Source organism: Lonchura striata, chromosome 1, assembly GCF_046129695.1.
Source record: "Lonchura striata isolate bLonStr1 chromosome 1, bLonStr1.mat, whole genome shotgun sequence".
Classification (NCBI taxonomy): Eukaryota; Metazoa; Chordata; class Aves; order Passeriformes; family Estrildidae; genus Lonchura; species Lonchura striata.
The window spans coordinates 139,113,416-139,185,030 of NC_134603.1; the positions used below are offsets into that span (position 1 = coordinate 139,113,416).

Genomic DNA, 71,615 nt, shown 5'->3' on the forward strand with positions numbered 1-71,615 from the left:
ATTTGTATTAAACATCATTATTAGCTTTGTTATCCAATGCAATCGAAACGCTTCCTTCCAAACAAAATTATGATCTAGTTCCAAATCAGAAATGTAACTATTGGAAGAAAAGCAGACAGTAGCATTAAGGCTTAACATAGAAAATTAACTTGTGCTTAGGTCTACGTTTTAAGGACAGGCTGCCAAACTAACACACGTGTCCTATTACAGGTATATTTATAGGCCAAGCCAAGGCAGCTGTGACTGCAAATCACCCCAGGAAAGCAGGAATCCCTCAGAGGGCACAGCGCCTTTGCCATTCCTCGGTCCAGGACATGCATCCAGGACATGCATCCAGGACAGCAAGAGCGCTTTTGCATGCAAGTACCAGACCCGTTCTCCTTAAAAACAACCTAGAATATCTCCACAGGATTTTGTTATGTTTACGGCTGCAGCGAGTATTCATTTTTAAGCCCGTCTCGGTAAGAAGTGATTTGAAACCTTTACGTGCAAATGCTGCACCGGCATTTCAGCGGGTGTTTTACTCATTGCTATGATGAGGTCTGATTCTTTAGGTGGAACGCGGGGATTACATCGGCGCCTTCCCCGGTTCCGCCCCGCCGCGATGGCGGCTCGCCCGCTCGGGAGGACGCTCGGGAGGACGCTCGGGAGGATGCTCGGGAAGATGCTCGGGAGGACGCTCGGGAGGATGCTCGGGAGGATGCTCGGGAGCCGCCGCCCGCTGCTCCTGCTCCGCTCGCGGCCGCCGGGCGCCGGCTGCGCGCAGCGGCACAGGTACCCCCGGCACCGGGGCGGCGGAAAGCGTCCCCTGCTGCCGTCCGCTGCGTCAGCGTGCTGTGGGTTGTTGTCTTGAACTGGCAAGCTAAGCTCTAGGGTTTTTTTTGGTTAAACTATAGTTTTCAAATTCATTTCCCCCTGCCCTCCCCCCCCCCCGCCTCCCCACCCCGTTCTCACCTCTACCTTGCAAGAGATTAATTCAGACAAGCGTTCATTCCTCAAGAGCTGGTTGTTTTTCAAGGATTCTGTGCTGATGGGAGATAGGCTGGGAGGTAGTTCCCCACCTCAGACTTACTGATTAGGAAGGTATTAAACTATTTTACTTGCTGTTTTTCAGCCAGTCCATGAATTCTTTGCCAATGCTATACCACCATAAGTGTTCTTCTTGTGTACAGACTCACAGGATATATTGCTGGAGGTTTGCACCATGATGGGCGACTTCTGCTCTGCTGTTGTGTGTCCCTCATTTAACTGTGGCCCCATTTCTCTTGTGCTGTAGGTGTTGCTTTCTTGCAGTCTTCCTTCTTAGCACCACTTTTCACTGGGGCCTGTGGAAGTTGCCAGTGTTCCACAGCTCACAGATGAACATTAATTCTGGTTTCTGAGGGTTTCCAAGAGGTTTGCCAAGACTTTTAGTGATATCCATGGATGAAGGAGGAGCACTGGCAGACCAGCAGTTATCCTGAGCCAGGGCAGAGAGCTGTGCTGGGAGAGTGGGTGGTACCTGGGGTCGTAGGTGGCCATTTCCTTTAGAAGCCTTCCCAAGTGGTTTGCTGGAGCTGCTCTCTGGATGTGGCACACCAAATGGAAAGCAGACGCAAAGTCCTGCACGTGCCCCTGTTCATGCCCCTGAACTGCCCTCTGTACTTTGTCTGTACCCATAGAAACTTTTGGAGAACTGAGATGATGATGGAATGCATCAATGGAATCTAAGCTCTCTTACTAAATTATCTTTCTATATCTAATTGAAGACATGGACCCCCTCACTAAACAAGCTGAAGCAGCTGCTGCTACAGACTGGAAAAAAAAATTGACTCCGGAACAATTCTACGTAACGCGAGAAAAAGGAACTGAACCGGTGAGCAGAAGTGCTAATGCTGTCCGAGGGTGAGCCAGCTCCTCTGCCTGCTGGGCACAGAAAAACCTGCCCTGGGAAGCTGTCACCACTCAGTTTCTTCACAGGATTTCCCCTGCCTTCCTGTGGATGAAAGTTAGACTCAACATACGGAACAGGGTGGATTTTGTTCTGACCCAGACTGTTTTGCAGATGAAAAACATTCTGCATTCTTTTCATATTTTATTGGGTTTTCTTTTCTGGGATACTTTCCTGCCAGTTCAACTGTTTGTGTGGTGGGAGTAGAGGCCCGTCTAGAGGACAGGGAGATTCTCAGATATTTTTATCTTGTAGTCTCCTTTTTGTGACCATATGTAGATTAGCCATGGAAATCTTAAATATAGTGCTCCCTTCAGGAGATGGGTTCTCCCTCAGGTGCCAGATCACCCACCCACTTGTCCCCACGTTTCCTCCTTCTGTGCAGGAAGCCATATACCATTGTGGGTGGAGTGCTGGTTGTCCCTAGCCCAGAGACAGGACTTCTGCACACGTGGAGCATGTACCGTGTGATCTGTGCCCAAATCCATAGCTGTAAAACAAGGATCCCAGTACCAGACCATGAAGGAAGGAGGACAGTCCCTTTGTAAAGCCACTTTAAAGTTGTGGCAATCCATAGCAGAGCCCTGGCCTTTGGGATCCTGCACATTTCACCAGTTTCTTGGAGGTCATGACTCCATCCTTGGTACCTGGATGATTTATGCATCTGACTGGTCTCAAAGTTTGTGGGGGTAGGGGGTAGTCTTCACTACTAACCCAAAGGCATCCTTCCCTTCATTTCTTTGGGCTGCTAATGTTTGTTCTTCAAAGGCCCCCTGCGAAGCTGCCTTTTTATGGTTTTTCTCCTGTTTTGAATCTGATTCCTACATGCTTCTTCCAGATGGTGAGCTTTTAAAGACCTACATTATTAACTTCTCTTTTTTCCTTCCTATTTTAAAAGCCATTCAGTGGGATCCATCTGAATAACACAGAATCAGGAATCTACTGCTGTGTGTGCTGCAATGCTCCCCTCTTCAGGTAACAGCCTCTGGATTTCACAGCATCTTTACAATGTACTGTTTGTGGCAGGAAGGGCAATGCCTTTTCATGAATGGCATAGAAAGTGTTGGTCAGAAGAACAATCCCTTGATGCCCAAGTGCTGTGTGTAAATCTTTCAGGATGCCTGTGGTGACACAGATCCATGGTATGCCTTTTCCTTGAGCTGAGGGGGATTGCCCGTGGCCAGCACACAGCTGTCATGCTCTAGTCTGCCTCTTTCTCCTGACACACTTTTTAGTTGATAATAATTCTCTGTTTAAGAGGTCCTTAAGCCACAAGCTGCTGCAAAATACATGTATTTATGCATGAGTATCACAGTGTGTTTGCTCTGTGCTTGTGCTCCTCCATACTCATCTTCTGCCACTCGTGCTGCTGGGCTGGAGAGACCTTGGTCTGCCTTTGTCTACTGTTATGTTCTCATTGCTGGGTCCCTCACACTGCAGCTGAGACCTTCTCTTCACCCCCACTCCCTCCTTGTTCCCTAAATTAAATTCCTCTATTCTTGCCTTTTTGGTTGCATCTACTTTTTAAAGCCTGGCTGCAAATGATTGCTCAGTTAACCTCTGTGCTCTTTACAATACTATATATTTTGCAACTTCATTAACATCTAAGTAAAAGGAAATGGAGTGCCTTGGAGTGGGATGTGCAGAGGGTGTTCTGTTCTCTGTAACTGAACCAGAAAAGACAGTTTCTCATATTTTTGGTCTAGAAAATAGCCCTTATTTATTCCCAACTGAGAACTGAATGAAATATGGCTGATTTAATGGATAAATCACAGATCAGAACTTCAAATGGGATGCTAGGGATCAAGAGATCTGGATAGTAAGAAAGGAGGGGAAAATGTAATGGGTGTATTGAAAATAAACTAAACTAAGCAAATAAATTATAATTGAGTACAATTAGCTTTTCTTTGGCCAAGTGCAGAATACTATTTTTATGCAAACATGCATTTCTTTAAATGAATAATTTTCCACTGAGGTTTGCTAATGAATATGTCTAAATAAATTAATTTCTGATGTTATCTCAGCATTACAAAATATTCTGAAGAGAAATATAAAACCTAAAAACACATTTGGAAAATTCAGATGAATTAGAGAAATTGTAAAGTACTAAGCTTTCCTTCCATTCCTTCAGATTTTCCTTCAATTTCAGTGTCTTTTATATTAGACAATTGATATTGACAGGCCAACATGAAGAGAGACAAACACTGGAGGGAATTGCTTCTGTTGTTAAACTAATAACAAAACAGCAATATAACCAAACGGTCAGGCTGCCCTTTGCACTATCCGGCTCTCAGAGAATATAAGCACTTTTCTTTGCAGCAGAAAATAATGCTAAGCTTCACAGACCAAAAAAAAGGCCAAACTTTCAGAAAGAAAAAAAGGCTCATAAGAAAAAAGGAAACAATTAAATGTGAAAAATCGTCTGAAAATATATTTTCCATGGAGATATTATGCTGTGGAGAACACAAGCAATAAGGGGGGAAAATGGAATTGGATAAAAGATTCATTCATTATATTTATTTCCTAGTCCATTAAAAATGTTCTTGGTTTTTTTGGTGTTTTTTTTTGTTGTTGTTTCTGGATTTGGTTGTTTGTTTTTTTTTTTCAAATGCATTAGATCGTTAGCTACAGGTAAATATGAAGTATTTCTTCCTTTCTTTGGAACAAGTGTGTATACATTTAAATCAGAATTTAGTACCTTATGCTACCAAATACACATTTGAAAGAGTTGGAAATACATGGAACAAACCCCTAACCTTTATAGATAGCAAATTGTGGTGCTTTAATGAAATCTCAAACCTTCATCAAACCATAAACTTACAGCTGAGATTCATACAGCAAAAAAGCACTTTTTAGAATTATCTGGATTCCATCCAGGACAACTGAAACAGGGATCAAAGTAAATGACATGTGCTGGAGGAATGGTGTGTCGAGGTCTAATCTAATGCATATGTTTAGGGAAAGTCCATTTATCCATAAATTAAGTGGTGAAATACTTCAAAGGACAAATATGATCTCGAACAGCAATATTTTTGGGTACTAAAATGTTTCTATTAGGGAATCTAAGTGACATTACTGTTAATAAAACCACATAGAGACCATTTCTGTTGAGAGCTAGTTGAACAGCTCAAATGATTGTTCCTTTAGCAGTGGAAAACATGTACAATAAACTTAAGTATTGTGAGTGGCATGTAAGGGACAGAGTCAGTCAAGGTCAGATGCAAAACCCATGCAGTGTTAAAGACCTTCCTTGACTCTGTGGGTTTTCAAAGAGGATCTTTGTATCTATGTGTGAATAAACATTCCTGTGTCAAAAATTAAAGAGTTTTGGTGAAAAATAAACAGAACAGATGTATGTCAGGGAAGCTCGGAAGTCATATATGAATACGTGTCCCCCAGGTCATTCTTGGGGACTCTGTGGCTGTAGAGACAGTGTTTGTGTGGTTTTGTGGCAGGTAAAGCAGGGAACCTTCTTTATCTGGAAAGAAACAGGCCTGGAGCCCTAAGGACCTTGATGTACAAACAGAGTCTGCAAACTGCATTTGCTTCAGACCAGGCTGCTCCTGTGTCTGATTTTTCTCCAGTTTTATGGAGAGGAGGGGAAGGAAAATATTTCTCGTGGCTATCTGTGTGTTGATGTAAATAACTAAGCAACAGCCCATGCAAAAACTAGCCTTTGGTCATTCTGTGCTAGCAAATGCTCTTTATTTCCACAGCTGCATTACTCAATGACAGCCCTGTACAGATGAATATGAAAATGCTGATTCATGCACTACTCTTTGGGTTGGATTTTTTAAGGTTTTTGTCCAGTTTGGTTGCTTTATCTTTCTAAAAGGCACTGCAATTAAGATTTTCGGATTTATCTTCACCGTGTGAACAACACACTAAAATATACGTGATATATATGACATACTTAGTTTTAAATTCTGTTGTAACTAACGTTTCGATCCCATTTATCAAGAGCTGCTAGTGGTGCTCATGTCTCCATCGACCACTAGATGCCAGTAAGAGCATTGGGTTTGCGAAACTGGGGAAAAACCATGAGAAAGAGTGAGGAAATGGTTGTGGTGAGTCTCCAGACCACTTATCTGAGAAGTATGTGAACCTATCTTCACTTCTTGTTCTAACTCACACAAGGTCCCTCTTTGATAAGAGAAGGTTCATATTGCTGTCAAAGCTTGCACAATTTAAAAAAAAAGGAATTTTCTCATTTCTGTACCAAATCCCTAAAATATATTTTGATCATATTTGCCAACACACTCTAAGTTTTAATATGCAGCTAAACAGTGTTGATCACCCTGGATGTTAACAGGAGGCACCCACAAGCTGGTAGTCAGTTGTACTGTTTCTTATGGCTGTGATTATCTCTTGGGAAAAATAGATCTTTGTGCTGTGAGGATTTGTCATTGGTTGATTGATGGTTTGAGCAAGGCTCTGTTTGATTTTCCAAACCAGCTTGATGGCTGACTGCAAGACAAAGCCTCTATCATCATCAGGCACGAGCCTGGTCTGGTGGGCCAGCCCAGCTTTTGTCTATTCTTTGTTCCTTCTTGAAAACTCTCTTCTCTGAGATTGCTGGATTGAGCCAGGCTTCAAACTGCAACTCTGTAGGTATAATTCAGCTAAATACTATAGCATAATATTAGTATAGCATAGTTGTCAGGGAAAAAAAAAAAACAACTTTTCTAAGCTTTATAAAATTAAAGGCCTAACACTGAAATAGAAACAATGAGGCAAAATCTCCTGTTGTGAACTGATTGAGAATTCCCTTTGGAAAAGAGTTTCCAGCACAGTTCGATGCCAGTGAGGAAACTTCTACTGTTCTAAATATTAATATTGGAACAACACAGGAATGAGGGAATAAGCCAGAGTTCTTAATAGAAGCAGACTCTTTTGTAACATCTCTGTTATTAACTAACAAGGTCTGGTTTCCACTATAGCTCAGAGAAGAAGTACAATTCTGGGACTGGATGGCCATCTTTTTCTGAGGCTTATGGCACTTGTGGCAGAGATGAAAGTAATACCAATATTGTGAGACGACCAGATAACTCACTGGGATCAAGTAGAACTGAAGTCATCTGCAAACAGGTATGTTTATTTTGGAGATGATACACAAAGACACAAAACTCAGCAGATAGGTTTTCTTTGTGCCCATGAGAATCTACCTAAACACAACAGTGAGAATTACAGTATCACTGCAGCCATTCTTTCTTAGCCTGAGGTGAAGAATAATATGTGACTGGGGGGAGCAATTGTGTATGTATAGCCCAAGGCTGGAGCTTACACAGAAAATTTACACAAGGTGTGCCACAAGGTGTGACAAGAGACGGTAGAAGAGACTCTGAGATGGGGTCCATGCATTTGGCCCATCATAGGAACTGTTCTTTCCTCATTCAGCCTTGCTAAATATTTGCTGTAGATGTTCTTAAAATATTCAGAGAGCGATACACCAGCCCTTAAACCATTTGCAGCCATTACTATTTGCCCTGCAGGGTGGCAGCTGTGCTCTGCATCTCCACAGATATTTTCTGTGGATTCTCTTCTTTCACAGAAGCTACCCTTCTATTTTTTTAGCTATTTTGACTCCCTCAGTCTTTTCTTTTCTAGACTAGAAAGGTCCAGTTCCTTCAACTTCCTTTTTGTGCAGTGCTTTTTAGTGTGCTCACCATCCTGTTGCTCTGTTTTGCATCCTTCCCAATTGACCCTTTTCCTTCTTGTAGTAGAGTACTAGGTGGACTTAGCACTGCAGCTGGGCCCAGCCTGCAGCAGGGGTTAGAGGCTGTTCAGGTGTGTTAAAAATGGTGTTCCTGGCCTTACACCTTTACCTTTCCACAGATCATATTACACAGACACATTTTGCTTTTGGAACCTGCTGTAATACCCCAGGTTCTTTTTCTAAAGAACTGCCACTCTTAACCATTTCTTCCCAACTCAAATCTGTTTTTCACTTCTGTTATGGTATAAAAGTATGCAATTGAATTTAATGAATTGCATCGTGGATTTGGGGCTTTTTTATGTCTCTGTGTGTCTGTTTTTGTAAACTGTTAAGATTGTTAATGCTGTCCTTCAGTGTGCTTGCAGCAGTTTAGGTACATCTGCAAATGTAACAAGAGTTTGCTGTGGTCTATTATCTTGGAGGAATTCACATTTACAGCCATATGCAGCAAGCACCTCCAAGAATCCCAGCTGAAGAACTTCCAATTTTATGTCACTGATAGCTATACTGTGTCTAATATTGTCACCTCAGTAATTTGAGAGGGGAATCCTCAGTTGATCTGTGAGAATGACCTTCAGTGACTTCTTAACTTGAAGTTTTCATGATATATTGAGATGCTTAGATCATCTCGTTTATTTCCTATACTTTCTGGCAATAATATCTTTTTTCTTCTGGGATGTGCTTGTCTGGGGGCAGATACTTGCCCACTGACAAGATGTGATTCCTTGGCATCCCTAGGACTCTCCCACTCACCCAATTCAACAGTGATTTAATCATGGAAGTTTCTTAATTCAGGATAGCACAGTAGATACCAGCACAATGTTAGTCCACAATTCCAATGATAATAATGCAATGGCAATGTGTTCTGGTCATCAGTGATGTTCCCCAGGGCTCAGGGCTGCCACCAGCTCTGTTTAATCTTTCTCAGTGACCCACGTGAGGGGATCCAGGGCACCCTCAGTCAGTCTGCAGACACACCGGGCTGGGTGGGAGTGTTGAGCTGCTGAAGGCTCTGCAGGGGGATCTGGACAGGCTGCAGGGATGGGGAGAGCCCAGAGCTCTGAGCTTCAGCAAGGCCAAGTGCCTGGGCCTGCTCCTGCCCCTGGGTCACAACAGCCCCTGCAGCTACAGGCTGGGGCAGAGTGGCACCAAAGATGCCTGGAGGAAAAGGTCCCGGGGGTGCTGGTCAGCAGCAGCTGAACAAGAGCCAGAGAGTGCCCAGGTGGCCAAGGGGCCAATGGCATCCTGGCCTGGACCAGCAACAGTGTGGCCAGCAGCACCAGGGCAGTGACCATAACCCTCTACTCAGGACTGCTGAGGCCACACCTTAAATCCTGGGTTCAGTTCTGGGCCCCTCAATTCAGGAAGGCCATTGAGGTGCTGGAGAGAGTGCAGAGAAGGGCAATGGAGCTGGGGAAGGGTCTGGAGCACAAGTCTGATGAGGAGCAGCTGAGGGAGCTGGGGGAGTTTAGCCTGGAGAAGAGGAGGCTCAGGAGTGACCTTATCATTCTACAGCTGCCTGAAAGGAGGGTGCAGCCAGGTGGGGTTGGGCTGTTCTTCCAGGCAGCTGGAGACAGGACAAGAGGACATGGCCTCAGGCTGTACCAGGGAGGTTCAGGCTGGACATCAGCAGGAAATTCTTCATGAAAAGGGCTGTTAAACATTGGAACGGACTGCCAAGGGAGGTGGTGGAGTCACCATCCTTGGAGGTGCTCAAGAAACCACTGGACATGGCAATTAGTGCCATGGTGGTGATCAAAGATGGACTCTATGAATGAGAGGTCTTTCCCAGCCTAAATGATTCTGTCATTTTGTAGCAACACAATAATAAAATGGTAATAATTTCTGTTGCAGTGTGACGCCCATCTAGGCCACGTGTTTGATGATGGACCCACACCTTCTGGGCAGAGGTTCTGTATCAACAGTGTTTCATTAAACTTCAAACCAGGCTCTGGTCAGTGAGAAGTGGCTCTCTCTGGCTTGCAGAACATTCTTTCTCTGCTCGTACAGCATGCTTCTTAAAAACTCTCTGCTTTTAATATATAACTCAAATTTTAGTATTTATGCTGTAGTAGCTTTGTTTTCCAGCTGCTATAATTGTTGATAAAATACATATTTTTGTTTTCACTCTTTGGCAGTCTGTCTTTTCATGGTTAGTGTGGTGTGTTGATCTGCTTATTTTATTTTTAATTAAAAAAAAAAAAAAATCTGTGCAATAGTTCACATTCACAGCTTTCATCATTAACTGTATTGAGGCTGCTGAAATGAGGTGCTCTCCTGAACCTGACTGCCTACTCTGAGCAGTAGTTGTGGCACTCAGGAACACAGATGTACATGACTGATCATGGTAAACTTATACTTCTATAAAATCATCCTATCCTTCTAAAGGGAAGTAAAAATAATATGAATCTTCAAATAAGGTTTGAGGGGTTTTTTTCCCCCTGATATTAGAGATCCTTAGCTGAGCCAAGTGACTTTTCTGTGAACCCATAAAAGAAAAGTCCTGAAGGAGGACCTAATTAAAACTGTTTCAGGCAATGGAACCAGTGGAGACATGAAGTCTTTCTTCTTTTAAATCAATTATTTTGATTCTGTATCCAATAGCAAAGTTGAAATAGGGTTTTATCCAGAAACTTCTCTTACAGCAACTGTATGATAATAGTGTAATGATATGTGTAGTATTTTCAGACATCTGTTATCACTTGTGTATTTCAGAATCCAAAAATAAAAATTAATATGGAATTTACTGTATTTGGGGGAAATAAATCAGAATTAAAACCCACGCTTGTTGCTTTTGATGCTTTGTCTGTTCTTGCTTGTACAAGTTTGTAAATACTTCTGCATTCTCCCAAGCATTGTCATTACAGTTTGCCCTAACAGCAAAATAAATATGACTGTTAAATTGAGCTTTCCTTCCTTCAGAATTTTTTCCAGAGAAAATAATCTCTGACTCAGAACATCAGCTTCACTAAACTGGCTGGGTTTAAATGCTTCCCTGCTGAGAGTTACTAGGCAACATCTCATTTGGCTTTACCTATAACAGCCTGTTTCCACTCTCCCCACTTTGGTTGCCTCAGTGATAAAAAGGGTGTGTTCATTTACTAGTGTAGTCTTAAAGCTGTTTAATGTCTTCAGAAAATGGACCTCTACTGCATTGAATTTATTTCTGCTCGTTCCATCTTGGAGCTCTGTGGGTTTTCATTCTCCTCTGCTTTCTACAGGGGAACTCTACAATTCCCTGACATCATAACTCTACAAATCCAAAAACATCATAGAAGCAATGATCACTACAGCCAGCTTAAACCAGAATGGCACAAAGCCCACCAGAGGTGTGAAGCAGCATGAGTGAAGCCAGCACTTGGTGCTACTGATTTTATGTAGTGTCTCAGCTGGTGCCAGTCCCATTGCCATCAGAGGTGTCTGTTAACAGCACTAACACTGCTTGCTGTGCCTGTGCTGCATCATACTCTGCCTCTCAGGGTTGCCCTTGCATCACCCACTGTATTTCTGTCTGCTCTGGCCAGGCTGTGCATGCCCAGCCTGCTCAGGTCTCTGCTCTCACGTGTCTTCACAAATTGTACAGAAATCACATCTTTGCACTTTATCCTGATATACTTTCATCCACTGTTTGTATGTTTGTTTGTCTTAAGGTTTAAAGATTATTTGACTTTTAAAGGCATTTTTTAGTCAGGCAGCCTTCTCTCATCTCCTCATTTTTCCTAACAGAAGAGGGTTCTTTCAGAAAGGGGGAAGGTTTTCCCACAAGGACTTCTGTGTTCAGCCATGTGCTGGTGAAAGAAGCCAGCACCTGCCTTAAAAGAGTGACATTTGGCTGGGATACCAATGGAAATGCTCCTCACTTCTGCAAGTGGCCTAAAGTAGAACAGAACTGGCAAAATACCTGGGTTTTTTCCTGTCCCCAGAGATTCCAGGTATCTCTGACACCTTTTAGGAATGAAAGTGCTGTACAAACTAAACAGACCATGAAGCTGACAAAACAAGTTTCCACACAGACCACACTCAGTTTAGTACCTTGGATGGATGGATGTGGTTGGTGGAGATCAGCTCTAAGTAAACTGGCAAGTTAGTACCTACTACTCACAGGGGGAGCTTGCTAGGGCAGAGAGCACATTTATTTCACATCTACAAAGATCATTGTATGCAACTAGACATTTGTGGTTAGCAGCAGCTGGTGCCTCCTCACTCATGGAGCAGGATTACCTGAGGAAGGAGAAGGAAGGCCCCAGTTCAGCTTGTGCAGTGTTACTGATACATAATCAATTAACACATCCATAGCTCCAAGCACAGCACCTGACCTGCACTACACTGGTATGTCACCAAGCAAACACAGCGAGGCCCCCACTGAGGGGGGAATCAGACACTGAGATAAGCAGCCTTGTTCTGCTTCATATGAAACAGGGGGAAAGAGGGAAATCTGACCATGTGTGTAAAATCAGAGCAATGGTACATCACCTTTGAGTGCGATGTACTGGACATTTGGGATCTCTGACCAAAGGCTCTTTGGGGCTGTGCCCTTCATTATCTTCTGTCTCTGTGGTACCAACCACACCAGGACAGGTCCCAGCTAAAGGCCCAAAGTGTTCTAAGATCATGAAAAATAAAGACCAATAATAGTGGAAGGCATTATCAAGGAGTATCACAGGCTACAAGAATTTCCTCATGTATCTGCAATTACTTTGTTCCACCATAGTGAATAAAGAGCTGTTCCTTTTCCAAGTAGAATATACTCTGACAGACAACTGCAGATTCATGTTCCATTCTTCACATCTGAGCAGTTTTTACCATGGTTATTTCATTAATTAATTTCAATGTTGATACTTTTTATCCCACTGTGGTTTTAAATAGCCTTTTTATAAATCCTAAGTGAGGTTTCTACATAATTCTTATGAGATTTTTTGTGTCTAAAATATATTATTTAATGACTTTCTTAGTCTTTACAACATCTCTACAAGGCAAGTAACTATTCCCTCTTTTGGTGAGGGAAGACTTGATGAGAAAAAATTATTGACTTGCTCAAGACTTCAATTAAATTTGGACTCAAGCCAGAATTAGACTCTGCATGGCTCATTACGGCATCCATACCTTCAGACCCTACTTTTTCAAAACTTGTCTTGGTAATGGATTGTTTAGGGGGGAGAGGGTGTAAATTGCCAAAAAAAGAGGAAGTAAACTTAGCATATGTTTTCCAGCTATGGTGTTAAAACCAGATCTAAGCCAACATAGGCAACTTGGCTCATAAAGAGAAATATTTTACCTCTTTCTCAGAGCAAATGTGATAAGGGCTTATTTAGAAATTATAGCGGTGCGGGGGAAGAGAGAAAATAGGAAAGAAGGAGCAGGTTATGATACTAGAAACTTCACTCAGAAGAAAATCAGAATGGGCAGAAATGGGCAGAAATTATAATGCCCATTACTTTAGCTGTGTATCCACAGAATTATAGTGATGCTCTTTTCTACTGCACCATACTGCAAATAATTTGGATTATTTTTTATGCTTTTGGACAGCCTAGTCCAATTTTGGTCAGAACAGGAAAAGAAGGGAGACTATTGTCAGTGCAAATACAGGATTTTTCCCAACCCTAAACACCTCCAGCATGAAGTGGCTCAGGAGATAGCCTGCATGAGAACAAACAGAAAAATTCTCAGCTTGAGTTTTTCTTTTTTTCTGAGTATTTAGCTAGTACTCCTAAGCATGTTCATATTTTCTGGTCTTAAACCTTGGCCCTACTGTGTAGAAGAAATAAGCCCTGTGACATGACTCCAATGCCTCCTCTTTAATTCACTGTATGAAGTTTTGCACTGGGCAGTGAAGTGTTTTAAACTACACTCCAGCGCCTGCCCCACCTCCTGCCATACCCGAGTGATGAGCTGATGGTAACACTACACTCACAGCATGTCATGTACTGCTCAGCACCCGTCACCCTCATGGATTTATTTCACAGCTCTTCACACACAAATGATGCCTCACCCCAGCCCTTTGAGGTAGTGGTGAGCCACACGTCACAGAATTGGAAGCTGAGGGACAGCTGTGGGAAGTCACTCGCCCACAGTCCCCTGGGGCAGGGCAGGGAAATCTGATTAAAGAAAGGGTTCTCAAAAGCTCTCCAAGTGTGAGCTGCTGCCAAAATTCACAAAGGCAAAGCAGTTTAAAAGCAAAGCGCTTTATTGAAGAAGTGCCCAGATTTTTTCAAGACTAAAAGAATTTGTCTCAAGGCAGGTGTGTCCATGGGGACTGGTTTTAGTAGCACTGAGGAATTTGTGTGGAAGAGATTGGCAGCTTGCCATGGGGCAGAAGAAAGAGAAATGCATGCCCATTATTGCACTCCCTTTTACTGTCTTCTCTTTTGTTGTGGTATTATTTTTTTCTGTTGCTCTGTGGTATTCTTCCTCACTCCTCCTCCCTGGGCTCTGGCTTTCTTGACTGCACTCACCCTTACCTTGTGCCTGAACCCTTCTAGCTCCACTCGCTGCCCTTGGCGCCCGAGAGATGAGCACGGACACGGTCCTGCAGCCAGCCCGGGCCAGCAGCTCCGGGGCCTGGGGCGGCTGTGCGGGGATCCGGCTGCAGGCTCCAGGTCCTGGATCCCCTGCAGGCTCCGGGTCCTGGATCCCTGGCAGGCTCCAGGTCTTGGATCCCCTGCAGGCTCCGGGTCCTGGATCCCCTGCAGGCTCCAGGTCTTGGATCCCCTGCAGGCTCCGGGTCCTGGATCCCTGGCAGGCTCCGGGTCCTGGATCCCCTGCAGGCTCCGGGTCCTGGATCCCCTGCAGGCTCCGGGTCCTGGATCCCCTGCAGGCTCCAGGTCTTGGATCCCCTGCAGGCTCCAGGTCCTGGGTCCCCGGCAGGCTCCGGGTCCTGGATCCCCTGCAGGCTCCGGGTCCTGGATCCCCTGCAGGCTCCAGGTCTTGGATCCCCTGCAGGCTCTGGAGCTTGGATCCCTGGCAGGCTCCGGGTCCTGGATCCCCTGCAGGCTCCGGGTCCTGGATCCCCTGCAGGCTCCAGGTCCTGGGTCCCCTGCAGGCTCCGGGTCCTGGATCCCCTGCAGGCTCTGGAGCTTGGATCCCCTGCAGGCTCCGGAGCTTGGATCCCCTGCAGGCTCCAGGTCCTGGATCCCCTGCAGGCTCCGGGTCCTGGATCCCCTGCCAGAGCATCCTTGGCTGTGCTCATTCTGCTTGCTTTCTTTGCACACACAGTTTGACAATATTTACAAGGCTACTTCCAGAAAAACTCATCAAGGGCATAGGAGTTCCCACAGAAATCAGGAAAAAGATGGTAAAAATGTCGTAAGGGATTGTTGCACAGCCTGCTTCATTAAGGAAACAAAGGCTGTGCTGTTATACTACTGATCCATGAGATGTAGAAATGTGGACCACAACTAGGTCATCTTTGCTCAGATGTCATTTGTGGAAGATCAAAAAATGGATCCAGACATCTTGTAATAGCAGGAAAAGGAACAGGAAAGAGCAGCAACTGTTGCCCAACTTCTAAGGAAGAGTCAAAGGCAAAACAGAGGAAGGTGCTGGAGTCAAGGACAACAAGAATTTGTGTTTTCCTTTTCAAAGGAGTCAGCACTGGAAGGTGATGACACAGCTGGTGGTTGTCAGCTGAAGAAATGTCTGTGAGCTCTCAGAAATGGGAGAGCTGAAATCAATCCTCCCTGATGTGAAAGTCTCTTGGGGATAGTTCTGACAGAGACATGGGATGCCTATGCATTTCCTGGGATTACTGAAGGAGAAATCCTTGTGAAGGGCTAGGATATGAGCAGTGCTAGAAGCAGGTGTTCATGCTTGGGAAGAGGAGATTGACCTCACTGTTAATCAGAATACCAGGTGCAAAATGAACCCGCATACGTTCACTGCCCCAGGAATGACCCTATCCCAATCCAGAAAATGTTCCCTCCCTATTTCAGGCTTTACATTTTACCTCTTAGTCCTGGGCCTCTCCTGAATGCACTTGGGTTCACACTAGGATCCATTATGAGCAAAGATTGTTAAACCTTGTCATGTACAATATGTCTAGCTGGAGTTTCCTTAGGCCCCCAGAGAAGGAAAAAAGGGGCCTCCATAACACTTCTCCTTGGCAATAGCTAAAATAGCCTCTGCCTCTGGGCTGAGTCTGTAAGAGGGGCATTTTCCAAAACTGGGTCACATGTAACTTTCTATGACCTTGTAGCCTTCACTTAAGTTTTATGAATGAACCTCTATTAAAAGCAGGGGGTAAATGTTTTTCCTTTGTCCCACTTTCAGTTTACAAATTTGTCTTCTCCTACAGCCAGCTGTTAAAAGATTGGTTCTGCCCCTGCTTTCACCTTTCCTGTTTTATCAGCTGAGACGTCAAACTGAGGGCCTGACCACTTGGTGTTAAAGATCCATGGCTTTTTTTGTAAGGCAGTGGCCTGGCCAACTTTCTAAATGCTGCCTTGTCTTACAGTTTGAGTTAGCCTCTCATACCCTAAATCATGAGGCATGGTTGCCTTGAGCAATGAACAGCTTCCCTCTCCTAATTCAGGGGTGACAGCAGTTAAGCAATAGGTGAAAGAAACTGCATCATTCTGGTGTATGAGCACTGCTGAGAGGCTTGATTCTTTTAGCTCTTGAAATTGTTTGACATGCACAGATGAAAAGGGCTTTAGAAATACTTATGATGGCTTATTATTTTGATCCTATTGGTATTTTTATTTCTATTACCTCTGTGCCAATTTATCTTTTCTGCAAATTTCACCTTCTTGCTCTACACCTGCCTCGTGAATAGCGAGAAATTGCCAATTGATAAACATTGGAGGAAGCAGATAAACTTCTCCAAAGAGGCAATAAAATTCCTCTGCTCCATCCGTACCACAGTATTTAACAAAGTCCCCTAAGCACCTCTCCACAGATAATTACAGCTGATCAGAGGTGTACAGCTGTGCTTGGGATGACTTCCCAGCCTGTGGCAACCACTGCAAGGACCTATCCATATTTGCCATCAGAATCACTCTTCTGGATGGAGAAAGGCAAATAAAGCTATTAAATGGAGCCATGGCAGGGCGAGGGGGCAGTCTGTGCATGCTGTGGAGATGTGACACAGACAGGCTGATGAGACTGGGCTGCTCCACAGCAGGAAGACCTCACGGGGAGAGGTGTGGTAGAGGGAATAGGTGGGAATATGAGGTGGAGGGTATAGCATGAAGGAGGTGACATTCTAATATGAGACAGATAACAGGGCAGAGTTTTGGGATCCTCTCTGGAGGTATGGCATGTGGTTGGGTGGTTTTGGAGAGAGATGGACAATGACTACTGAGTCTCACCTCAAATAAATCTAATATCCCAAAGTGTTTTGACAATTTTCCCTCGAAACACATTGTGACTCAAATGACTGCTCCGCAGTGACCTCTAGGGCACGTTTGCTTTCAAACCTCCTGCAACATTCAATCACCTCGAAAAAACAGCTTCCCCCAAACATATTATATGGATCTATTTTCTCTTCTAAGAGTGGCTTGTGCCATTGCCAGGCTGAAAGTCCTTCTTCACATAATGCCCTACACAGGGCATGCAGAGAAGAGAGGCTTGTTATCTCCACTTTGCTGGTGCATCAAAGGAAGTTGCAGATGGTCTGCATGAATCTGATCCAACACTCTTTGAAGTCAATGAAACCCCTTCCCTCGACCCTTCATTCAGTTCTTTCTCAGCTCCTTATGCAAATCATAGTCTATTTTGTGTGTCTCTCCAACAAAACCAACCTGTTCCTCCCAGGCATACCCCTTTGTGGAACCTGATAGCAAACCTTTCAAAATTCTTGGTGTTCTGTTTTTCTGATGAAGCGTGACTTGAAAGTAGAGTGATGCTATCCAAAGCAGGGGGGAAGAAGTAAGCCCCAACACTACAAATCTGTTTAAGTACTAATTACGGACAGCTATTATCACTGACTGCAGCAGGACTGCTCACCTGGGTAACAGCCAGGAGGAACAGGCTTCAGAGAGGAACCTGATGGAAATCAGACACAATGCTGATGAATGCAGGCCACTTGATGCAGAAGGTTGTCAGGAAGCCAAACTGAAAAGTGCTGTCCAAGCCTAAAATGAAATGGACTGCATTTGCTACAAACAAACAAACAAACAAACAAACAAACCGATGGATGGAAGTACAGAGTGCATAAGTCCTGGAACACTCAGGAGGAAAATGTTGAAAGATTAGACCAAAATTCGCAATGAAGGCTAAACCAAAAAACGGTCACCCCTAATTGTGATGCCTGGGATACAATCCTAATGCTTTGTGCCTTACATGATAGTCCTCATGTATTCATGTGCCAACTGCCCACCCCCCGCCCCCCCTTAACAATTAAAAATCTGGGATACGGATTAAAGTGATAGCAGGTGGCAATCTAATTACTATCAATCTTACATCTGAATCTCTCATTTGTCATATAAGCCCGGCAACAGCTGGCTCTCAACCCTAGTTATCCTCGTGGCTGCTACAACATGTTCAAAGAAGGTGCGGAGGGATGGTCCCTCATCTGCACGCTGCCAAGCGGCGAGGGGAGCAGGGGGCGTCCAGGTGCTGCGGCGAGGCGGAGGCAGCAGCACTTCGTTCAGCCTTTCCTCTCCCCTCGGCAGCCCTGCAGCCGCTCGGCAGCCGGCGCCGGGCAGCGCCGGGCCGGGCTGCGGCCGCAGGCTGCACCTCGCGGGGCAGCAGCACGGCAAAAGCAGCTCAGCCATCCTCACTGGGAGCTGGGGAGGAAGCAAATTCCAGTTTTCCGGGCCGTTTCGGCCGTACCGCGGGGTTCCAGGCGCCGCTCCCGGCCGGTCCGAGCGGCGTCGCGAGGTGGCGGCAGAGCCCCGAGGCTCCCGCTCCTGGCCGGCTTTTCCCGCGGGGAATCTGGAGAGCTGGCCTGGGAAAAGGTGCAATCAGCTACTGTGGTGTGGGTTTTGGGGAAACTGTGTTCACACTTCACGGAAACTTGGTAGGTTTTTGCAGTCAGATACATCGTAGTTTCCTTCTGAACAGGTCACACTTCCACCCCGGAGTGCAATCCAGGCATAAACTTATTTCTATTCTTGAGAGCTCTGTGTGACATTTGCCTCTGGAATTAAAACGTGGAGGCTGGCAGCGCCATCAGCATATTTTCTGCCAGCATTTGGTGAGAGACAGTAACCTTTGAAATAAGGAGAGATAGATCTTGGGTAGGGAAGGAGAAGAAGGAGCAAAAGACAGTGACTCCAGGCACAGGGCAGGGGAGAAAGGGAATGAGATACCCACTGAAGTGAGGGGACAGGGGTTTCAGCAGTTAACTGGAATGAGTGAAGAGACTGAGGTCACATCATAGAATCATAGAATGGTTTGGGTTGGAAGGGACCTAAAAGATCCAACCCTCCTGTCATGGGCAGGAACACCTTTCACTACACCAGGTTGCTCTGAGCCCCATTTGGCTTGGTACACATCAAGAGATGGGGCATCCACAACTTCTCAGGCAACCTGTTCCAGTACCTTACTACCTTTACAGTAAATAATTTCTTCATAAAGTCTGGTTTAAACCTACTCTCAACTTACAGATATTCTCCCTTGTCCCAGCACTACATGCCATTTTAAATAGTCTGCCCCCATCTTTCCTGTAGGCTCCCTTTAGGTACTGGAAGGTCATAGTTAAGTCAGCCTTCTCTTTTCCAGCCTGAACAATCCAAACTTTCTTAGCCTTTCCTCATAGGTGCTCAATCCCTCTAATAAACTTCATGGCCTCCTCTGGACTTGCTCCAAAAGGTCCATGTCCTACCTCTGCCAGGGACCCCAGAGCTGGATGCAGCACTGCAGGTGGGGTCTCACCAAAGCAGAGCAGAGGGGCAGAATCCCCTCCCTTTACCAGCTGCCCACACTGCTTTTGATGCAGCTCAGGGCACGTTTGGCTCTCTGGGCTGTGAGTGCACATGGCTGGGTCATGTCCAGCCTCTCACCCATCAGCAGCCCAAGCCCCTCTGGGCAGGGCTGCTCTTGCCCTATCCATTCCCCAGCCCGTGTTGACACTGTGGATAAAAGCATCTCTGATGGCTCCTCAGAGTGTGTAACCTGGATGTGTCTTGTGGCTTAAGCTATTGGTGCTAACACTATGCTTCAAAGACATGGGGATATGTTTACCAGGTACACTCCATTTGCAACCGATAACAGTAAAGAACTGGCAGTGTTATAACCAAAAGTACACCTTAAAATGTGCTATTGTCTCTTGGCTGCTATTCCTAAACAATTGCAGTCCCCAGGGATCCTAAATAAAGGGAGGCAGCATCTCTGCCCTCTAAAGAGAGGACAATCTGGTGTGTGAAACACCAGGCAAAGCCCTGGGAATGCAGCTGAGCCGTGAAGACCTATGGAGGATTTGCAATGAATGCTGGCATGGCAGAAAGAGGGCACTGAATTCACACGCATTGCCCTAAGCCTTTGTGTGCCAGCGTGCAGGGCCAGCTCTCGCTGCCCAGTCCCACAGCCATAATTAAGGGATTCCCACTCACCATGAACAGGTGCAGCCCCACCCAAACAACAAGGCTGCAGACAAAAGATTACAAATAAGGCCTAAATCCCTCTACTGTACATTGCAGTGGTGAGGGGAGACAGGTGGCCTAGGATAATTCAGGTTCAGTCCCCATGCTGCGGTGGGAAATTGAAGCAGCTCATTTGGATCTGATAACTCCTTGCTGACTCTGTAGATTGGGAAGCCAATGGAGGCATGGATTAAATCAAACAGCCCGTAAGATACTGGCAGTGGAACTTTTCCTACAGGTTTCTGACAGCTTGCAAATAAAGGCACAGATGATGGACAAGCTGCTTTCTCAAGCTATCTCTTTCTCACACATATTCTATGTCAGTTTTTCATTCATTCACTCATTAAGCTAAAATTGATTATAAAGTCCTTGTACATCAGATGAACCTGACTGAATACATGCAGGGCATTTGCAGTGCTCATACACCTTTGGGACTTGCTATGGTCAGAAGAGGTCTTGAGAATTTTGGTAACAAAAATTTTTTCAAAATATTAAATTGTATTTACTGTTTTCCAAATTTATTGCATCTGTCTGTTGTATATTGTTGTGTTAGGCATGTTTTGCCAGCAGTGTCCTGTCTGTAAATTTGGAGAGAGGTGTTACCCAGCTCATGCAAATCTCTAGTTTCACAGTCTGTACTACTCAGTGCATCTGCCTTGGGTTCATGTGGCTCTGTTACCACAGATCAGTGTGCCTTGCAAGCTTTCCTCTGGTTATCCTCACCTGAGAGTGAGTGAAAGACTATTTTCTGCATTTAGTAGGTAGGGCTGTGTTATGAAACCCTGGATTCCTCTGAATCAACAAAAACACCCAAGCTAAAGTTTAAGGAGTGCAAGCTCTCTTTGTAGTTCTTAGTGACCTACAAGCATGTAAAGATGGTCTAGAAGTAATTTGAAGTAATTAGCTTTCTACATGGCATATCTTCAGTAGTCTGAAAAAGACTAAGTATGGGGTAGACTGAGTGCAAGGTGCTTGAGTACTTCAAAACTCTTGTTAGGCTTTTGAATCATTTAAATGGCAGAATGCCTTGAGAAACACGTAGCTGCATAAATATGAGCCCTTTAACTTGCAGGTAAATTGTTTCAGTTCCTTCTGTTGCCAGTGAGCCAAGAGTGGCACCTTCAGTGGCCACCAGACTTCACCTCAGAAACGTTCCCTCCTGAGGGTGGTTTGTTGTACCCATCTTTTCCCCTTGACTATTAATGAACACCTTGCACTTAGGAGGGCAGTTACATTAACATAGATGTAGATGCCCTGTCCTGTTTGAAATGTTCTCAGGTGTCCCACAAGGATAGCCTGCATGGAAGTTCCAGCTGAGCCTCCAGAAAGGTGCAGGTCTCCTACTGATCGTGTGTCATATCTGCAAGCCCCAAGTTTGGGATACTATGTCCTAGGCCATATATGTCATTGCTCTGTGTGAGGGATGGAATCCCTCCCCTAATTAGCGTCCAGCTCTTCACTTGGTGAAGTTAATGAGGACTCACACCCTAAGTTACTTGTTTGAGGATGTTGATGCCAGAGGCATGTGTTTACAAGCCTAAAAAAGAGCAAAGAAGAGGGTCCTGGGAAGTATAAATCCATCAGTGTAAACATGATAATGAGAGTAAATTATTAATCAATTTGTAAGCATGTAAGTGATAAGAAGGCAGTAAAACATATCAGCATGGATTAATCGAGAACATATCACTTCAAATTAATTCAGTGTTCTTATTTGAAGGACTAACTAGCCAAGTGTGTAAAGGCATATATGTAATATATGTCAATTCTTTTAGTGTCCAAAGCCTTTGCTCTTCTTATAAATAAAACCATTTAATGACATCTGAATAAAATAGGGATTGAAATGAGCATATAGTATTTGAATTATATGAAAGTGCTCAACCACAGTTTACTGTCAAAGCTGGATGTGCCAAATGGAGTCCTGCAAGTGTCTGTTGCAGCTCCAATGTTTTCAACAATAAATAGGCTACAAAAAGAGGGAAAGAGAGTGCTTAATGCAACTTCTGAGAGCATGGCTGGGAGTGGTTGATTTGGAGAACAGGATTGGGACTCACATTGATCTTCACAGATTGGAGAGCTTGCCTGAAATCAATAAGCTGCACTGTAATAAGACAAGTACAAAATGCAATCTTTGGAGAAAAGACAGATCAAATGCATGATTGGTGAAATGAATAACTGATAAGGCAGCAGTAGTGCAGGAATGGATCAGCTGACTGTTGTGAACTGTGCACTATGCAAAATGGGAGATGCAGAAAACAAATGTCATTTGAGAGTACACTAACAGCAGTGTTTTGGGTAAAACACTGAGGTAATTATTCTGCTCTACTTGGCACTGGTGAGGCTTAGCCTAAATACAGTCTTGAACACTACACTTGAAGAAATGGTACAGGGAAATTAGCAGCAAACACCACGGAAATGGGTTTGAAGGGATATGGCTTTACTTAGTCTCAGGAAAAGGTCATTCAGAAGAGACATGGAAACAATCTTTGTTGTGAGAAAGTTTTTCATAAAGTGGAATGAACAATGTTCTCCCATGCCTCCCGGTAGGCAAGCACTGGAGAAGAGCTACCAGGCTAAGTAAAACAGTACTTTTAGTGTGTGGACAATTTCCAAAGGAAATGCAGCATCTCCTTGTGCAGATGTTTTTTTGTGTCCCTGACTTGGTTAATAATTTGCCATGAAGATAAAAGCTTCAGGGCTAAATGGATGCAGAGATGTGGTTTTGCAATGCCTAAATTGTAGGTGCTGGGCACGCAGCCCCAAGGCTCCTGGTATAGTCAGAGGCAGGTGATCAACAAAGAATGTAGGAGAGACCCAGTGGGCTCAGTAGGGAGCCAAAAAATGTCTAACTCTGGGCTGGACAAAAACATAACTGCAATGAGAAGTGGGGGTTGAGGGATCTGCAGCAGAAAACATTTCCTGGAACTGAACAACCATGACAGGTCAGCCATTCTTGTCAAAAGTCATCAAGATAGTTTTAACACGATATTACACCCAAGACTACTCAAAAAACCATCAACAATGTAGAGTATTTCCTTGTGAGAGACACTTGTGAGGCTAGGTGGTAGCTGATTCCTGAGGAACGTGGACTCATGAGGTGTCTTTGGTTTTCCTGCATCTCTAAGATTTATCTCTTTCCAAGACAGGAATAATCAATTTAAAACTCAGCTCTACTAAGTAGTACCTACTACTTTTAATAAAATTATTTTAGTTTTAAAATCCATTAGACAAGTTCACGGAAGGGAGAGAGAGGGAAATGTATCAAGAACTCTTAAACACATGGATCTATGCCATGGCCTGGAATAGTAATGTTATTGCTCTTATGGACAAAACATAGCATTTTTTGGGAAGAATTGTAGAACAAAAGAAGTATTGTAAACAATATTTGTCAGTCATGGAGGAGGAAAGGCATCCCAGCATGGAAGGGTCTTGAACAATCATCAGAAGAAGCCTAGAACTGTGAGAATCAAAATGGCAGAGAAGGAAAGAAATCCAGTGTTAAGACGTTGCACTTTAGGCACGTGTGTTAAGAACATGTGCTATGGCTGTGACTTGATAATCCTTGCCAGAAAGAGGAGGAAAAAGACCTTGGGCCACTAGCTAATGATGAAGTGGTCATGAGCCACTGAAGGAACATGGCCATGAAAAAGGTAAATGTAACCTTTGCAGTACAAAGTGAGGGATTTTGGCAGAAAGGCAAATGCTGACATCATTCTCCAAGGGGCTGTGAGAACTCTCCTGGACAGCTGTGTACCATTACAGTTCTGGTTATCCCAGAAGATTAAGTTATATGGAGAAAAAAGCAGGAAAGGTGATAAAGAAAGGGGGAGTCCAATCCTGAGCTTGCTCTGCTTGCCCTGGCAAAGTGAGAGCTGGGAAGGAACGTGTGTATATAGACCTAAAGGAAAATCCCATGGAGATTGAGATCTTTCGTGGGAACCAACACTCACACTAGAACAAATGGGCATAAACCAGGGAGGAAGAATTAAAGGGAGGAGGATAGAAAATTAATGGAGTCTCTAACCAACAAAAAAGATCAATGACGGAAAAGCTTCATTTCTGTTTAATCTAGAGCTGGTTTTATTTATGGAAGATATGATGTAACACAGGTGCTTAACAGAATGAAGAAGTGCCCTGTTACCCATTGGGATAGGACTCTTAGTTGTTGGAAATTGTCAGGAATAAAAAATTGAAGCTAAATCACAGCGCCTCCTGCCAGCTGGTGTCGGGGAGCCTTACTGCCCTTGTTACAGCGTAAAGCAAGTCTCTAGCGCTCCACCAGCTGTGCCCTGCTCTGCTGTGCTTCAGCGAACTCTTTTGCACTTGTGGGACAGTCTTGTGTAGTGTTTCAAATAAGCGATCCTGCGTCAGAGCAGTGCTGTCAGGACCCCGTCTCAAGGAACCATTTCCCCTCCTCTTGAGTGGTTTTGTGTCTTGGAAGATAAGAGACTCCCTATCAAATGTGCTTTTTACATACTGCTTTCCTCCAGCGGCCCTGTTTCTACATTCCCCACGGGGGAACGGGAGGGACACCGCACAGCCCGAACGGCATGGCATGGGCGGGGGGCGCCGGGGAGAGCTCCACCGGGGGCTCTGGGCAGCCCGGGGAGCCAGCCCTGCTCCCAGCCTGCCCCCGCCCCTGGGGCGGTCACGGCCCCTTAGAGGAGTCCGTTCCCTGCGGGGACCACTTGGGTTTGTTGCGGTCTCATTCCGCCGCGCTGCACTAAAGGAGTCGCTGCGCCGTCCCCGTCCTGCAAAACCGGCACCCGGCCGACATCCCCCACACACCGTGGCTGCCTTTTCCTCCGGCTTCCCCGTGCCCCGGGCCTGGCAGGGCAGCCCGGCTGGCCCCGCAGGCTGCGCACGGCCGCCCCGCTCGCACCTGAGCAGCTCCCGCAGGAAGAGCCGGGCAGCAGCCGCGGCCCCGCCGCCTCCGCAGCCGGCGGAGCCTCGAGCACGGCCACCTCCGTTGATGTGAATGACATTAACTTTAAGCCCTTCTGTTGACGGGTCAATTTAGAAGCTGATGAAACAGTAAATTGTTGGTGGAAACGTAGGAAGTTTTGTGCTTTGCCAAGCAGGTGCCTGGCGGTTTTAATCAAGGATTGGTAAATTTACAAGAGCGCAGTGAACGTGCCCTTCCCGGGCTATTGTGAAATTCAGGGGCGAACAAAGGAGAACGTGAATATTCACACAGCCGCCTTTCAGCGTGTGGCATTGCTTCGCAATTTTAAAGGGCTGCGCTTTTTTGTTGTTGTTGTTTTGTCTAGGAAAAAAAAACTACCAACACTCCTCCCCCCCCGAATCAGAAAGTACCTGTTTGCGTTTTAAAGAACATGGAAATCATCCGTGAGCAACCATATAATTTGATTTGCTAAGCAATCTGCGAGGCGATTGCACATCATTTATAATGTTCATTGAGCATTTTGCTTAATTGTGTCTCTTTTTGTAAAGGAAGCACAGCCCCCTCCCGGCTGCGGCCGGCACAAGTGGCCAGATTCCCATGGACCCGCAGACAACCGCCAGCTCGGCGCGGGGTTTTTCCCAAGAGGAGCCGTCCCCGTACGCACGTCTGGGGGGCGAGAAAAGGGCTCAGGTACGAGCTCGCTGTCTGAAACCCCTCTGCTCACAGCCCGCGGCTCCGGCAGGTGCTGCCCGTCCAGGCTGGCGGGTGCCCGACTCGCTTCTCGCCGGGGCGGTGCGTCCCGCGGGCGGCGAGCCCCGGGATCCACAGGTGCGGGACGGGCCCGGCGGCAGCGATGCCGGGAGGGGCTGAATCCCTTTGCCAGCCCCAGGCCCAGGAGAGGAGCTCGGAGAGACCGAAACTGGCACCAGAAGGGAAGACCTTTCCTGCCCGATCTCGCTGCGGTCCGCCCCCATCCCGTTCCCCCGCACGAGCTGTGCCGTAGTCGGTTCCTCCGCACGCCGGGGAACCTGCGCGCAGCCGGCAGCGCGGCCGAGAGGCCGTCGGGCCCCTCGGGGAGGGGAGGCACCGGCCGGGGGGAACGGCGCTTAGCGGGACTAGGGCGGGCCCCTTGCAGCCAGTGCACTCCTGCCTTTCGGGCTCCTGTACGGAGCGGCAGGAGAAGCCAAGCAGGGCTCGGTGGGAGCGCGGCTGGGGCTGGCAGCCTCTCCGCTCTCCGGCGGAGGGAAGCCGGCAGCCCGCCCGCCGCCCGCCCGCACCTTTTGCCTGCCGCGACCGCCCAGCCGCACCATATAATTTGATTTTCCCCCGTGCCCGCAGATCGATTGCAGCTCATTTGATACATTCAGCGGTTCCTCGGGACGGGGAGGGGGGAGAAGGGCGGGCCGAGGGAGCCGGCGGCACAAGTGTTGGGATTCCCATGGGCTGTGCCTGCTCTCCAGCTTGCCGCACTGGCACCCCGGCCCGAGCGGCCGAAGGAGGGGGGTTTGCAGACACGGTGACCTCCGCGATCTCGGTTTGAAAGAGCCTGAAAGGCAGCCCGCTATGGTGCATTACCAGCCCAGCGCCCAGGTACCGGCTCGGAGGGGAGGGCGCACAGCCGGGCCGACCCCGGCTGCAGGTGCCGCCTCCTCCGCCGGGCGGGCGAGGCCCGGGGCCGCCCCGCCGCCTTTGTGGGGCCGCCGTCCCGCCGCGCCGCGCTCGCCCCGGTAGCGGCGCCTGCGGAGGGGGAGCTTTTCCCGGCCTTATTTATGGGCCCCACGTGGTGGAGGGGGAAGGGGTGGCTCGCCGCGGGCTGCTCTGCTCCTCCGCACCCCCCCGGGCCAGTCCCTGCTCCGGGAAAGCCGCCCGGGTCCCGGGCACCTGCCTCCGGGGATGCTTGGGCTACAAAGCCCGGGGGTGCTGTGGGCTGGTGAGGCTCTGCTGGCCCGCGGGAAGCAAACGAACTCCCGCAGACGTCCCTGCATAGTGCTTTTGGGTCTCCAGAACCTGGCAGCTCAACCCTGCCTGGTGCCTGGCGTGCGGCACTCCTCGCCGCATCTTCAGATCAGGAAAGTTGTGTTAAAGTCTATTTCCATGAAAAACACAATGCCCCGAGGTTTCACTGGACAAAGTTTGATTTCAATTATACTTTCAGTGGTAAAACAGTCCTAGAAGTTGATCAACAAAGTGCCACTTTGCATGGTGAATTGCAGAATTGCAGTAGGGCTTTTTTTTTTTTTTTTTTTTTTTTCTTTTCCTCATGAAACCTTTCCTGGTAAATATCATTTGCATAGATCCTGGGCAAACTCTGGTCCCGGCTTTTAAAATATTCTTGCTTCCTTTCTCAAACAAACATTGCAACTCTGAATAAGTGCAGCACGCCAAGGAATTCCAGCTGTTGAGTTTTACAATTTGAGGAAAAAATGATCATACTCAGAATTTGCTCCACTGAAACTTTATGGACTTCAGACTTCTTTTTTAACCAAACACTGAGTGTGTGGGTATGAAGATTTGAGAAGAATATTGGGTAGAGCCTGCATGGATGAAGGTGGAACTCTCCTAACTTGTCTTTCCATGCCTGTGGAATGATGCTTATGAAGCATATTGGATCAACACTAGAAGTCAGGAGTTGGATGGGAAACCAAACACACCTGAGCACTTCTGGGGACCTGGGGTTTTGCCTCAGCTTCATCTAACAGGATTCGTTATTCTGGAATATCAGATGAGTTTGGAGCTATTTTACAAGACTCTGGACTGAAAGGCAGTGTGAGGGGTGCAGATCTCGCCCCTCGTCCATGTCGTCCCTTCACCTCGGATTGCTGCCCCTTTAACGCCACCTGTTATCCATTTTCCGTGTCCCAGCTGTTGGGTGAAACGTGGCAGAAAGCAGAAGCCGGGGCACCTGCGGGTTGGGGCGGCTCGGAGGCAGCGGGGGCCGGGCAGCTCCTGCCCTCCATGGGCCCGCGCCCCTCACGCAGCACCCGCGGGGGCAGCAAGGACGAGGCTGCCGCTTCTCACCTTGCGGCTCGTCCCCCGGTGGAGGGGCTGAAGAGGGGCGGAGGGGCTGAGGAGCAGCGCCCTGTGCCGTGTTCCTGCCTCGGTGCCCGAAGGGAGACGCTCACCTCTGCTCCCGCCGCTAAAACGGCCAGAACGTGGGCGTGCGAAGGTGTTCGTGGGGATCGGAGCAGACCCTTGGGAAGTGCAAAGCTCGCCAGGACCCGAACCCTCGGGCCCGGCCCGACGGGCTCAGCCGGCCCGCGCTGGGACAGCCAGCGAGCCGGGGCTGGCAGCCAGGCGCGCTGAGGGCAGAGCGTGGCAGGAGGCCGAGCGCCCTGCAGCCCCTCCGGGGCGAGGGACTGCCCCGCTTCCCGTCCCACTTCCAGGAGACCTCGAGGCGAAACCTATCCATCAGTGCAAAGTGATTGGTGGCGGCGGGCCCGGGGTGCTTCTTGCCCGAGCGAAGAAGCGCCTCTGAGGACTCTCAGTGGCGCCCACGGAGGAGATCTTTACGGTCTTCTCGAGCCAGAGTCGGGCCCCATCTCTTGATGAGGGCTCGGTTTACTGCGCCGGGGCGTGCACAGGGCCGAGCACTCCAGCAGAGTCAGGGCCGACAGTGCTCCAGGTCCCTTCAATGCAAAGTTCGTGCCCTCTCCTTATTCCCCCGGCGAGGGGCTTTGCGTGGGGCAGTGGAGTGTCGGGAGTGGGTGCTGGTGGGCCAGACTCCTCGGGCAGCCCAGTGTGGTGCCATGTCCCGCCCTATCTCTGGACCTTTGGCTAGTCCTGGTTCCCATGAAGGTGGCTGCCAGGCAGACTTGTCGTGTGGTCATCGAGTCTGAGGGAAAGGCGGTGCGCCCTTTAGCGCGTCGTTCGTTGTCCACCCCCCTTCCCTCTCCCCCTTAACACTTGTTAAGTGCCCTCGGAGAATAGAAATAACGAAGTATCAAGCGCTCTTCATGAATTTTCATTGCTGGAGAGCGGTGCAGGGAGGTGTCCTTCCCAAGAGCAAAACGGGGCCAGATGAGACATCCATGCATGACAAATATTGAAAGAATGGAGTTTGCGACACAGGCGGTGGTGGCCAAGTGCGGTGCCGCGGCCCAGGCTCCGCTTGTACATATTCCTGGTTTTGTAGATTTCCTTTTGTAATGTCTTAGGCAACCCGAGAGGAACCTTCCCGCACCTCAGGCGGTTCCTTCGGAGACGGTGCTCACCTCCCAGAGGCGAATGTACAAAGTGGAATAGTTCATCTTTAAAGCCATCACTGCCACAGGGGCGAGGGCTGATCTCGGCACAGCGAGGGAATCGCTTCTGCCGGGTGTCGCATCGAGCGCTGAGGAAGAAGTCGGGGAGCGATGTTTCATTGCCTGCGTACCCCAGTGCATAAGCAGAACTCTAGCCGTGCCCGTCGTGGGGTTCTGCCTGCATCGCTTTCCTCCCTGGGGCACTGCTCCCAAATTTTCCAATGATCTGCTAGGTCTGATCGGTTTCAAGACGAGCTCAGAGCCCCCAACAGTTTGGAAACAAAAAATCCTCAAAAAAATTCTCAAAAAATCCTTCTGTTTCCCTCTGCAACTCGCTCCCTTCGTCGTCGGTCCTGACAGAGATGCCTCTCAGGGACACACAGACTGCACAGACTGATTTCCCAGACTACCTGCCTGAGTTTTGTGGCCTGGTAGTGTCGTGCCACCTCCGCGGTGTGACATTCACATCCTAATGCTGCAGGGTTCACCCCACCTGTTTGGTACCAGAGCTGAGCAGGCAGCCCTGGGAAAGGGAGAAAGACTGGCATGGTAAATGAACTGGGCTCCCCAGTCTCCCTGGGCATATATTGTTCTCAGATCATGAGAGATCCTCATCTCCTCTTTTTTACCCCTTAAGACCTTCAGTAAAGCTGTCGGGAAGATGCTTCACCACTGCGTTGAGAGGTACCCTGGCGCCTCGTCACGCTCTCGAGGAGAGTGACATACCATGGTCAAAACGCTGTGCTGGGAGAAAGCTGTGGCAGAGGTTTTGAAGGAAAGAGCTCGTTTGGGGATGTTACTCCCCTTCGAGATATGGCGACACTTAGCCTGTCTGACCTGGGGGAAGCTTTGCAAAGTTGGTGTATGGGGTAATGTAATCAGGGGTCACTTTGCTCATCGGCTTTCAAGTGTCTGGCTCCAGCCAGAATGTGGCAGGAGCAAGAACTTGCCACCTCATAGGTGATGACTCCTTGGGCATGCAAGGAAGGGAACAGAGCCAGTTCTGTGGCCAGGAAATTCCCCCAAAATCACCTCAGTGCTGCTAGGGGTTTGCTTTCTTAATTTTCCATGTGTTTTGCAGTAGGTGTGGCGTGGATTTGAGAGGGATGCACGGTATATGTTAGATTTATACTTGTGTTTCTGGCTATGGTGCTCCGCCCATAGGGATCATTTCCTGGCTGCACTCAAGTCTATTTGATTTTGAATAAGGAGATTCTTCCTCGTTGCGCGGGGCCAAGGTGGGGAAGGAGAAGGCTCCTGTTCAGGTGTGTCCCAGCGGGACAAGAGGGACAGCGAGCTGAGTCCCTGTCCCCCGGGCCTGCACAGGCCTGGAGCCCAGGCTGGAGGTGACCAGGTGGCGCGGGCACCGCACCTCGGCAGAGCAGCACAGCTGCTTCCCACAGCAGCCTCAAGGGCTGGCCACGACAGGTCCCTGCCCTCACACCAGCTGCCGTGAGGTCGCGAAGCATTTAACCCACCCAGCGCTGAGGAGGGCAAAGGAGGGACAGGGATGCTCGCAGTGTACGGGGGCAGCGCGACCCCGGGGAGCCACGGGGTGGAGAAGAAAACATCTCTCTCTTCGTGCGGTGCGGAAGCTGTGTTTGCTCTCCCAGGTGGGTCTTTCGGATCAACTGCTCGGGAAAGTGATCTGAGGGCGAGCGACGCCTCTGCCAAGCTGCAGCTGGGAACGCCGAGGGGCCTCCTGGCCGCAGTGCTCAGTGCCACTCGGAGCGATGCCCACCAGGCGCCGGTGGCAGCGAGCTGGGCGGAAGCCAGACCGTGCCCCGGCCGCACGGAATGCCAGCAGCAGCTCTGAGCGGTACAAACACGGTCACAGCCCAGGGGATCGAGGGAAGGGTCGCACTCGACGCTCGTGAGACCACGTCTAAGACTTGCGGGAGGTTTTGGGACAGCCGGTGCAGAAAACAGTCGTGAGGGGCGAAGGGCTGACGGGGCTGACGAGGAAGCTGGAGCAGCTGCCTGGGGAGGGAAGGCTCCCCTGGAGCTCCCCTGGAGCGGGGCTGGCTCAGCCTGGGGCAGAGGCAGTGTCGGGGTCACCCCGCAGCACTGCGGGGATGGGCATCCAGAAACCTGTCTCTTGACAGAGGTGCGTGGTGAGAGATTGAGGGATGGCGGGCATGAATGGAAACAGGAGTCCGGACGCACTCATCCCGGTCTCCTCCGAGGTCCCTTGTCCCGCCCCGCGGGTGGTGAACGGGGAATTGTATCGCCGTTGCATCGCCCCTGTAACGGGACGCTCCCTTAGTTTCCCCTTTCCTGGACGGTGGGAGCAGTCCCACGGCCACGCGTGGGCACTTTCCTGACTTCGCGCAGAGGTCTCCGCCTTCCCCTCTCGTTTTTTTCGCGTGGACCGTCTGCAGGCGGGACTTTCCAAGAAGTGGTTCTTGCAAAGCTCTTTGTTCCCTCCCGTGACTCACGCGTTTCCCTGCCCTTATCACGGCGATGTCAGCGGCTTTGAAGTCCAGTCATTTATTACCTACCCGGAGGTGGCCCTGTCTTGCTCTGCTGATAGACGCGGGTACGCTTCCACGCGGGGTTTGATCTCTGCCCGCGATGGTGGCACGCTGGAAAGTCACTTTCGATAAACCTCGACAGACTCTGCCGGACAAACTATTGCAGCGCTAATGACAGAGATAATCCTCTCCTAATCTGGCGGGTAATCCATTTCACTCTAGTGAGAATTTTTAAGGCTTTAATCAGTGAGAGTCTGTTAGGGAATTATTAACAGAACCTCCGCCGAGCGAGCTCGTCCGGAGAGTATCAATGGGAGTGGGAAAAGGGAGAACGCAACGGGGCCCGATGAGGTCAAAATCGATGCACGGCCGGGCGCAAGAGCTGACGTGATGTATTTTGATGTTGCGATAGAATTGCCTTCAGCTCGAACGCCACGAAAAATCCGCGCCATCGATTCCCCCTATGCCCGCTCTGACAGCGGCTCTGCTGGCGGCGGGGACTGGCAGTCCCGGGGTAGCGGCAAAAGCTCCCGGGGGAGCATCTTCCCGGGGGTAAAATGCGCAGGGGGGGACGTTTCCCGGTGCCGAGAGGGAGGCTGCGTCAAAGCCAAGAGGCGCGTTTCGGTAGCGGCTCGTGAGGAGAGGTGCCGAGGCTGCGGGGGCCCTGGCCCGACGTGCGGGGCCCATCGTCGAGAGCGGCCGCGGCGGGGCCGGGCGGGGCCGGGCGAGGCCGGGCAGTGCCGAGCCGGGCCGGGCGGGGCCGAGCCGGGCCGGGCGGGGCCGGGAGGGGCCGGGCGGGGTCGGGCAGTGCCGGGCAGTGCCGAGCCGGGCCGAGCCGGGCCGGGCGGTGCCGAGCCGGGCCGGACGGGGCCGAGCCGGGCCGGGCAGTGCCGGGCGGAGCCGGACGGGGCCGGGCAGTGCCGGGCGGTGCCGAGCCGGGCCGAGCCGGGTCGGGCGGTGCCGAGCCGGGCCGGGCAGTGCCGGGCGGTGCCGAGCCGGGCCGGGCAGTGCCGGGCGGGGCCGGGCAGGGCCGGGCGGTGCCGAGCCGGGCCGGACGGGGCCGAGCCGGGCCGGGCGGGGCCGGGCGGGGCCGGGCCGGGGCTCCGCCGGGTCCCGCCGCTCCCCCCGCCCCGGGCGGCGCCGCCCCCGGCCGCGCGCGGTGTCCCCGGCGGGCGGCCCGGCCCCCCCGGCGCGCCCTGATTGGCTGGCGGCGGCGGCCGGCGGCACGCGCCCGGGGATGTCGTTATAAGACCCCTCGCGTGCCGGCCCGCGGCGCCAGCGGCTCCGGCCCCTCCCCGGAGAGCGGCGGCGAGGCCCGGCCTCCCGCCACACAGCGGCGGGCAGGGCAGGGCAGGGCAGGGCAGGGCGGGGGCGCCGGCCCCGCCACCGCCACCGCCACCGCCGGGGCGGCTCGGCCAGCGGGCCGGCGACAGCGGCTGCGAGCGCGTCCCGGCGGGGCTGCCCCCCTGCCCCGTCCCGTCCGCGCCGGGCCCGGGAGCAGCATGGAGACTGTGCTGCTGGAGCACTTCCCCGGGGGGCTGGACTCCTTCTCCTCGCCCCCCTACTTCGACGAGGAGGACTTTTTCTCCGAGCCGCCTCCGCGGGACGTGCTGGCCGCGGACGGGCTGCTGGAGCCGGACGTGGATTTCCTCAGCCGGCAGCTGCAGGAGTACTACCGCGACGGCGGCGACCCCGAGGGCGGCTACCGCTGCCCGGCGCCGGCCGCCGCCTTCCCGCCGTCCCCCGCCTCGCCCGGCTTCGCCTACGAATGCTGCGGGGCGGCGGCCGCGGTGCTGTCCCCCGGGGGGCGGCTCCAGGCGCTGGGCTCGGCCAAGCGGCGGCGGCGGGTGCGCTCCGAGGCGGAGCTGCAGCAGCTCCGCCAGGCCGCCAACGTGCGGGAGCGGCGGCGGATGCAGTCCATCAACGACGCCTTCGAGGGGCTGCGCTCGCACATCCCCACTCTGCCCTACGAGAAGCGCCTCTCCAAGGTGGACACGCTGCGCCTGGCCATCGGCTACATCAACTTCCTCAGCGAACTGGTGCAGTCCGACCTGCCGCTGCGCAGCGCCAGCAGCGAGAGCCCCAGCCAGCCCAAGAAAATCATCATCTGCCACCGCGGCACAAGTAAGTGGCGGGCCGGGACGGCTCGGCGCGGCCCGGCACCGCGCTCCGCAGGAATGCCGGCCCCAGCAATAACCCCCTGCCCTTCCTTTTCCCTCCTGCCCTCCAGGATCTCCCTCCCCGAGCGACCCCGACTACGGACTCCCCCCTCTGGCCGGTCACTCGCTGTCGTGGACTGATGAAAAGCAGCTCAAGGAACAAAACATCATCCGGACAGCCAAAGTGTGGACCCCCGAGGACCCGCGGAAGGTGAACAACAAACCCTCCGTCAACGACATAGAGAACGAGCCCCCCTTCGACTACGTGGCGTGAGGTGCTGCGCGGGTGGTCCCCGCCCCCGCCCGCTCTGTACATGCTGTATGTAGAGACCTATATTGTAAATGTAATTTAAGATTCAGACTCTAAGGGCAATCAAATTTATTTATCTATTTATTACGGAGTAGTGATAATGAGGTAGAATCGTCTGTTTTGAATATATAATTTATATAATTTATCTTGATTTTTAAAAGATATGCAATAGGTTTATTCCACCAGCACCTTTCTTTTTTTTTTTTTTTTTTTTAATGGGGCAAATATGCCAGAATCTGTGAAAGTAATTTATTGCCGCACGTGGACTCTCCTTGTGTTGTTTAATAATAAACCCGAATTGTACGTTGTGGAGCGGTATATTTGTGGCAAGTGGCTTCTGAGAGCCCCACCATATCCCAGGGAAGCCTTGCAATGAACGCCTGGACCGGTCTCCAGGCGGGATGAGCCCCGAGACCCAGTGGCACCCTCAGCCCAGATGCTGGCCACACTGTGCCCCATCACCTGCTCGGGCTGCGCTTATAGAGCCGGGGGGACGGGGACGGGCGGGGACACACTTTCGCCTTCTCTCCACCCCTTTTGACGTCCTCTCCTGAAGTGCTTCCAACTGATGTCTTTGTCTATCTCTAGAAGGTCCCTTCCTTTCAGTGTCTGAGCACTGCTTGTGGTTTCCAGCTGGAAGATCCGAGCCTCCAAACACAAACGTTGCGAGGGTGTGTGTCCCCCGCCTTGTACTCCCGGCCGTGGCTCCGTGGGAATGGGCGCGCTATCCAGAGCCGCACAAAGCTGTTCCTGAAAGTTACCGGGGAGGGAAGGACAAGGTTGGGGACCGGGCAGGCTTGGGGCTCTGCCGGCTGCCCCGAGCCTCCCGCGGTTCTCTCACCGGCCGCGCCTTGGAAACAGCCCGAGCGCTCCTCGCCCTGGGGCTGCCGCTGGGGGCGGGGAGGGGTGCGTGCATTGCAAAGCCATCGTGCAACTGGTGGTAGAATCGCTCTGGTAGCCCCAGCTCAGCGTGCCCGGCTGCGGAAGGGACGGCTGGGCTGCACCTGCCCGGGGGCGAGGGGTGGGGGCGGCAGGAGCGGGTCGGGCCGGGGGCTGCAAGTGCTCCCGGCGGGAGCGGGGGGGCGGCCCCGGGCTGGGGCGGGGGGCTCGGCTCGATGCCGCAGGTGCTGATTTTCCCGTGGCACCCGCGGCTCAGCCCCGACGGCTCAGCCCCCGGCAGAGTCCCAGATGCCCAGCCCGGCCCGCGGCCGGAGCAGAGCTGTCCCCGCGCGGTGCCTAGGCGGATGGGAACGGCCCGGGTGAGCCAAGGTGTAATTATAACTCATCATATACTGTACATCTCTCCTTCGTTTTTTTTTTTTCTTTTTTTTTTTTTTTTAACTGCCTCAAAGTGGGAGCAATATGTTGCATGCATGCTAATTGCATTAACCTAGTTAGACACATTTAGTTCCCTAGCGCGGATGGCATGGATCTATTCCAATAGTAATTAGAGGAGCTACTTACACACACAAACACGCCGAGGCTCGGCCGGGGCGGGGGCTGGGTGGGGGGTTCATTGCTTATTTATTTGCTCACTTTTCGTGCGATTCTGGGCTGCGGCGGGGCTGACCGGCCGCAAGCCTTGCCCCGTCGGCGGCAGGCGGGCGGTACCGGTGTCATTGAACTTAAACGGGGCTCTTTGAGAGAAAAAGAGCCGACCTATAATTCGATCTTGTCCTGTATTAGGACCTCATTAAACACAGAAAGTCGCTTTTTCACAAATGCTTCCATCAGGCATGTAATCTCATTACACTCATTAGAAAGTCAAATGTTAGTCGGACTTCAGTTTAATTATAAGTTATGGAAGTGTTGTACCGTTTCCTTCTGTGTATAGCCTCGTTCGTCTCAATTGGCTTTGGTGATGCGATCCCCCACAATTAAAACACTACAATCATTGTTATGTGGCACCTTTTCTTTGGCATGCCACTTTTTTGTGATTCAATGCTTCAACACATCCTTTAGTATGGTGCAGATGAAGCGGAAGAGCCGGCCTTCGCATGTAAAGCACCAGGGTCTCTATCTTGTCACTCTCCCGTCTTGACTTGGCAAGTCCCTTTAAACGCAATCTTCAAAGAGACTGACAGCTCCTTTTGACTGACTCATCATCCATTCACCCCAGCGCCGCGCTTCTGCGACAAGATTCGCCGCACAGGGCAGGAGGGAACCGCTTGTGCAGGTCCCCCGGCCCAGAGGGACCCGGCGGCTCACGCAACGCCGGTTCGCAGCTTTCGCGGCAGCTTTTTGGGGTTTGCTGGTGGGGAACACGGCTCGGCACGGTACGGACCAGTGTGGGGAAGGCGTGAGTGACAGCCACGCAACCCCAGTTCCCAGCCGCCTGCCCCCTCCTCCCCGTGGCCGTGAGCTGCACCCTCTAGCGCTGCCCCCGAGGCCCCGTGGGCAGTGGCTCCCCGCCTCCCTGCCCCGCTCCCAGAGTCCCCGCTGTCCTCCTGAAACCCCGCACCGGCTCCCGTGGGGCCGCCCCTCCGCGCCCGCACTGCCCCGACGGCGCCCCGGGGGGGCGGGGGAGGCCCGTCCGAGCGCCGGGACCGTCCCGCCTCCCTCCGCCGCTCCCCGCAGCCCCGCGGGAGCTGGAAAGCAGGGTAGGAGAGAACAAAAGGGCGGTAAACCCCCAGCCCCGCTTGGGGTAGGAGGGAGTGTTAGAGGCGCTTGCAGGCAGTTTGCTTCCCGCAGTCTCACAGGAGGGAGGTGCGGATTCTAGGTGTGCGGGCTGATGCAGTGCTGCCGGAACCAGCATCACTCGTGATGCCCCAGGTGTAAACACAACTTAATTACCGAAACCGACAATCCTCCTTTAAAAAAACCCAAACCAAAACAAAAAACCTAAACCAACCCAAACAGCAATAAAAAGAACCCCAACCCGAAACAAACAAAACCCAAAAACCAAAAAACCCCCCCACCCAAAGGGAGGGAAGCATCAGACCGCTCGCCTGCACAGCCAGCAAAGGGATGGGAAGGCGTGCGTGACTTCTCGGCAGAGCTGTGCGCAGGCAGGGGCTGCCGTGGGCACTGTGAACCCGTCCCGCCGCGGTTCCCAGGGCCTCTCATCTGCCGGCAGTCGGGTGAGCGCCCTGCGAGGCGCGGGGCGTGAAGCCTCCCGAGCCCGGGATCTCATCCCTCTTTCATTCACGCATCTCTCGCTGGCACCGAGTACCAGCTGCGAGGTCGAACAAACACCAGTTGAGTGTCCCCTGGTAAACCTCCCGCTTTCCAAAGCATCCCGCAGCCGGTGGGAATGGTCCTAAATAACTCCACAACAAACCGCGCTGCCGAGACCTGGAAGCGTGGGCGGGAGGCGATTCCCACGACGGGGCCGGGGTCTGGCCAACAGGTGCTCGGGTTTGGCGGAGGGCGCCGGGGGAGCCCGGGGAGGCAGAGCCTCCGCTGCCAGAAAGCAGCCTGCTCCGGCGCCTCCGGCTTTACATGGCGTGGAAGCCGCAAACAATCGCAATGATATCTTTATTGCTAGGTTCATGTCCTGGGCTATAACATATCAATCCCTGTCGTGGTTCTCTCGGATGCACCTGGTATTTCAAACTTGTTCTTTTTGTGCTTCTGGGTCCTGGACTGCAGCTGCCTAAAGCGAGCAAAGAGAGAGGCCCTTACAATGTGTCCAAGACGTGTTGGCATGGTTTGCTTGTCTTTAATGTACCATTAACTATTGTCTTTACACAATATGGGAACTGTAAAGCATGACATGTGTTATAATAAAACACATTTTCAACGATACACTTGGACTCGGCGCTGGGATGCAAGCAAACAAACAGGCCCAAATCTTGTTTTGTCTCCCTCGCTAAGCCTACTGGCAATTAAACTTAAGACCACTGCTTTCCCCTGATCAGCCAATTAAATTTTATGTCTCCTAATTTTTCACATAGAAAAAAAGTCTCGGTGCCGGCCCCTAAAGACATTGATTTTCTTGCTATCACCTGGCGCTCAGACCTTAGTTCCATTTATCAAGAAGGGAAACGTCAGGCGTTGCATAAAGTGACTCTGTTACCATAAGGCTCTCACCATCCTGCCCTATTGTTTTCCCTTGTTAATAACTCATTACCAGGATTTAACAAATCAACCATTACATATGTTTTGTGTCTCCATATTTTGATCCGTACGATTAAGCAGATGTTACGATTGAAAATTGAAAAGTCCAAGGCTACTCTCGTCTGAAAGAAAGAGGGCAGCCTCAAACAACGAGCTAACAATGAGATTCAGAAGATCTTCAGAAAAACATTTACGACCAATAAACAGACTCCAACCTGCTCCATTTCAACCATTGTGCGCCTTAGGGGAATAATTAGGTTGAATAGGAAGAGGTCCGCGGGGTTTTCAATGCCAAGCCCACAGGTGCGGGGTGGCACGATGAATGATCCGCCTGATTTTTGCCAGGCTCAAGGGCCCTTCTCCTGGCCGGGCGAGCAGATAGAAATATTGTCATTTCTTTTAATTCACAGCGTTACTCTCAGGGCGAACAAAGGGGCGGGGGATGAATGGCTCCGGCTGCAGGCAAGGCGCGCCCGGCCGCCGCTGGCCTCTCCGGAGACCGCCCGGCGGGGACGAGCGCGCCGCCTCCGCCGCGCCCGGGCCCGGTCCCGGCGGGCTCGCGGGGGTGTCGGTGCCCCCCGCGCCGCCGCGCGCCCCCCGCGCCGCTCCCGCGGCGCGGCCGCCCCGGCCCCGCGCCGCCCCCGCGCCCCGCGCCGCCGCGCGCCTCGCCGCGGACCGGACCCCGCGCGGGCGCACGTGCGCCCCGCCGCTCCCCGCGCCGCCGCCGCGGGCGGGAGGGGGCGGGCGGGGCGGCCCCGGGCCGGGGGCGGCTCCCAGCCGCAGCCCCCGGTGCGGACCCGCCGCCGTCGGGGCTCCGGCGGGCGGCAGCGGGCGGCGGCAGCGGGGCTCTCCCGCCCGCCGGTCCGCGTTGCGCATGGAGGTCTCCAAGAGGGGGCCCGTCTGCCGAGAGCCCCCGCGGGCGAGGGCGGCGCCGCCCCTGTGCGGTGGCCGCGCCAGGGGCGGCCCCGGGGGGGGCCCCGCGAGGAGCCGGCGCGGCGCGGCGCGGGGCCACGTCTGGCGGCGGCCACGCCGTAAGGAGCGGGGCTCCCCCCGGGCGGCCCCTGGGGCTGCGGCGCCGGCTCCGAAGGCAGCGCTCCACTTGGCGTCTGTGGGCGCAATACCCGACCGGGCGACCGGGAGCCGGCACCCGGGGTATCCACGGGAGCGCCCGCCCCCTGCCCGCCCCAGTACCCGCGTCCCCAGCCTCCGCCTGCCGCCCCGGACCGGCGCTGAGCCCCGCTTTTCCCGTGCACCTTCTCTGCGCAACCTGGAATGCCGAGCGGCTTGGAGAAGACAGGTGCGGCCCGTCCCGCCGTGTCAGCCCCGCTATGGCGCCCCGCGGGACAGCACCGGGGTGCCACGAGGCTTTACCCGGCCCTGCCCGGCCCCACCCGGACGGACCGTGGCCGCCCCGGTCCCCCTGATCCTCGCTGCCCCGGGATTTCCAGTTGGAACGGCGCGGCCCGAGCCTCCGGCCCCGCCGGACGGAGGCTGTCCGCTCCCCGAGGACTGGCAGCGCGGCGGGGTCGCACGGGCGGGAGTATCCGCCGCCAGCGCCCCGCGCCCCGACGGGCCCCAGAGGGCTCTCACCGCGAGCCCTCTGCCGTCCCGGGGCGCGGTGAGAGGACCGGGCGGAGGGGACTCCTCTGCGGAGGAGCTCCGCACCCCGCGGGCGGATGAAGGCGGCTTCCCGTTCTGGGAAATACCTCCGCCGAGTGCCCCGACGGCTGCACAGGGCCCCAAATTCACCGCGGGCCGGGACCTATTCAGAGCGGCCGCTCACCGCCCCAGCCTCCCGCGCTCCGGCCCTGGGCAGGAGGATGTCCCGGGCAAGAGCCACGGCGCGGACCGGGGCGGACGGGCTCCCCAGAGGATGGCGGGCGGCGATGGCCCCGGCGAGGTGGGAATCCCCGACGGCTCCGACCCCCACTCGGGCGATACCACGGGGCGATGCCCCTTGCCGCTGAACCGAGGAGCGGCTTGAGGCGCTGGGTGCGAGTGGGGAGAGGCTTCGCAGTCTAACGCGGCTCGGAGAGCCTCTCTCGTGCCTGACCGCCGCCGGTGGGCTCGGAATGCCTGTTTTGGGAAATGGGGGGAAAACCGGTGCCTTCGGACGTGTCTGGACCGATGGTGCCCGCCGGCGTGGGGAGCACGGGCTCGGAGATGTGTGGAGCACTGTGGCCCCCCCTCGGCGGAGCGCAGCCCGCGACACTGACCTTCCCGCGGGGGGGACCGGGACGCGCCTTTCACCGAATTAGCCGCACAGACGTCTCGCTATAACTTTTGTTCCCTGCCACCGCTCGGACACAGCGCACCCGCTCCCCAGCCAGCCCGTCCCGTCCCCGACGGCTCTCCCCGTGCCCTGCCCCGACAATGCGTGAAATGCATCACTGTCACCGGGCGCGGGTGACAGATGAGGCGAAGGCGCGGACCCCTCGCCAAGGTCAAGTTGAAGATGCCGGTGGCGGTGCGGTCGCCGCCGGCTGAAGCTGAACAAGGCCCTCGCGGGGGCCCTTTCCGACGTTATATTTCTATCTCCCCCGTTTCCCCTTTGCCAGCCCTTTCTCCGGGGACCTGCGGGGCCGAGGCGCGGTCCGAGGGCCTGGGATGCTGTTCGGAGCTGCGCGAGGTGGGGGTGGCGGTGGCGCGGAATGCCGGAGCTCGGGCCCTGGGGGTCCGGGCCGAGCCCAGCCGGGCCGTGCTGGGCTGGGCCGGGGCGCGGAACTCGGTTGCGGTCACAAGCGCGGTCACCGCCTTGAAATAAACTGCAAAACGCTTTGAGGTCAGTTTTACCCCTCGTTCTGCAAAAGTTTTCCAAACGGAGTCTGGTTAAACAAACACTTCGCCCTGCTCCCGGCTCCCTCTCTCCCTCGCCCTGTGATGATTGATATTTTTTATTCAGCCAACTTTTATTTACCTTGCAAAAATGTTGGGGACAAATGTGATAAATTACAGATATGCAAATTTCTTTGAATGGCGTTGTAAGTGTGTCTAGCTGGAGCTGAATAAGTCCTTGCAAGTCGGTCTGCGCGCACTCAGGACCCCAGGGAGCTGATCAAAGCACCCTTTCTCTTTCATCCCCAGTATTCTCCTCCAAACTATTTCGATACAATATGTTTCCATGATGCACTTAATGTGCTAGGGACACAGAACTCATTACAACCTAGCTAGTTCTGCCGACCCCTTTGTTCAGAGGCATAAAGTTAAAAAAAAAAGGAGGGGTGGAGGGGGGGCGAGCGCTGCTAGTTGCCAGCTTTCTGAAATGTTAAAGCATGCGTCATTTTTCACCAGGTCTCGTCTTGATATCCTCAAAAGACAAACTATGAAACCGGCCTCAGCCCTTTCTGGCATTAATTACGCTGCTGTCCAGCCGATCTGTTTTTCCTATTATATGCATTTCTCAGCAGGGATTTTTTTTTTTTTTTTTTTTTTTTGCAAGACTAATGCAGCTGCAAGTCGAAGTATGAATACGTTTTATCGGTATAGAAAAAAAAATAAGTGGAAAGGCTGAAAAAGATGTCAAAGTCAATGCTGGTGTTTTTCTCACTTGCCCCACCTTTGAGACAGTGGCTTTGGAAAAGAGTTTTAAATCTCTCTGTTATATTAACTGGTTTTGCTTCTTAGAAGGGAAAATTCTCAGCCGGAGGCTGCTGAAAGCAGGTTACTTGTTTACTGAATGCCGATACGCCCAACAAATCTTTTTTTCACCGTATAAACGCTTCAAAGATTTGGGGAAATCACTGTAAATTAGAAGCCCCGAGTTCAGGGCGATCCATTTCAAACCCATGGCGAGGTGGCGGCTGTTTGGGGAAATGACTCCAGCGGGATGACAGTAAGAAATAAACTCTATTTCAGCCGATGGCGCGTTTGTTTACGGGGTTGATTGGTTGACGGAAATGGCTGGCAGCCAGTTCTGGGAAAGATTCCAGACCTGACTCCGATTAACCCTCTCTGGTGAAACTCTGCTGGAAACCAACTCACCAGCAATTGCCATTAATCTACTTACTAATTAAGCCAATTCATTTCTAAAGGAGAAAAATTCCTTTCTTTGGCCAAACTGATGGGAGGAAATTTGAAAGAAGCGCCAAACTGTGTAACTGTAATTCAGCCAAGGACTGCTAAAACAAGGTGTTGATATATAGCTGGAGATTTAAAACAAGTTTCTAGGGCAACAATCCTTTGGAGACGGTGGTATATAGTGCATAGTAGATGAAGCTCGAATAATGGTGGACTGCAGTGTGCAATTGTACGGACATTGGTTGGAACCAGGACTGCTTTTCCCAATTAAGCTGCTCAAGGCTTTTACTCCTAGTAATTTATCTGTCCCGTTTTAACGTTTCAGCCTTGGGTAACAGCTACAAAGAGCATCTGTGCCAGACCCAGCCAACATGGTCATAGAATCATAGAAAATACTGCATTGAAAGTAACCCACAAAGTTCATAGAAGTTCAACTCGTGCCTCTGAACAGGGCAACCCCAAAAATCACATCACGTGTCTGAGACCATTGTCCAAACTCTTCTTGAACTCTGGCAGGCTTGGTGCCGTGACCGCTTCCTTGGTTGCGGAACTTGAGTCCAGCTTTTGCGTGGCGTCGGCGAGGACACTCCATCTCCCCTCGCCCCGGGGTCCGCATCAGCCCAAGAAGACACCACAGGGCCGCACTCTGCCCTCGCAGGGCTCTGTGCCCACGGGGACCCGCCAGGGGCTCTCACGGCAACGCGGCTCTCAGCGGTGCTGAGCTATCGCCCTCAGGCGAGCAGCGTTTAGCTCGCTCTGGGCGAGGGAAGAGGGGTCCCAGGGTGACCCGGCCGCTGGCCGAGCCCGCGGTGAGCTGCACTGAGGGCGGGGCGCTCTTTTCAGAACAAGCCGCCGCCCCTGCGCTGCTGGCAGCAGGGCACCTGCAAGGTGAGGAGTAGAGGTCATGAGGGAGAGCTTCACCCTCCGCCTCGGCACCTGCAGGAGGAGGAGCAGCCCTCGGCTCCCTGCCCTGCTTGTCGGCCCTGCAGCCAGCCTCCCTGCCCGCCCCCGCCCTCGGGGCCTGACTCGAGCACACTCAGGGGCACCCGCCATCCCGGGCAGACCCGGGGCCCCTTCACCCTTCGCTTTTGCCTCTGAAGCAGCCGTGTCTCCCCGCGATTCTGTCCCCAGCACCTTTCCCTGTCCCTCACCGCTCGCAGAGAGCCACTGCCCCTCGCCTGGTGCCTTCTGTGCCCGCGGTGCTGGCATTCCCCAGACAGTGCTGCCCGCACGGAGGGGGACGGGAAGGTGCCAGCCCCAGGCCACGGACCCGCGCTCCCCGCGCCCCGAACACCCGACTGGGCGCATTAAGGGCGCAGCCCCCGGGGGCACGGCCTTAGAGACGACACTTGAAGGAAGGATAGTTTTAAATCAGTGCAACCGATCCTTCGTTTTTCGTTGCTGTTTTGTTTCGTTTGCTTTGGTTTTGTTTCTTTTCAGGTGCGGGCAATCGCAAGAGGAACAAATTAAGCGTTCGGCGGAGCCGTCTCCGGACAAGGCGGCGGTGGTCAAAGCGCTCGGCGGGAGGTAGGAGGATGCTGAGCCCTGGACATGAACAAACCACCCTCAAAGAAAGCAGCGGCCTCGTGTCATTGCAGTAAAATGACAAGATCTCATGAAATACGCGGTGCCACCAAGTGATGACAGCATAACTATGGACGCAAGCTGGAGAGGAATGGGGAAACATTTCCTCCAGCAGCTGATGGCAAAACTTAGCAGGTGCTGTAGGTAGTGCGCTATGTCTTGGTATCTCAAGCAAACACTCAACTTCTTCATTTAAATCTCTCTCTGAGATCATAAAAAATAGGATGCAATATCCTAAAAAGACTAATGACATTTCACAGGTAATGCAATTTAGAAAGAAACACTTCCATGTTTTCTTTTCCAACAATGTGCATTTTTGTAAACTGCTATAAATTGCAATTCAAAAGCCCTGATCTCGCCATCCCCAATCATTTTTTATACTGATCAAATGAATGCAGATACTCCCATTTGGGAGGGGCGACATGACATTTCACTTGGCAGTTCTAAACAGGTCACAGACCTTTCACAGACCCTAAGGCAGTGGGAGGGAGCTCTTTACGAAACCGTGTAACCAAATCAAACCAATGGTTACCCCTTTTCAATACCATTGGAATGGTTTGCACAATGCTATTCACATAGCAGCAGAGAAACTGAAAGGATGGTCATCCAATGGAAATTTCTTTTCTTTTGTTTAAACTTGTGGAGCTCAAAAAAAAAAAAAAAATCAAAACCAAAACACTGGAAAACAATTACTTTTTGTATGACAAAAAGCTAAACACTTCTACGTACAACCGTACGTGTACACCAGGGCTTTCAGTGTGCCTGGATGTTTATACAGATATAGTCACACATCTGTGTGTGGGGATGTACATTTATTGGAGATGTTGCTTTGTTTGAAGCTATAGGCACAAAGACACAACATGGCTGCCCTGGAGATGACCTATTGCTTTCAAGTTGCTTGAACACATCAGAATTTCTATTGTTGAGGTTGATTAATTGAAACTGATAAGTTACCATGAATAAAGATTGTTTTTCTGTTTAATGTGGTGGGCCTGATTTGGTAAATGCTTCATTCATGTAGCCTTGCAGTGCAGCATATGGGCAAGATTCATTCAGTATCGCAAACATATACAATTTATTATGCCTGTATGGTCACAGCCAAAAGGCCTTTCTATTTTAATGACAAAGTTTGAATGAAAAATTCCATTTAAAGAGTCACTAACATTAAGTGCGGCTTTGTAATTTATTCCTGTTGCCGGCTGCCGGGGGATCGAGCCCTTGGAAAAGCGAAGGCGCAGCGGGCAGCTCCGGGGCCAAGCAGCCGCTGCTCGCCGCCCCACGCGTGTGGAGGACGCTCCCGTGTCACACGCTGCTGACAAACCCAGCTCCGCCGCGTCGCGGCACCGGCGCCGCCGCCGCCTCCCCGCGCCGCGCTGGACGGGGCGGACGAGGGACCCGCCGCGGCCTCCAGCGCCGCCTCTCCGGGCAAAGCCGCCCACGGGCCCGCGAACGCCTCTGACCGGGGCAGCAGGTGCCGGTGTCCGGCACCCGGCCCCGCGCACGCCGCCGCGGGAGCCGCGGTGCCCTCCCTGCGCCCGGCGCTCCGAGCCGCGGCGCGGCCGGGCTCAGCGGGGCTCTCCGCATCCCCACGGAGAGAACCCCACCCCGGGGGCGACAGCGAGGGCGGCGGGATGCCCGTGGGTGCTGCGGGTGTCCCGCCGGCTGTCCTCCCCCGCCGTGAGTGCCACCGCCTTCGAAAGGGCGCGGAAGAGACAAAAGGCTCCGTCTCCAGTAGATAGGCGTTGAGTTGATACTCAAGAATGAAGTTAAGCCCCACTGTAGCCAAGGGGATCTTTGCTTCAACACTTTACACTCTAACCTTTCTCCTTCCCCATCTCTTGCTGCCTAACCACTGGTCTAAAAGTTTTCAACACAGAGGATTCTCAGCCTTGACCTCACTTCTGCTTAAAAAGCCCATGTCGTTTTCTGCATGATCCATTCCCAAGAGAAACAGGTCAAAAACAACAACAAAGCCTCACCCAACAGGGGAAAAAGGTTCAAACCTCAAATGAAGATGTGATGAAGGCATGTCAGGAACTACTGTGTGGCGCAAATCGCTACATTTCAGTCCACGTGTAGGCGCTTTGGACCAGTTCCTGTCTGAGGGGATTTGTATAGCAACATTTCACAAAATCAGCATGTTTGTCAGGCAAAGTAGAGGTTCTGCAATATCACAAATAAGCAATTAATTATGGGGGTGAAATTTATGAAAAATCCCTTGAAAGAGCCCTTTCAAGCATTTTTTTTTAAATATGACCCCTTAACCTCTTCCTTCTCGATTGACAGAGTAATTTGAAACAGAAACAATGTAATCTATCAAAATAAGTTGTGTTACTTCTGTAAATCAGATATTTATGTTTGAGCTTTCTCCTGCTGACAAGCTGTAAAGGTTCACTGTTATTCCAAGGCTTTATCTCTGAGATTCTTGTCTTTTCTGCTCATTAAGAGTCTGTCTATAGATTACAAAGTCAATAGATGCAAACACCAGACTGTGAGAAAACTCTCCCTGAGTACATAAAAATCAACAGCACTGGATGCTATACAATGGAAAGCATAGATGGCTGTAGGTGTTCGGTTTTATCATCTTTAAACAAGGAAGAGAGTAAATATTGTGGCAAAACTTCACCTTCCAGTGTTGCACACTTCCTTCTGCCATTGCTAATGGTGGACGTCTCTGCAGCATCATTTAGAAATGGCAGATGTAAGTTTAAATGAGAGATAGTTTATGACAGTTTTGAGTTTTCTACCCATAGCTGCGGTGCTGATTATGAATCCAACTAGCAGGTAGTGGGCCTGGACGGGATGACTTTACAGCAGCTCTTAATGATTATCCTGTAAAGGCGTGACGGAATCTAATGGAGCTCTTTCGCATCACTAAAAGACTGAAGGATCCCGGGCCCTGAACAGGCTCCTTCAGTTCTTGAGAGGTCCTTCGAGGGGCAGATTTTCAGAATTTCCTACACTATTGCGTCCAAGTTATGCACAATTTTTGAATGCTGCAACGTGTGCGTTCTCGATATTCCTTTGTGCTTGCATGTTAAAACGAGACTAAAGTAAAAAATACCCACAGACAAAACTCTCAGCCTCAACCCAAACCACACGAAGGGGAGATTATTTACGAGGAAGCTGAAGTGCAGAGTCTGATGGATTAATAGCGGAATATCAATAACGGAATATTACTGTCAATAACACTCTTTTGAATATCTACAAGTAGTGTTTGGGGCCACCCTTAAAAGCTGGCAAAACCCCGAAGTGGTTTCTTTCCCAAGCTTGCTGTGGGTACCAGCGGGTCTGCAGCGCGCACAGCTGGAGAGGAGCCGGTGACGGCGGGCGGGGGCGCGGAGCGGCTCCGCGGGGCCGAGCGGCCGTGCCGCGGCTGCGGCGGGGCGCGGAGCGGCCGGGAGCGGGGCTGAGGGTGGGTGTCAGCCCTCGAGTGCCTCCTTGGCCCTGTTCCAGTGGCTCTCGTCATAGCTTTACAACTCTGTCTCGTGTCGAAAGAGGGATGAAGTTTCAGAGCAAGGTGCAATCAACACGTCCCGTTTTGCCCAGCAGCAAGGTAGACCTGGCGTCTTCCCTGATACGAAATTAACTTTGCGACGGGCGGGGGAAACTTTAAAATGGTTTGATGCTTTACAGTTGACGCCTCATTTATTTCTGCTGAATTAACTTTTCCCGCCTATAGTATCGTCAAGCACCACCCACTCAGGTGTACGGTGCTTTCGCACTTCTCGTGCTACACCGAGCAGTAACTCCTCGGAGCCGTGAAAGAACCTCCTCCACAGCACGGCTTTACACCCGGGCACGTGTGCCCAGCGAGGCTGGACTTACAGCTTATATTTGTAACTACTTTGCAACAGCAGCAAAGAATTGAGAAAGTTCTATCTGAAAAAAAAAAAAAAAAAAAACCAGTCTATAGATAAGGTGGGGGCAGGTGTGCAAGCTAGAATCTGTCTAAATTAAAGGAGTTGAATATGTTTCCTAAGTATTTATAAAATATTTTATTTTGCAGGATGTTAACCTAGCATATGATTTTCTCCTTTATCTTAAAAGGTTTAAGGTTCTACATACTACATTTTAAATAAAAATATATTTGTATGGAAATAAAGAACTTATACGGAGGCTGATAGAGTCCCAATTATCTTTACTATAAATCCTATTGTATTATTAAACTTGTATGTGGAGGTAGACAATTGGGGGAAGTGATGCACCACTTGAATCCTAAATTCAGGAACTTCAAGAATAGATAAAAGAAACAGTTCACTTCCTAAAATGTACTTGATTTATATTATCATACATTCCTAACCCTCTGTTTTTTCATGTCTTCGCTTAAGTAATTATTTATTTCATTAAACATCAGCACTTATTCACAGAAACAATCCTATGCATTAAAACGTTGTTATTTTCTTGTTTTAAGAATAATTTCCCAAGCTGAAAACAATTCTAAGCAATTAACATACCTGAGATTTACTGCAATTAATTCTACCTTGGCATACAGAATTCTCTGGATTTATGTGTGGGATTTATCTGGATACAGCCAAGAGATGATTTCACTGATGTTTTGATGTGGACCACTGAAACTCATCTCACTTTCACACTGTTTGCGAGTGTCACCAAAGTGATGCATTTCATCCTTTTAGAAAGGAAATTTGTATTAATTTTGCTAAGTGAAAACTTTTGAACTGATAAAAATAATACTTCCAGAAGTTGACAGATTGCAATAAAATCAATCAAGAATATTTTAAATAGGAATCATATACCTGGAGCTTTCCTTTATGCTTGTATCAGTTATGAGGGCTTTGGTATCTTGAAAAGAAATTCTAGCTTGTCATTCTTGACAGAAAACTGATAATTTTAAAATCAAGTACTTTTGTACCATTCCTTTCTGAAACTGGGCTATATATCAGTGTTCTAATACATTTCTTTGGAAACTGGACCATGCAATTTTCAATTTGGAACTTTTCAGAATTTTCCTCTGAACATTTGATCAGACAATATGAAGCAAATTCCTTCTATTACTGAAAGAGTAAATTCTTACCTGTTTTTTGGACCACCTACAGTGCTTAGTCGTTTAAAAATCTTATTTCAATAACCTCTCTTTTCTGTCTGGTATTTATTTATTACCGCTGTTTTTTCAGGGTAGCTTGTCTCTCTGTTACTATAGGTACACAAGCCATGAATTCGAGACTGGAAATGTTGGGAAGCCTTTTCCTCATTCTTAGCTCACACTTATCACAGATAGTTCCTGATAACTTGCTTCTTTTGGTGTGTGCTTATGCATACCTTCATCTGATGTGTGACTCCTAAAACTCTCCAGAGAAAGCTCCTGCAGTCAGCATTGCATAAGGACTGGGACTGTGCTCACGTGTCAAGACGTCAGCATCGACAGAGGGTGGAAATCAGAGATTTTGCAAAGAAACCCCTTTGAGCATTTGCATTCTACCCATACTCTATATACTATGATAGCTGAATGTTCAAAATCTTTACAGAAAGCCTGTGGCAATAGTCCCATGAGAGAGGACAGGCAAAGTATTTTGCAAATACTTTAACTTGGGAAGAGGTGAAAAAGAGAACCTTTTCTTCTTTAGAAACTGTTCATTTTCTAAGTATTTTGTGTTAATTCCACCATTCATGATGAGAGGGTGTAGAGATACCAAACAGAATATCCATATGCCCCAATAGATTGGATGCCTTCCAATAATTTACTTGGATGTTGATGCAGGGATGAGTTTGGTTTCTAAAGAATATTCAACACAGTTTATCAGCAGTCAAGAAAGACCTTGCAGGGCAAAGGAGTAATTGAAAATATTAAGGATTCCTTCAGAATATCCCACATGCTCTTTGAGGGGAAGCTGAAGGGCAGACATCAGCCAGTGGGACAGGTCTCTAACCAGAATAACGTTACATAGCACCAGTAATTAGATCAATTATTTCTGTATAGCTTCAATTATGCATGCAGACATTGCACTCTACAGCCTAATCAACTATTCATGAGAATGTTATCAAGCCTTGTGCAGAAGCCAAAACATGACTATATGTTGGAGAAATCTTGTTGAGTCACAGTTTTCCACATATTCCTTCAAACAGCTAAAATTACAAATCTATTGTAACTGCTTTTCAATAATACTGAAGTATCAAGGTTAGGCTTGTTCTAAAGGAAAATAATGAATTTATTTCTTAGAATTTTCTCTAGTTAAGGGAATATTTTCCTTTCAGTTAAATTGATAATGAAGTGAATATTCTTGATTGGCTAATACTTTTTTTATCTTTCTAAAATTCTGAAAACAAAATATATTACAACTATGTACCAGAGAAGCTGATTTTGCTATGGAAGCAATTGCTGAAGTATTTCAGGAATAGGAATATTCCCACATATTTTCCTTTATGCTCCACATTGCCCCAGGGAAGGTAGCAACAATTTTTTCAAATCATCAGAGAAACATGACACCCTTGTTGCTGAAAGTGTAATCTCTTTTTAATGCAATCTAGCCGTTAGTCTTTCAGTATCTAAAAATAAAAAACAAAACAAACAAAACCCCTCCAGCCACAAACATTTTCCTTAATTCAGCCAATACTCAGTATTCAGTAAGAATGACGAGTCTAAAGAAATAAACCAAATCCATACTACAGTTTTTTAATCTGGAACAAAACGCTTCTGCCTTGCTAAAAGAGAGTGGAGAACATTTTCTATGCATTTTTAATCATAGTGAAATGCAGTCACATTTAAGTTTCTCTATGCTTTATTTGGAGCCCTGTAGCTTCACTCTTCCCTTGAGACTTTAGTAAGCAAGACTCTGAATAATGCTAAATGACATTTGGCACCTACATACGGTATGAAATCACAGATTGCACTTGGACACTTGGAAAACCAAAGAATCATAGGCTGTGTTATGCCTGGCTTTTTTTCTGTTCATCATCTGTGAAAAACTCAGGTGGAAATTACCGTAGACATGGTGGTAGAAAGAAGGCAGTGGCCAGTCAAGAACCAATCCAGATCAGTCTCAATAGATGAGCAGCTTGCTAAATGTATTAGAGGTTTAAGAAGGGAGCAAAAGAAGGAGGGCAGTTCAGAAGCCCTTTCATATGAATGAAAGAACAAATGATACAACATTTGATTCAAATTCCCAGAACCACTAGCAATTATCAAGACATGTTACTAAAAGTGTCTGACTGGACTAGTTGGTGCTTAGTAGGCATTTGCAAGGCTTAGGCATTTGTTAGGCAGTGTTTGTAGAGTGAAGGAAGCCTGTGTGAAACCTCCAGTCACTGAAGCAATCAGACTTTTATTTGTGTATCATAAACCTCATTCATAATGAGTCACAAACACACATCCCAAGCATCGCTCCAAATCTTCTGATCTCATGTCTTAAAGAACAGAATTTTGCTACTGAGACAACAGTTCTTTAACTCAAAATGTGGGATCAAAGAACTCTTTTGCTTGCTTCCCAACAATCTCTCCTTCTGTGAGATTTTGGGTTGGATAAAATAGCCACTGACAGCACAAGTACCACCAAATGTGATAGATTCAAGTCCTTTTGAATGTAGCCATCTCTGTTAGTTTTAAGAAAACCCCATACCCATGCTATTTTTGCACTCCAAAATTGTATGATTGTAGCATGCTAAGCAGTTAGAAATACTTAAACTTTAGAGTATGTTATTATCCATCAAAAGTTTCAGATTCACTGTCTTCAAACACTCTGTTTTTGTTGCATTTGCAAGTCCAAAAAATTAATCTTTTTCTTATTTTTTTCCTGCTCTTCTGTAGTCTGGATGAATATGGTTCTATGTCTAGAGGAGAATTATTTTTTATCAAGGTTGATTAGAAACTATTGTTGACTAAATAACAAAAAAGCCCAGTTATAGATAAGTTTATCTGAAACTCAGGAAAAAGACGTAAAATTAAATCTGTTCTTAAAGAAAGCATAAAAGACTTTAAAATACAGAAATGAGGCTTATATAAACAATTCTCCTGCTTAGCTTAGTAATATAACTTAGTAACTTAGCTGAGTGCTTGAAGAAAATCTCCAGAGAAATATTTGCACTACAAGCATTTAAGCCAAACTTAATTCCTGAGGGACTTTTCTAGTCCCTGACTTATTACAAAGAGCATAAATACTTTCACTAAATTATGGGAACTGGAATTATTTCATACATGCCTTTTTTCCAGGCTAGAACATGAATAAGTTAATATTTGACTGCATATTTACACACACACACACACACACACACACACACACACACATATATATATATACATGTAATTTCCAGTAAATATAATACAGACAAGTGCATTTCTGTATAAATATTTGAATCTATATTACCTATGAAATCTGTATCTTTATCTGTATCTATAGAAACTATATTTATACTTACGTTTATTTCTGACTGACTATTTGCTATAAAGCACATTTCTGTCATCTTGCTTATGAACCCAGATTTATTCAATAATTTAAAGCAGGTCATGCACTTACAGTGAACCAGACTGCTGTTAGAAACAGACACACCAGTGTACCACGTAGTCTATCAATAACCATAATTTTAGGCACTAAAGCAACAAATATTCCTTTCAAATTATTTCACTCTTCTTAAAGAATTGCTAAGATATTTTCATGTTCTCTTCTGAGAGAAGCATCTGAAACTCAATGAATCCATTGCTATTTTCAGACACTTGTTTAGAGAATTAGAAAGAGATACTTCAGGGTGCTTTTTCTCTGAAAATTTTCCATTTTTCACTTTATCTGAGGTGATGGTTAAAATGGAAAGCTCATTATTTTTGTAGCCTTAGTAGTTTTTCTGTAATCATCTACAGCATCCTGAAAAATATCTTATTCTTCACTAGCCCTTACTTCAGTATAATTTTTTTTCCACCTGAAAATTTTCTGGCTTTGTATTGGCCCCTGGATCCCCATCATCTTCTGTCATAATGATGCCTTAAGTTTCAGCTTTCAGATTTTTCAGATTCTGTATTGCTTTAGGATATAACTCTGAACTTCATATGGACTGTTAGCAAGTTCTCTCCACGGTTTAGTTGGGCAAAACAATCCTTTTCCAGCTGGAGAACCAAGGTCACCATTGCACTTTCAAGCCCAAGAAATCATGAACATCAGCAAATTGAGGAGAGCAGTCTGGGAGGATGGGACTTCATAACCTGAAGCTGTAATTGGACAATTAACCCCAATATGTAAATGGACCAAAACCTATAAAAATGTTAAAATTCGTGACTTAGGGTCCATCTTGGGTGGAGTCACAGCCAGGTTCCTGTACTGCCCAAGGTGTATCCTTTGAAGACCTTTTTAATAAATACTGACTTTATTCCTTTAACACTGCCTAGCCTCTGCTCTAGGTAGCCTGTCTAGGCATCAATAAATAATCATATCATAAAGGCTTTTATGTTCACATTATATATCAGAATTTCATCAATAATTTCAGTTGAATGACACGAATTTCTCATAAAGACTCTACCTGTGTTCACAAACTCTGTATAGAATTTTTCATCCCCTGATAATCTACCCACTGAGACTGAGGTTTATGAAGTAGCAAGACAAATTAAATTCTCACTGGATTGGCAACTGGTGGTGTTCATAATATTAGAAACTCACTCATTTCTCATTAAATAATTTTGGTTTTCCCATTTACTTTATAGAGGAATCAGGATCACGCTGGCCTTATTACCCACTGAGACAATACTACTTCAGTTCATATGCAGATGGTTACAATTGCAGCCACCTTTATTTAAAAGAGAAGCTGGCAATTAATTGTTATTGCATACATTTGAAGAAAACACCAAACTCTTAGAAAGTTTGAATATGTTCAATATTTAAAAAATAAACAATAATGTAAAATAGGCCCAAGTAATAATTCATATTGAAGAGGAAAGGGAAATTCTGTTTATATAGATTAATAAAAGATTTCAAAAAGGATGTAACCTTTTGTTGGCTCTAACTGAATATGGAATTTCCACTATATAAACATCTGTATTCTTACAACAGGGGAATGTGTTTTAATTTGAATGTTCAATTCATTGTATATCTCTCACATTACGAGCTGAATGTATTTGGAAGCAAATTTTAAATATGACTTTCATCAGGAACAAAGTCAACAGCAAGTACTATTTAATGCAACTCTGTGCTTGAACATTCATATGCTGGTGATGGTAAACTCAAAATGTTTTCAATTTTACAATCCATCCTTGTAAATTTTCTCTGAAATTCTTACTATGATGTTAGAACAGTTCAAGGGCGACAAAAGACTTACAACTATGCATGAAGGACATGAAAGCAATTATTTTAAAACTGATTGTCATGTAATAAATGAATTTTAATCCATTTACACATCCCATTCTGTTTTGGTAAAACAATTTTCTTAAATCCCTCTAGGCCAAGCATAGTGTATCTCTTACTGAACAGAGACAGGGACAATATGGACTTCTGCTTACCTATGGGCATCCGAAGGATTGACTGGAAAACCTTCTGAACTCTAGAGCATTTAAATAAAATCCCAAAGGACTCAGTCATTACAGACTCCTCTGCCCTGTACCTGAGAGTAAGCAGACTGTGCTAATCCTGCATCTAGATGAGAATTTATCATCCTATATTTAACATTCCTGGAAAAAACAGGCCCAGCAGCAAAACAGAGAGACAGAAAGGCTTTTTAGGGGACCCCTGCCAAACCTCCCAGTGCTGATCTCCCAACCCTCTGCCAGGGTCTGAGCTCAGAGAGGGCTGCCAGAGTTATCCTGTGCTCCTCTGTGAAACCCCACCTGGCTGGGCTCTGCTCCTCAGCCAGGAACACCATGGTTTTCTTGGATGGGTCCAGGGGAGGAGGAGGACTGTGAAGGTCATCAGAGGGCTGCAGCAGCTCTCCTCCAGTGGCTGGGTGAGAGAGGTGGGATTGGAGAGGAGAAGGCTCTGACCTTCTTCACTGCAGCCTTTCTAGTACATCGAGGGGGCTTTTAAAAAAGTGGGAGATTTACAAAGGCAGATAGAGAAAAAGGAAGGAATGGTTTTAAATTAAAAGAGGGGAGATTAAGATTAAATATTCAGAAGAAACTCTACTCAGAAAGTTGTGACTGGAACAGGTTGCCCAGAGAAGCTGTGGCTGTCTGGTCCCTGGGAGTGCTCAAGGCCAGGTTGTTGGATGGGTCTTTGGGCAGCCACATCCCTGTCCATGACAGGTTGGTTGGAACTAGATGACCTTTAAAGTCCCTTCGAAGCCAAACCATTTTATGATAATATGATTCATTCATTTACTGCAGAAGAATGTCTTGTTTACCCAGCCAAGGCCAAATTTCTGTGCTATTTGTACACTCAAATCATGTACACAATATTTTACCACATACAGCTGAGCATAACCAGCTTTAACAATCTGCCTTTGCTGGACTTACTGTTTTGTCATTTCCATTGTCATGTGGCATGAGCAAACTTCTGTATCTTGATGAATTAAAAATGTTTCTTTTGATAGAAATGAAACATTAAATAAAATAAACCTGTTGCCTTGACTTTACTTGCTGTCTCACTGAGAGATGCACATTTAAGTGCTTAGTAATGGGTACTGCAGATATTTTTCAAAAAACGTCACTCTTGACCACATGCAGGGAGAAAAGATTTTTATATTAAAGTAACCTACATTAGCTGGTTGTCATTTTTGAGAATTACAATATATAATTAAAACCATACTGAAATAAAATGTCCAAAATATCTGTAATATTTCCAAAAGTAACTGTAATGAAAAGGACGTTAGATTGATATTCTCTTTAGAGCAGTAAATATAAGTTACTCTTAAATATAGATGGAGCATCTCAGTTCTGGGTAGCCTCAGCCTCTCTCATATGAGAAGTGACTCTGGTCAAAGGTCTGGAGCTGAATTTCTCTTCATGAAAGAAATCAGTCAGTCTATGAATTATTACCCACTGCTCTGCCCAATTAATGTTTACATTTCACTAAATTTTGAAAATGAGATAATTACCTGATTTCACCATTAATGAGTGTGAGATTTGGCTTTTCCCCCTCCTCACTTAATTCAATAAACTTTGCCTCTTCCCTGACATATTTTCTACAGACTCCTTCATATTTCCTGTGCATATAATTTCTCTAGGGTATCAGGTACCAAAAGTCTTAATTTCTGTTCATTCTACAGTGACTCTCGGCAAAAACCTTAAGAATTTATACTAAGGATGCAGTGATAATAATTGTAACAATGAACACCTATTATATTTGTGAATATGGAAATTCTTTTGCTATATAAATATATGCTACATTTCTTAGGAAAAAAATAGGTACAAAGTAACAGAGCAAGAATTAAAAAATTCACTCCAGTTTTAATCTGATTCCAGACTACTAAAATGACCACGGTAGAAACAAATAAAACATAGGAAACCAAAAATAAAATACCAGACTAAACCAGAAAAATACAAACAGATGTGTTGACTGTTTGCATTTCTTGAACATATATATACATATATCAAGGTAATAAATAAATAATTGTAAACAAGTACCATAAACACTGTGATGCAGAAGAAGATTAAGGCATTGCAACCAATACTCCCCAGTAGAACTTTAAAATAACCAGTTACAACAGAAAGTATATTTTTGGTTTCTTTTCAGGTCTCAGTTGAAATAACTAAGCAAATGCTATCAATCAGCAGAATTAAAACAAATTATCAGTAAGTGTTCAGCAATCCATGGGATACATAAATATTAAAATGCCATTATTACACTACATTAAATATCTGAACACAGTAACAGACCTTATGCAGTTGGAAAATTTGTGAGGAGAATACAGAGTTTGAATTTAAAATACCATCCCTTTTCCATCTGCAAAGTTGTAATAACAACTTTAACCACAGAGTGCTGATATTTTATCTAATCAATGAAAATTGCTACCTAATTTCTCAAGGCCCAGTTCATGAGTTAATTTGAACAGCTGTAAAATTTTTCCTTTTTCTTTTCAAAGAGATGCATTAAAATTCAGAAACATGTATTTTTAATGAAGGGAAGCAAAACACCCTCAAAAATACAAAAAATGTTTTATCAGGTGACAAGAATTTTTCTTAAATACGAATACGTAGTTTAGATTGTTTGGCATATTTTTTCTTCCAAGGGAAGAGTGATAAGTGGCAAAGAAATAAAGTCTCTTCAACCTCAAAATCACCCCAGAGTTCTGCCCCAGATCAGTAACAAATAAAGATAGCTCTGATTGATGGTCATATTTGGTGCTATATGATTGAAATAATTGATACATATGAAGACTTTAAAGTAAAAACCCCTGTTACAAAACCAGAAGTTCCTTGGCATTTTAGCTACAAACAGTAAATTAAGAAAGATATAAAAAAAATTCAATTGATTTCATTGTTATGCAAAAATGAAAGAGATATTGGCAGTATTAACTAAAAAATTTACACTTAGTGTTCTCTAGATATTTTCAGGGAGTTAATTCTCCAGGCCACATAGTTTTTGATGATTTCATAAGACACATAGAAGATATTCTGGCCACAAGAGGGCTCACATATATATATATATATATTAAAAATTGAGTACAATGAAATTATAACAATATACACGCTGAATTTGGGGGAATATCTGCTGCCCAGATAGTCACGCTGTCAGGAAAAAAAAAAAATTCCTGGCTCCTTAACAAATGATTAGAAAAAATTGAAGGAAAAATAAAGATGTTCTTATAGTCTACTTATTACTCTATTTATTGGCTTTTCCTCAAAATTATTCTATTTCTATTATGTTACACATTACCTAAGTATAAAATGACACATTAATCTCTTAATTAACAAAAATTGTAATGGTCTGTGTTAAAAAATAACCTCTAGCACCTACCTATTCAGGTAAGAGAGTGTGCACTCATTTAAGTAGAGCTGACAGGAGTAATAGAACTTCATTTTTCTAAAGAGACTTGCATTGTTACTGAAACACTGGTAATATTGTCATTCTATAATCAACAACATAGTGTATTCCCACCATTTTCAGATGAGAAGATAACTTGAGTCCAATTTCAATGAATACTGAACTTACTGAGAAAGTATCCATTGACCTTAGAGATACTGGATCAAGCTAAATAAGCATGAAGTACAGTACAGAGTTTGCTGTGCAATTGATGTGTTTTCATTGCAGTTCACCAGCTGTAGGGCAGGAATCACTGCATTCACACACCTTAGATTTGTGCTGTGAAGATAAAAAACAAGGGAAAACAACTGTCTGAAAGACAGCAGAATGGTGGGAAATACTGCTCAGTAGAGACCAGTATCACTACAGATGAATTTGGAGTAAACTTGAATTTCTGAAAAAAAATCCTGGAAAGAACAAAATGCGAAGTTTACACGATTAAATAGATTTTCCAGAACTCCATACATCTGAAGGTAACATTTGTATGAATTATACCTAAAACAGTAGCAAAGACACTACCAAGAACATGTTGAATTAACTGATTTGGTATTCACTCAGGGTCTCCTATTCTGCCATTCCAGACACCACTCATGTGTAAACTACCTCTGGTTGTAAACCCTACAGCTTCCACAGGCTGTCCCAGGGCTTTTTGAGTTCCTGGGTTCAGAGCAGGGAGCCTGGAAGCTCTGACAGCCCTTGTGAGAACAGAGGCTCCTGAGCCTTTCCACTCCATCTGTGTGCTGTGGCATTCTGTCCCAGTGAGTCCTGCACATTCCACAGACAATAAAGATGCTGCATGCACTCCATAAGCCAAACACCACAAAAATGCTTTGCTGCAGGGAGGAAACCATAGCCCGAAGATGTGGCACTGATGAGTACCAGAGGGGCCTGGTGGAGTGGAACATAGAGAGTGAAGATGAAGATTTTTAGAGAGGCTGGATAGAGCAGAGGAGAAAAGTGGCTGAAGTAAGAATTATGGAAATATGAGAACAGTCAGCACATGAAAAACAACAGAAAACACTGAGATTCTGAGATAGAGAATGTGTAATGGCAGGAAATTGTGAAGCATGGAACAAGGGAGGTGAAAAAGAATTCTATAAAGAGAAGCATTAGAAGAGAAGACAAATAGGGTAAAAAAAGCATAATGAGATTAAAAGCTATATAAGCTGATATCAAGACTGATATAAGAAAGATGTAAAAAAGATGCAGTTTAACAGCACATAAAACCCTGTTTTTAAGAACTCTGAGTACTATCAGCACAGTCTACAAAATTACCTGTATGAAGTGCTTATCATTGTTACAAGCAGTTTAACAGTTCAGTTCATTAATATTTAATTCCAACCTTTTAAACCTAGCCATTAAATCATCAAAAGCTAATGACTAGGCAGCTGAATAATGTATATAATTATCTTAATTTTCATAAATATAATTTGCACAATCTATAAGCCTGAAGTATTTTATCAATCCAATAATGAAATACTACTAAACCTGTTTTATAAAATCTGAAATTTCTTGTTAATATTCTATTATTTTGCTCAGATTCCTTTCTAAGATACAAAATAAAAGTGCAAAGAGAAGTTAAGTCATCACAGAAGCTTCTTAAATGGACAGCTTAGAAATTTTAGCCACTACCTTTCTGTTTTTTGCTTTTCCTGATCTTCATGTTTCTTGAGTTTCTTTATTTCAGCAGTCAGGCTTGTCTTGCCAGCTTGCTGCTCAGGTACCATGCACGTTATCTGAAAGTAACTAAAACCTTGGTTATTTTCTTTGCCAACTATGAAAAAACAAATAAGAAGTTTTGTTCATATACTGTGCTATCTTGGAAAAAGTATTCCCTTTTTGGGGTTGTTAGATTTTTCCAATATCCTGTTAAGAATTGAAAGGTTTTGTAACTTAAGTCAGTGGTTGGAAGTTGAAATTTTTTGTTTGTTCTTTTGTTTGGTTTGGTTTGTTATGTTTGTTTCTAAGGATTTCAACTGACAACATTTTGGTAACTATAAGAAAAACAGCATTGTAGATAATTAAATGCAACATTGTTGCTGCTATCAATAGTAAAATTGCCATTGATTTAAATGGATGATTACTGAAGACATCTTAGAAATTTCCCTGGCAAAACCACTGCTCTGAAGAAGGCATATGGCTGTATGAACAGAACAAAGAAATGAACTCCTGACTCAGACCTAACTCTGATTTTTACAATAATGTCTATACTTGGAGATCAGGAATCCTTCCTAATCTTGGTTTTGTGTGGATTCTCTGACTCAGATCAGTCCCAAGTCAGCACTAGGAAAATCCAGACTAGAAGACTACACAGACTAGAAGGGCACATTTCCAGTCTGGGTGCTTGGATGGACAGGTGCCCACAGAGCATCCTGACATGCAACTCACAGACACACTATGTGCCTTCAGATCTTCACCTTCCTTTCCTGGAAGCTGATTTTTATTTCACAGACATGGTATGAGGATTTTTGAGGGCTCCTGGGATAAAGCTGCTACGAAAATGATTGCTACTACTTTAGCAATTCAAATGTTAAAGATGCCGTAGTTCTGTGAGATCCCTAGACTTCAGAAAGGTCCACATGTAAATATATATAAAATATATATCTTAACAGAATTACAGAAAGGCTGGGGTTGGAAGTGACCTCTGGAGCTATAGCAGGTTCACCCAGAACAGGTTGCCTAGGTTTGCATCCAGGTGGGTTTTGAATATCTCCAGTAAGGGAGATTCACAGCCTCTCTAGGCAACCTATTCCTGTGCTCTGTCAGACCCTCAGTACAGAAGTTTTTCCTCATATTCAGATGGAACTTTCTGTGTTTCAGTTTGTTTGTATTGCTCCTTATCCTATTGTTGGGCACCATTGAGAAAAGCCTGGCTCCATCCTCTTGGTGCCTGAACTTAGCTTGTAATAATCAGAATATCATCTTGACAGTAAGATTTTCAATCTATTTTTAAGATAGTTCTGTCTCATAAGGTGTTTCTTTTCCAATTTCCTTTTCTCCTTATCATTGCACTTTCAGTTTCACTTTGCATTGGCTGAGTGGTCACTATAACTTCCTTGCAGTGGTGAAAACTGACAAATAAGGCCTAATGAGCACACAGACCTCTTCTAATTTCCTGTAATATTTTTATTATTTGGGAGAAGAGAGCACCATTGATGAGGCACAGTGTATCAAAAATCTGTAAGTAACCAAAAAACCTCAAACCTTCGACTGTCTCTCAGCAGGGTGTCGTATATATAACTTTTCCAACTGAAAATTATGTTCTATACAGAACAGACAAAATCTGAAAAAAAAACCAAAAATGAAATTCTTGTTGTGTCCTCTTCCCAGCTATCTCCTTCACACCCCACACAAACACACATTCCCTCCCCTGTTACATTTCCACAGGTCTCATGAACTCGGACATGAACCTGGTAAATCAAACACTCCATTCACCCACCTGTTTGAACAGAACTTCCAAGTTTTCAGGCATGCTTTGTGTGAAGTGCTAGCCCTATCCAGATCAGGTCCTCATTTTGTTTTTCCAGCTGCAGATGCATTCCACTTTCTCTCATATACACATGCTGGTATCTATGTGGCTCATTCAGAGGTGTAAACATCAGAGTTAAAGAACAGATAATATTGCAGATACATTGCAGTATCAGGGCTTTTAAAATAAAGAAAAGAAATCTGCTAATGGCATTAGCTGTAAATATTCATTATTACTAAATGACTGTAAAACCAACCACATGGTCAAATTCTCCTTACAACAGAGGGATTTCATACTGATGTAGCACCTTGGATTTCAGTGTCAACATAGCTGGGTAAAAGGAGAGTTTGCAAAAGCAAAATCAGGCCTATTGCAGCTGTACAGAAAATGGGCTGGACTTCAAGCCATGGGATAATGGTCCAAAGCAGCTCAAAAGTCACAAGATTTGATTCCCCCCTGTGTGAAATAGAAGCACAACAGGGCTTCTGTAGCCCTTACTGGTGTCCTCACTGACTGCTGGGACACAACAGAGTAGAAAAGACCATATCTAAAGACTTTCCACAGTTTGAAGATCCTCAGATCTTGGGATGGCTCCGTGAGGAATCAGTGGCACTTCAGAACTCCAGCATGGTATGACAGTCAATAGGAGTAAAGGACAGCTGCACTGACACTTCCTATTCCTATTCCTATTCCTATTCCTATTCCTATTCCTATTCCTATTCCTATTCCTATTCCTATTCCTATTCCTATTCCTCATTGCAAATAATTTCTAATTTCATTAGATCACTTCAGCCACTTCTGTGTTTTGATATTCTTTCTGCTCTACTTTCTATTTACTCCTCTGAAGTCTCTGTTACACCTATCTCTCAAAACTGTGCTTTTCCTGCCTGAAAAGAAGAGCAAATACCATTGCAGATGTGGAAAGCAACCACAAACTGGACTAAAATTCAATTTTGAAGACAATTGAGACTCCTGCCCCTTTTCAAGGGTATTTCTGGTGTACTCTTAATACAGAAGGAGCCTTCATTAATTTCTTGATTTGAAAAGTCCCTGCTATTTAAACTGTATCCTTCAGCTTTAAAACCTTAGTCAGGCTTAAAAAAGATTTTATTCAGATTTTATATAAAAGTGAAAAGAAACAATAAACATCAAGGTAAAAAACATTAGGGTATTCAGATTTTTGTTTGTCAAAGGTTTGGGACGTATAATTCTAAATGTATTTATTACTGTCACTCATGCTACTTACTGCAGAATGATGAACTAAATTTTAGGCCCTCCTGCAGCTGACTGAAGCTAACAGGTTTCTACCTACTATTGGTATATCAACAAACCTGGGTGAAGGGCTATGAAACTGTGGAGCCATTGCCTTCTTCCTTTCACTTGATTTAAGCTCTTATGCCTTTGTTTTTCTTACATAACGCTGGTCAGAGCAGGACACCCCACAAGCTCAAGCCTACTGAGTATTGTCCTGTGAGCCTCAGCTCTCAGCAGCCACCCCTGGTACGTGTGGTGGTGTTTGGGCTGCCCAGCTCAGGGCCATCTGTCAGGGTTGCATGGTGCCTCCCCACAACTGGGTCGGGTCCTTGCCTGGGGGCATTTGGTTCCAGACAATGCTGGCCCAGATGAACGCCTTGGTTGACACTGCAAGTGCCATCTGTTCTACAGGAAATCCTTTCTCTGGGCCATTAATGAAGGGTTCCCAGCACATAACTGTATGTTCTCCCTACATAAGGTTTCATGCAGTAGGGATTATGAGAGGATGTTATTTAAAAATGAACATTTTGCAAAAATACCACATTTCATTACGTGCATTTGCTTGACACACTCAGTACAGACGAGCCCTGCCCACCTCTTTGGCAAAGGAAGCAATTATTTAGGTGGTGCTTCAGCATGGTGACAGCACCTCGGGCAATGTAAAGGAACTGAACCTTGATCTAAACCATGCTTCCTGGAAACCAAAATATGAATCCATTGAACAGATTCCAAAACTTAAGGAAGGAAATTGAGCTCTTCCAGAAGAAGTTAGGATATTCTGTATTAGCATGGTGATATTCTGTATATTTCAGGGAAGACCTTTCATATATTTTAGATATATAACCAAACATAACATTTATTTTAGACAAAATACATATGGCCAGATTCTAATAACTAAAGCTTTTCATGTTTGCTGAGCTTTTATCCATTCAGACACTGGAGCTAGAACTTTCTGGGTAGAAAAGGGCATTGGCAACCACTGGCTTTAGATAACATCTCCTCCTTCCAAACTAATTGTCATTGTGAAAGGTGAAAGTTTGAAAAACAACATGTGCTGCTTGAGTCAGCACAAAGAGCAACTCATACTTATGCTACAGAAGTATCATTACTGCATTACAAAAATACTAGATTTCCTGCTAAACAAGATTTCTAATTGCTTGAAGAGTTCCAAAATGAAACCCTTTTGGCTGAACAGCCACAAAGGCTGGAGAGGGATGAAGATACCATGGCTTTACAGACAAGCTTGGAGATAGGTTTTCCCTTTATGCCTAATGCAGATCAGTGTCATAAATATCAGATGCAGTAATCTACTGGAAATTATCTGTTTTTGGAAATTTCAAGAGTATTCCTTCCTCTTTTTAGAGTACTGAAAATACAGCTACTAAAACCAAACTAACCCCCTCCCCCCCCAAAAAAAAACTCCAACCAAACCACTGCCAAAAAAAAAAAACCCAAATTGAACATTTATATGCTAATGTTCTCTTTTTTGGAAATAGTTACAGTTTCCACTATTTGCAATTCAAATTCACTCCTTTTAGTCTTCTTAAGTTCAGAAAGATTGGCAAGCTTGTACCCAACTATGAGCCTCAACAGTATTATGACAAGAGTTTAATAATAATAATAAATATTATTTTCCATTACTTATTGTATTATTCTAAGGTTTTATGATAACAAGGAGACAACCTTGAAGAATATAAATACTGAGGAAAGAAACCATTCAGTATGTACTAAAAATTAGGACCTGAGGGTAGAATTTAAGGAAGCTAGAAAATAGAATCAAAGCAATAAACTGAACTACAAATATGACACATGAGGTCATGAAACAGATTTTGGGAGAAATGTGGCAATTTCATTAGTTGTGACATTATTTCTGTTCTACTCTTACACCCTTCCCATCATGATATTGTTTGGATATGAACTATTGCTCTAATGAAAACCACTCACAAAGAAAAGTCTCCCCTTTGATGGGACTAGCTAGAATTATCCACTTTGTTTCCATCTCTAGTCTCCTGGTGCTGTAATAAACATTATTTCTTACTGCTTATATCTCCCTTTTTATCAACTATGTATTATGCAATCATCAGTTACCCATGGAATAGAGGATAAACAGATTTCCTATTATTTTCAAAAATCGTAATCTATACCAAAATAGATTTTCCAGTGTAAATACAATCCCTATTTAGATACATAAAAATGTATAGAAGTGAATGCAGGTGTCTCCCACTCTATCTATTAAACAGAATTACACAACCAAACCTGCAACAGTACAAACACAGTGTAAAAGATCAGCTAACACTGCGTGTGTACTTAATAATAATTGAATAGTCATTGAAAAGTAGTTGAATGTTATTGAATGTGCCGTTGTGTGCTCCCTCAAACCCACATATAAAAATGAAAGCCCCCAGTGCATAGAGCAAAAGCTCAGCCTATCATTCAGTGCTTTGCCCATTACCAGCACAGCTCATGTTGGAGTCTCCCTTTTGGAGAGGCTCCATGCCCGGGCTGTGCCCCCCACGTCCCCTGCAGCACCCACCCAGCTCGGCCCTTTGTGCTCTTCCTGAGAGCCTGCAGGGAACAATTGTGCTTTGCCCTTTTCAGGAGGGCATGGGGAGGACGAGGAGTCATCTTCTCTCTTGCAGGATCATTGCAGTGCTGCTCAGTATCCATACAAAACCTTACAGCTCTAAAAAGAGCACTAAGGTTTAAGCATTACGCACAAAAATGATTCCTAACCTAAAACTGGAAAACCTGTAATTCTTTTATCAAGTTGCATTAGGATCAAAGTGCTCATCTGAAGATCAGTCCTTAAAAAGGCTGAAAAAGATTTTAGAGTTGGTGTGGAGGCCGAAATTTTGTCAAAATTTTGCGTTGTTTCTACCAAGATTGAAATTTTATGTTGTTTCTGCTGAGATTTTTCTCCATGACTATAGCATTAGTGCAAGCAGAGCATTAATACATTTTTTCAGTAATGGGTATTCTTCTGTGGCTATAATATTGTGAGCCATTAGTCTAAGTAACAAATAGAAAATTAAAAACATTATACAAACTTTTTGTTTTAATACAATCAAGTACCACTTTCCAAGATCACACATACTTCTGCTAACCTAGATGTGCTGTAGTTCAGTTTATCTCAGCATATGGCTTGTTCTCACCACATGCCATAGATTTCCAAATCTAACTATAATTAATGGGATTTGTCAAATAACTATTGAAGGAAATCCAGCCTCAAAAAGTGAGGCTGATTAACACATTGATTTAGATATCAACTTCTAAGAATTGCCTTAGTTGTTTTTTTCCCTATTATTTGAAGATTGGAGATATTAATAACCCTTTACTCAAATAAAGGCATTGTGAAATACAAATTCAATGTAAATTTAAAGACAATACAAACAGTTAAAAAAACTTTTGTTTTTATAATGTTTAGCTAATTTTATTCTGATATAATGAGAATATTCTGAAACAGTTAGAAAAAGTCCAAAAATATATCTATACATGCACACACACTCATACATATATATATATATATATATATATATATATATAGACACACACACATTTTCCAGGCAAATACTTTCTAAAGTTATTACAATAAAATTCATAGCAGAAGAGAAATACAAACAGTTTCACTGTACCCACACCTTTGGTAAATGACAGGTTTTAGAAGTATGGATAGATGACAAATTATATTTTTATTTGTTTATGATCACATTTAGAAACCTCATAGAAGAGTGAATCTTTAAATAGGTCAAATAATTAATGAAAATTATTACAGATCAATTCTTATGAAGGAAGAAAGAACATTTTTAAAGGAAAACATTCAAATGCTATTTAAATGGTAATTTTTTTCCTTATTTCTCTTACATGTTCATTATTTGAAGTATTCAGAAGTTGGGAATCATACAGAAGGACTTACATGAGTCAGGATTTGAAAGGGAAGATGACTTATGTAAAGCAGACCACACTTTCTCCCAGTAAATCAAGGAAGTGTTTTCGTTATTCAGCATGAAAAAAGGAAAGCATAAATGGAGATTTAATCCCTAAATGTCAATAATAACTCAAATGCATATAATTTGATTATAAAACCATCTAGACTACTGCTGCTGGGATTGCCTCCCATGCCATTTAAAATGAAACTAGAATATAATAGAGGACAAATGGTTTCCCTGAATGAAATGTTTTGTGGGCATATTTTGAAGTGTTTCAGGGATAAATTATTACAGGCCTTTGAAAATTATTCTAAGCATTGAAACCACCTTAAAAATTGTTTATGTAGGCATGTATGCTTTGTTTTTCAGGCTCTTCTATATTCCAATAACATTTCTTGGTTGGCAATAATCTTTGTTTTCAAGATAGTTCAATGAATTCTTAATATCTTGAGTCCTGATAGCCACAACACAGTAAGATCACTTTATATATACATTTGTTTGTCAGCTTTCCTTCAGTTGTATATCTTCATTACATATGTATTATTGTGCCTTGAAGGCTGGAACATGGGAGGTGCAAGAGTAAGGAACCACAACTCACATCAGAGGTACAAACACAGAGGAACTACAGGACCTCCGTGGCAGCATCAGTAATTCCTCAGGAGCCTCCTGGCACCACTTAGGGCACAGAGGGTTTTTTCTGGTAGTTACCTACTCATATGCCAGCTGTACCAAATGCCTTAAGCAGCATTTTAAATACTGTTTCTTTCTCCCTACAGGATTCCATCCTACTCAGCTAATCTCAGTGAAGTAGAGGAAATAATTTCTACATGAGGAAAAATACGATTCTCAACTAGAGCTTCAGAAAGAAAAGCCTTTCCAATGCCTGGAGTACCTTTTCTGAAAACTTGCTGTGTGAAGGCACTGCCACAGCTCAGTGAGCTGCTGGTCTTCTGCAGTGCTGTGGCATTAAGGTAGGATTTGTGCTGCTTTTGGTTGTGAAATACATTGGTGCAATGGCAAACAGCAACCATCCTGGTTTGCTGGCACTGTGATGTGTATTTTTGGTAAAGCATTTTTTCCTGTGGAAAAACTAGGATTTGAGGACTGTTTAGTATTTTCCAGTATTTTTGGCTATCTGTGAGGTAGAGTGGTAATAAAGGGATTTCTTCCTTCAAACTCGTACCTTGTAAGTTGAACTGATTTCAGACAAAGAACCCAGAGTGGCACTCACCCAATAATTGTAGCGGTTAAATATTGTGAGCACCACCTGTGGTTTGCCATGCTCTTCTCTCTAGATTGAAGGGCAAGGACCATTGAGTACATGTTCAAAGAGGCAGAAGGTAAGGACCTCGTCTAGAAGGGATGTTACTCAATTCCATTTAGATTAAATAGGAAAAAAGGCTGTTTAAAAAAGTATAGTTGTAAAGAAAGTAGACTGCTTTTTTTTTATGTAAGGAAAGAATTTAATTACTTACATAATACTCATACATACTTATAAAACACAAATATAGGTTTAAAAGAAACTTGTGGGAAAACTACACTAAGAAAAATTAAATAGAGGTATAACACAGAAGACTTTGCAATATTAAATAATAAAACCTGTATTTTCCTTATGAGTTAAAGTTAATAGCATTCTTTTTTTTGGTGCCACATGCAGGATACTTTGCACTTTTCCCTTGTCGTCTTCTCTCTTCTCCCTCTGCTGCTAAAAGAAACCACCAAGAAATATGAATAAAACTATGGCCAGAAACCTTTGCATGAAGTCTAATATTAACCAGAATTATGTTTTATTTGGAAATTATATCAAAATGAGTAACAAAGAGTTAATCTGTGAATAAGGGTGTTCAAGAGGCACAGGAGTTTTTTTCAGATATAAAGCTAATTGTGTTAGCACTTTGATCTATGCCAGTGGAAAACTGTTTTTTGGTTCACCATCTGGGGACATCATAATAACTAGAGGGAAAATATGCACTCTTTTTCTTTGAAAATTCTGTTGAATATGAGCTGGGACTGTCGACAACATTAGAAAGTGACAGCAGCTCCTGGCTTGTACTGAGTTGTAACAAAGCCAGACATTTCCGTGTCGTGCTCAACACTGCTCATAGATTTGTACTACTCAGATGATGGGAAACGAACAATATTGTTTCTAGGCAATTAAATGAAACAGAATATTGATAGAATCATTAAAGACAACACAAGGAGAACATAGAATGAATTGATATTTTTCCTCATAGGATTTTCCCAGGATTTTACTATTGATTGAATATTCAGTACTTTGTTCCTGATTCTGTTTTAGTAATTGTTAATTTTAAAATATTAATCTAACACTTTTACATTTTCTAGGATGCAAGCCATTAGGAAATGTCATTTTCTATCACCAACATGTTTATTTATTAAAATGAAGTAAAAAATATGCAGAATTCAATAGTAACACAGGAAGCATTATATTTATGAAATAATCTTGATGAAATTGCTTTAAGAACTTGTTAAAAGAGAAAATCTTTTGAGAGCACAATTGCTTTATTCCAATCACACATTCTAGGATTTATATTTTCAGATTCAACATTACTGACATATTAATTTTTATGTTCCAACTTCATCCTTCATGAGCACGGTGTCCCCTGAGTGTTTTTATTCCTGTGCTTGTCCATCTTTCATTTACACATTTGTATGCACTCAGAGTACCAACATGAAGCCCCAGAGAGCAAAGCTTTTAAGTTCTCACTGAGTCTTCTCCTTCCAAAGGAGCAGCATTCCCTGCTCAATAACATTTCCCATCCACTCTGCACATTACTGCTCAGACACACTTGATTTGGCTGCATTGCTGCTGTATTTCTTTTCTGCTTGATACTGACCTGATAATATGCAATGAAAAGACAAGGTCCCAGAAATTTAATGCTAAATAAGATCAGGGGTTGCAATCAGTCAAGGTATCTTCATCACCTTTCACTATCAGTTGTGAACACTCTCCATGTTTTGGGGACTTCAGAAGCAGACTCCAAAATATGTCCTAGATATTTGACAGCTTGTGCTTGATCATAGAATTAGGAGGAGACAAAAGAGTGAGACCAAAGCTCACTCAACTGCCTTTTCAAAGGCTGGACCCCTGTGCCCAATTCACCCAGGAACAGCCCCTCAGAAGAAGAATTTCTAGGTAAAATTTTGAACTAACTCTGGATTAATAATAAACTAGAAGTGGAGATACCTAATAATAAATATGTAGTTTAAAAAACATTTTTATTATGAGAATTTTTCTCCTCAATTAATAAAACCTTCCTAATATCTAGATTACTTCCAACCAGGGTGCTTAAGCTTTGATGTTAAGGGTCCCACTGGGATTTCTAGAATAATCACAACTCAATTTGTCACTTAAAATTATTTTTCTCTTTCTGCCTCACAGATGATCCTGAAATGTGTCTGAGCTGCTTTCATGTTACATATCACTAAGAAAGAGATGATGAAGGTAAATCAACCCACATCTTACACCTTCAAATACTTTTGATAAATATACAAGTCAGGCTGTATTTTTAGAACTAACTAGGATTCTATGCTGGCAGATTCTTATCCCAAAAGATTTTTCCTGAAAAAGCAAAGTCTATACTCTGACCAGACTTTAGACAAACAAGTTTTAAAATATTTTGTTTATTATTTCTTATTTAATGCAGTCCTGCTTACATCTTCAAGCCAAAGAAATTTTCTTAAAATGTGATTAGAATTATAAACTATTTTTATTATGAAGATGCAGACTAGAATTTATTTAATATGCAACTTACTTTGTAGGATTTTTTAACCTTCACAAACTGTTTTGAAAGATCTACTCTACAACACTGTGTTTTTTTGAAAGATCTACTCTACAACACTTTGGTTTTTTTCCCCCCTAATTTAACAAAAATGCAGTTCTACAGTACTTACCCAGACTCACTGAAACTGAAAACTGAGTAAGTACTGCAGGATTGGTCCTCTATTAAAAAAGCCCAAGACACATGGTGCTGAGATTAACAAAACAAAGTAAAGCAGCTATGACTTGGCACAAAGTTTGACAAGCTGCAGAAAAGCAAATGTTTAAATAACTGAAGTGGTACTGTTTTTCTATTCACAACCTTTTCTCTTCTAAACAGTATCATATTCTTTTCCAGGACATTTAGATTGCAAGTCAAGCTGTGTTTTATTTTTTATTATAATAAACCCAGTCAGTTTACTGTAACAAAGACGTACTAGCAGTGATCAGTGTGAAAGCCAGTACGAAATCAGGCTGGGGAGAAAAAAAGTCAAATGGCAAAATAAAGGACCAGCCGTCTGGAAAGTTCCTGGATCATGTAAAAAGAAAATAAAAGGCAGTGTTCTTATGAGACTAATGCAGAATACAAAAATATTTTAAGACAAAACTCTGTATGACATTTGCAAACAGCAGCAGCAAATCCTTTCAAATAATGTTGCATTTATTAAATATTTTCCAAATCTTCCTACATCAAAATAGTAGTTTAAAAAAAAAGATATTTCTAGTCACAATTATTACTTCTGTTCTTTTCAAAATATGGTAGGCACAAAATAAAACTGACAAGTATTTTTGCTGTCTTTTTTCACATGTAAAATAGCTTTTTTACTTTTAAAATAAATTTATTGAATCTATGGGATATCAAATGACTTCTGCATATTTTTAGGCTTGCAATAATAAATGATGGCTACAAACAAAAATATATACACCAGTATCTTTCCAGATTTTTAGCTGATGGTCTTTCAAGTTCTGACTTGAATTTCAATCAACTAAAATACATGTGTGATATAGTTTTGGCTTTCATATTACAAACAGGCATACATTTCTAAAAACCCTTTCAAAGGCCAGTCTCCCTGATAAAGAGACTACAGGCACTTTAAACCTTGACACACACACAAACATGTATGTGATAACTGCTAATGCGTAGATGTCTTAGAGCTACATATATAAAGCAGAGTAGAGTGTGATGTCACAGGAGGCAGGAAAATGATGAAATCATAAGAAACAGAGACTTCAGTGAGCTAAACCCTCAGAAAAGTGGGTATTTGTAGAAACCTGTTCCAGCCAGACAGCACTGGCAGTTTGGGGCTGCAGGAGCAGTTCCACTGTAGTGTTGTACACGGTAGAAAGATCAGCAGATGTCTGTATCATCTGCAGCAATGTCCCTG

The 71,615-nt window shown here is 46.2% G+C and overlaps 2 protein-coding genes across 2 annotated transcripts; both read left to right on the plus strand.

The window, feature by feature from the left end:
* The first annotated feature begins 259 nt into the window (after positions 1-259).
* On the plus strand, positions 260-10,552 carry MSRB2 (methionine sulfoxide reductase B2). The gene is made up of 6 exons (XM_021533147.2): positions 260-461; positions 555-774; positions 1,749-1,855; positions 2,829-2,905; positions 6,871-7,018; positions 9,501-10,552. The coding sequence occupies exons 1-6, from the start codon at positions 315-317 to the stop codon at positions 9,606-9,608; spliced, it is 807 nt and encodes a 268-aa protein (XP_021388822.2). The 5' UTR covers positions 260-314; the 3' UTR covers positions 9,609-10,552.
* Positions 10,553-33,287: 22,735 nt separating this feature from the next.
* PTF1A (pancreas associated transcription factor 1a) lies at positions 33,288-34,435 on the plus strand. The gene is made up of 2 exons (XM_021533146.1): positions 33,288-33,909; positions 34,016-34,435. Exons 1-2 carry the CDS (start codon positions 33,288-33,290, stop codon positions 34,216-34,218), a joined length of 825 nt encoding a protein of 274 aa, XP_021388821.1. The 3' UTR covers positions 34,219-34,435.
* Positions 34,436-71,615: the final 37,180 nt, after the last annotated feature.

Bases quoted from the DNA above. Each gene is read 5' to 3' on its own strand.
- MSRB2 (XM_021533147.2), top strand. From the start codon at position 315: ATGCATCCAGGACATGCATCCAGGACAGCAAGAGCGCTTTTGCATGCA. The intron at 775-1,748 runs GTACCCCCGGCA...ATCTAATTGAAG, and splicing joins GGCTGCGCGCAGCGGCACAG to ACATGGACCCCCTCACTAAA. The intron at 2,906-6,870 runs GTAACAGCCTCT...TTTCCACTATAG, and splicing joins TGCAATGCTCCCCTCTTCAG to CTCAGAGAAGAAGTACAATT.
- PTF1A (XM_021533146.1), top strand. From the start codon at position 33,288: ATGGAGACTGTGCTGCTGGAGCACTTCCCCGGGGGGCTGGACTCCTTC. The intron at 33,910-34,015 runs GTAAGTGGCGGG...CCTGCCCTCCAG, and splicing joins CATCTGCCACCGCGGCACAA to GATCTCCCTCCCCGAGCGAC.